This window comes from Sardina pilchardus, chromosome 2, assembly GCF_963854185.1.
Source record: "Sardina pilchardus chromosome 2, fSarPil1.1, whole genome shotgun sequence".
Taxonomy (NCBI): domain Eukaryota; kingdom Metazoa; phylum Chordata; class Actinopteri; order Clupeiformes; family Clupeidae; genus Sardina; species Sardina pilchardus.
Genome location: NC_084995.1, coordinates 9162804 through 9233558, shown reverse-complemented (window position 1 = coordinate 9233558; position 70755 = coordinate 9162804). Strand labels below are relative to the sequence as shown.

The following is a 70755-nucleotide window of genomic DNA, read 5'->3' as shown; positions in this document are numbered from 1 at the left end:
CTGATTGCCACTGGTGCAGACGTGTGGGCAGATAGCACTCTTCGTCAGCGTGGCCTCCACACGACTGGGAACGCAGTGGTGACAGAGGAGGGATCAAGTGATTTGAGACTTTAACACAGGCCTGACCACAGAGGCGGTGCCACTGGCTCTTTGTTGTCTCACTCATGTGTTATTATGTGGTGTTGTGCACAGAAAGCAAGAAGACGCAGAGCGAGCATATTGTGACTAACTGCTGCACAGGTGCTACGAGACAATTCATTTCGAGTCATTAAAAGTGCCCAGTTGATTGACGCCTCACTGTGGAGACAAATGGATTTGTTTCAATTAAGCTGATGTTTACTGAGATCAGTAAAGCCCAAGTCTATTCAGGGCTGCAGTCACCATGGTAGGGCCTCTGCCCTCCCACCGAGACCCAAAGTAGAGCACAGCGAACAGCGCAAGAACTACCGACGCTAATGAGCTTGTTAGACTCAATTTCTGCCTCAGCTCCTTGACATTTGGGCTGAGAAATGTAGTTGCACTGCAAACTTTATCAATGTGAATGAAGCTTAAGAGCCCTGTAGATTAGACATATGTTGTGTAAAATATGAACTGTCCCTCGTATAATGGACTAATAGCTGCACCTGGTGTGGCCAGGCCAGTTAATGCATGAGAATGCTGAAATGCACATCTTATGAGTCAAACATTACTGGATTAGGACATTAGCCACATGTGGACACACATGACACACACACACACACACACACACACACACACACACACACACACACACACTTATCAGATGTGCTTATACCAGCCAAAATAATATGAGCTTGCCATTGTAGGAAACTTTGATCAGCCCCACCAGAGACTGGGGCATATCTAAACTTTCAGAATATAAACAAACAAACAAACAAGACAAAAAATAGTGGCATTCAGTGATACACAACCTAGAAATAACTGAGATGAAAGATTACCCTATAATTCAGATGATAAAAGCAAATGACCAAAACAGCTTCTTTCAATAAACATTTTGGCCGTTTTTGTGATTTTGCAATTGCAGTCCTTAGAGATACATAGAGAGGAGGCCAGGACTCTAGAGTAAAGAATATGATACCAGGAGTATAATATTTGTTTGCCAAGATGAGAGCTAGAATGCTCTGAAATATGATTTTTTAGAACTACATGATCAACCAACTCAATAAGGGAGCTGTTGGTATCAACCAATGTCCACACAAGCCCAATCTCTTCTCCCTGGTAAGTGCTGTTAGACTCAGAGCCCTTTAATGCTCTGTGAACTTCCCCTGTCCTCTTCAGCGTTTGGCTGTGGGGTGAGTGTAAAACGTTCAGATGGAGTGCAGTTAAAGCCCCAAACGTGTCTCACAGGCGTGAAGTCGTAGTGCTGGGAACTCGGGAGCGAAGCGCGGGGCAGCCGCCTGTCTGCAGCCTGTGGGTGTTTCCCAATGACCGTGACCTTTCACCCCTGCGTCTCGCAGCATCTGAGGCCAGACAGGGGTGAAGGCTCCATGCTGAGGAAGCTTCAGACCTTTATGACCCAGACCAAAGTGTGGGTACCATGCTGTTACAGACGTCTGTGCACGTGTGCCTATGTGTCGCTGTGTTGACCTGACCCTTGCTCGTATGGAGAACGGCTTATGTGTCTGTGTGTGCGCGTGTATGTGTGTAAATGGGGGATGTGTGTGTGTGTGTATGTGTGTGTGTGTTTGTGTGTGTGTGTGTGTGTGTGTGTGTGTGTGTGTGTGTGTGTGTGTGTGAATGGGGGATTTGTGCATGTGTCTGATCCCGAGCCCTGTGGTACCATTCCATCATCTAATTTTTCCCGGTCTAAGTTTAGAGAGCCGTGACATGGACCTTGTCAGTAAAACGGGAGAGAGGTGGGAGACAAGATGGCAGCACAAAGCTCCAGTGTCACAGTCCTGTGTGACGGCCAGGCCCTGCCTAGAGCTGCCTACACGAGAACAAGAGCACAACTGGCATAAACAAGAGGGGGAACCCAAGGTGACCTTGGGAGTGTCTGACATGGGGGTTGTGGGTATATAAAGCCAGGCATCTACAGGGATTCTCTCGGGGGTGGGGGTTGGGGGTTGGGGTCTATGGGTCTCAGTCATCAACTGAGAGAACTCTGTGTAACTTGAGATTACACAGATTGCCTTGTCCTTCCTGAACCATATTTCACAAACACTGTCACACATGTGGGTTGATTCCACAATACAGATGCACTCTTAAAAATGACCATACAATTACTATGAAAATATGATTACAAATACAGGCTTGCGAAACTCAATATTTTTTTTAAACAGCCAATTACTCACGATCCCTGACATTGATTTGTGTTATAGTTGAGTTTTGTAAACTATGTTTATCTGAGGAGAGACATATTGTTCAGAAATTGGGTATCAATCAGTGTGTTGATGGTGATGATTTAATGTGAGATAATTTAGTCTAAATGCCTTTTAATTGTATGCGTGCAAAGGCACAAGGTGAGATGGTTATCTACACAGCACGCATGGAACCCCCTTTGGCTGCGCAATGTAAACAGAACCTGATTCAAGCCTTTGGCAAACGAGTGCCAAAAACATTACGACAAATCATTTAGAATTTGCCCTTTCTGTAATATCCTACTTTATGATATATTATTTAGGTATCGATTTGAGGAGTGGGAAAGTAACTATTTTTCTGGGCAGGCTGAGATATTTCCATTTCTCTGGACAAAATGAAAACAAAGCAAAAGGGGGGTGGGGGGTGTAGAATGGCTTGTGGGCAGGGAACTTGGCATTTGGTTAAAAGCCTGCTATAGAAATTGTTCTGATTATGGCTGTTTCTGATGGAAATAACCATTTTTTTTACTTCCTGGCAAACTCTCTCTCTCTCTCTCTCCCTCTCTCTCTCCCGCAGCAGGAAAGGTTGGGCTCTTACCTCAGAGTTAGCCGGACTGGCAGGAGCATGTGGCGAGCACGTCCCAGGAGTGACCCAGGAGATGCAGGTCCCCGTGTTGGGGCAGTGCAGTGGCTGCCCGCCACTGGCCCGAGGTCAGGGACCATCGCAGATTTAGAATGTCTATATTGAACTCAAAATCTCCCTGTCCAAATGTGAGGACCACTGCGTAGCTGTAGCAATAAAGGGCTGGCGGCGGGCTGGAGAAATGGACATCTGTGCATATGGCACGTTCCCCCGTGTGCTCTGGGACTCCCTGGGCCTGTGCCCAAGCTGTAGCATGTTGAAGTGTTTGAGTGAAACGGCCTGTCTAATTACTCTGACAACGTTTGATGGATGATTCATCGGTTGCTGGGAGTGGGCACACCAGCGTGTAGACGCAGACAGGCAGCCGGGTAATTCCCTTGGCACGCCACAGCACCTGCATGTGCCGCAGTTGCTGCCCTTTGCTGCGGCCTCCTCAGGAGGGGCATGTACCCCATGTGGCCAACAGGCCCGTACGGCGCACCTGATCGGGCCTGAGAAAACACACCAGCAATAGCTAATGTGTACATTTATAGTGTACAGAATCTCTCTCTCTCTCTCTCTCTCTCTCTCTCTCTCTCTCTCTCACTTTCTCTCTCTACAGTGTAGGCTGCTCATGAGCTCACTGTCTGGGCTCAGACTTGGAGGTTTGCCTTTGCACAGTTTGGTGCCAAGGTGTTTTATGTACCCCTCTCTGCATTACAAAAAAAAAAAACGAGAAAGTTCACTGAGAATGACTTGTGCTTTCCTCACCAGAAACAGCACTCTCTCCACAGTGAAAGATGTTCCTCAGCGGGAGAGGGGTATTTATCTGCTCTAGCATGTCTATAAGAAACCACGACCTGCAAACAGCTTTCCACCAGCAGCTCACAACATACAGCGTAACATTCCTTTGGTCAGAGCCGCGGAGGGACTAGAATGTTTATTACATTTCTTTATCCAAGTTAACACTTTTTCTCTTCACTAGATCCAGACAGAGTGGCGCACCTGCAGCCAACAGACAGAATGGTGGATTGGGCTTGAAAAGGAGGGAGAGTTTTAAAAGCCTCTGCGAGTCTGCCAAACACCCTTTTTAATGCTGTCTGTGAAAATGAATCAGGGTTTTAACACATTGGACTGAGTCAGTGGGTAAGTTATTATAGGGAGAGCAGCCCTCCGGCTAAAGTGAATGCATAAATGCATATTCCAGAAGCCTAATTGTGCTCATCGAGAACAAGTTCACTCAAGATAGTGGCAGCAAAGTTCATTATTGTAATCATAAATATGGTTACACGTGTGGGGTTATCATGTGTGCGTGTTAGTGTGTGTATATGTGTGCACGGTGTGCACACCACATAGGCTGGATGGAACTTGCCCAAGGCAGAGCCTATTATGCCTGCTGAGTCGTGCCAAGCTGGAGGACAGGCTAGGTCCAACATGAACGTCTTTAATTCAACAGGAGACAACTCCCACCGAGCCACACTTCCACACACACAGAGCTGGCCTACACGGCAGCTATGGGGCATGCCAAGGGGGAGCGCAGAAGAACACTATTGCCTTTAAAGAGCCAAACACCTAACATGCACGCTACATGTCTACAACAGCAACAGCAACATCGCCTGTGCTTCCCAGGGGGACAGGTGATAAATGAATTCAGCCTTTAAAACTGAAGACAAAAAAAACAACAGCTTGAAAGGTTTACGAAGAGGCACATCACGCCATGCATCATGATCTGACAAGGTGAAATTAGGTTTAATTATATGCTGTATGTCTCCAGGTACACAACACACAAGTGACAAAACCACTCTGTCTCTACATGTTTGGTAACTGTTTATTTAGCACCTTCGTAAGCTTCCACCAAACTATTTTAAAGTATATTTAAAAGATATTTCCTCCCTTTCCATCGTTTATGTCGTAATGTAACCATTTTACTGAAGGTGGTTTATATTATGGCTTTAATTTACTGACTGTATGGTTACATTATTGCAATTACATAGTCAAAGAAATTGAGGGCATAATTAAATGGATATTAAAGACATTTTGAGAAAAAATGTCAGCAAAGTATTAACAACAAAATATATTTATTGTTACAATTGCAAAATAGCTTATATAAGCATGTCTATCATCATAGTGCAAGTAGCCATATCCATTCCATTAATCATTAGACAATTATGTTTTACAAGGGGGAACTCTGGCACACTGAGTATTATGTACGGTACCTGTCTGTCTCTCTTCAGAAACCGCATGCTGAATAAACAGAACCCCCTCATTTTCAACAGAGAATTGCTCCAAATGAGCTTTCCCTCTCTGACGCCTGGCTGCAAGGGAGGAGCGGGACTCACAGTTTGGCAGCATGTGGAACATCACTCATTGCTTTCATTACAGTATGAAGCATGCAGGGCATGTTTGTCTTGGGCATGCACCCCCCCCCCACCACACACACACACACACACACACACACACACACACACTCTCTTTCTCTCCGTGCAGACGCTTGTGTAATGTACATATTGTTTAGGAAATAGTGACTCAAATCAATTAATTTCATTTAATGCTCAATTAGTAATCCCACTGTCCTACACAATCTGGGGTCGCTCGCCTCTCAGGATGACATCTGAAAGGAGACAGGGAGGGGGGGGGGGCACAATAAATAGAGCTCTTGGCAGGCAGTGAGTCTTCTTAGTGGGCTGTTTAGTCTTTAGCACACAAATACAAATGACTAGTTGTAAGGAGGTTACATGAAGGAAAATCCTCCGCTGTACACTGGGCATCAGCACGTTCACAACACTCCAAAATGTGACTCAGATAGGTCATAATTCTGCAACAAGCTCACAGGGATTTCTGTATGGAACTGAAATATAATTGACAAACTCAGTAAGCATCAAAGTAATGCATTGGATTTCATATTCCTAAGAGAATGCGACAATCTGTTAAACAAACCAGGCCTTTCTTGCCACTTAAAGGGAAGCGGTGCCTCAGTTCATAAACAAAGTATTAAAGTCTGCTCGAGCACAGTGCAAAAGAAACCTGAGACTGAGGTTGGTCAGACGGCTCAGTATTTCAGAAGTTAAGGCTCGAGATATGTATGGCAAAAAGAAAATCTTAACAGTTCCTTTCGGGGACTTTGCCCAAGCATAAGACGAGAGGAAAAAGCCAGAACTTGTTGGCTTTATTGATTCCAGACTCAACCTGCTTTACATGACAAGATTTCAACAATTCATGGTTGACAGAAATTGAAAGAAATATCATGAACATGTGCAAAAGGTCATTTAAAGGGCATACGTCTCTGTATCAATAAATCACTATGTTTTAACAAGGCTGTAGTGTCAAATTATATGATTTCAACTTATTCCAATCTGGGATTCTTTCCTTTTGTAAATGGAAAATGGAGTATATTTAGTTACCTTTGTTTACTGTCCAAAGTTATTAGTAAAGCAATTACTAAAGCTAGCATCTGCTCTCAATAGAGTGGCTTTCCTAAGTTGTCCGATTTGACCTGAAGTTCATGCAATACACTTGGTATTCATTCAAATGTCATTTACACATTTGAAATGCTGAACAGACAACAGAACGTATTCTGTTGTATTCCAGACAGAGAATAGAGCAGACATTCTCAGTAATGCTTTGTTTTGTGACCTTCTGAAGTGCACTGTAAAATGTCTGTATGACCATAAAAGGACAGTAATGTCATAGATGCAAATAAGCTCAATGCTTTCAAAAACATCGGTAGTTTCCTGAGTAACAGAGTAGAGTGTGAACAAGGAGGTCAGACCGTTAGGACACATCTGTACAATATCTACGAATCCCCATTTCCACTGCTAAACCCTGAGCTACACGTTGAGCTCTCCAAATGGCCATACAGAGCCTCATCCGAGCGCAAACATCCGAGGCGGGCGCTCCAGGGAAACAGGCATGCTAACAGTAGCGCCCCACCCAGCAGCGGCAGCAGCAGCTTTCTCCTCGTGCCACCCAGAGCAGCGGGCACTCGGGGCCTCCGCGGAGGGCCGTGGCACACTCGCATCAGTAATGAATCCAGGCCAGATGTGCCGCTGTGCTTCCAGATGCCCGGGAGGATGAAACCTGCTCTGCGAGGAGCACTTGGGCCACATTAGTGCGCAGGAGGAGGGGTGGCACATGCCCACCCTCTGTGCCCGGATGACCAAGGCCCTGTGTGCTTTCCTACCCCTCTGCCCCTGGCTGGAAAGACCCCCTCCCTCTCCCTCAGTGAAGCTGGGGTCTAATAGGGCCATCAAAGAGCCCTGGAGGGCTTGTGGAGCCTATTAGCGGTTGCTATGTGAAGGGTCTCTTTGCCTAGCTGTGCTTGGTCTCAGCTCAAGGGTAGCACCTGGGCTCACTGAACTCCATCCTACTGCTGCTCTCTCCATATGCATTTAACCCATACAGTGGCTACCTTCAGCTACGTTCCTCCTTTTAAAACATCATAGAGCCAGCCAGGGTGTGAAGTTACACAATTAATGCCACTGTATGAGAGTTTGTAAACACAAACATGTGACATCTAAAAAAAAAATAGCTGTCTATTCTCTACTCTTTGCCCCAACAAAAGATTGTGTATGAAGGATATTTCTCGCAACCAACCCGATTGTATGCAACAGCTGTCATGTTCATGGCTGGAGGCTACTTATTTTCGGAGGGAAAAAGAGAGTAGATGGAACAACTTGACCTGAGTCACATGATATCAATGACCTTCAGGGGTCATTGCTAGCAGAATGGATGGACAAATGCTTTGGTCTTTTTCAGGGAGTGGACCTAAAGACCCTGTTCTGCTAGGGCAACACCCCCCTCCCCACACACGTGGATGTCAAGGGAAGCCATTTTAACCTGGTTGAGTGTAAATCACTTTGGTCTCGACATGCATCTCCACAGGATGACACATGCCCTGCTGGAAGATCCACCACATGCGCTGGCCTAAGCATTCGGCCCAGGCCCATCAGTCAAAGGAAACAACCAGCACTGAGCCTGGAGGCCCTCCAGATGACAACTAGCCCATACCCCTCACCTCTGGGAGATCCAAATTCCAAGAGGATGACAGTGCAGAGGTTAGTATGAGAACTCCTACCACCAAACGTCTTCTTAAAGAAGGTGGGGGTTTGATAGGGACCATAGTATATCTACCAGCCCAGCCTGAATCAGGAGGTCTGAGGTCCTAAGGAGGGGGACACCCCACTTCAGTAGAGTAGTACCTCCAGTAACACAGCGTGAGCTAGGCCTACAGTATGTTCATGCTGCTATTAACACATTACAAACATACAATCAACTACAATGACCTCTGGTTAAATGGCAGAGACCCCTGAACAGACACTGAAAGCTGGGAAGGTAGAAGAATACAACTACCACTACTAAGTGCTGTGGCCCAAACATTATAGGGCCATTATTGACAGCATTGGCACTTTCATCAGCACACAGAAACGCTAACCCCACGCACACTACAGCACTTTACAGCTTGATCTAAAGGAACGTATACGCACACACTGAATGATACAACAAACAATGAGATGGAAAACATGCAGTTCATCTGAGAGCCGAATGCTTTATCTCACTCTTTGGAGCTGTAATAGAGTTGCTCCACTGCTCCATACTTTGTAAGACTTCTTTGTCTGTTTGTGCTTTTGTTTTACATACGCGGCCAACAAACACATAAGTGGTATGTTAGCACTAAAAATGATGCTTCAGGCTTTTCCAAACATCCATACAGCCCCGTTGCCTCACTGCCCACCCCCTGTCCAGATACGCTCCCCACTGTCCTGCTGGTTTTGGGCAAAATCTGTTTTGTGGTCTTGGGAGATGGATGTAAGTCCAACAAGAAGGCTCTTACATGCTATATTGAAAACCCACAAGAAATAACAATTTTACCCTTGCGTGGAACAGCTGGTGTTAGGATACAATGAGTTCATCGCCGACTGTAGTCCAGTGGTTATAATAAAATGACCACCATTCTATGTCAGTGCGCAGACGAGAACAAAAAAGGAATCCATCACCAATGTCTGTTATGCTCAACACCTGATGCCTCATCATAACAAAGAAATACTATACTGCCTTATTAAGCTGGGCACTGTGTTATCACGGCTATTTTGACTAGCCACAAACTGATATTTCAAGGTTTCACAGATTGTGGCATCATCTGTAAATAGTGGAAACAGAACAGCAGATGTACTGAGGACGAGAGTCGTACTCATTTTCCATTGTATTTAATGATCAAACTCTTTAAGCGGTTTCAAACTTAAAGCAGTTGGGGCTCAGCAGAGTCTATTTTCTGTGATAAGGCCCAGGCATTCACGGCGTGCTCGACCCAAGTTTCCGAGAACGCTTGCTCAACATCTGAAAATCATAGAAAGGATGTTCCACATGGTTTTGATAAGGTCCCTGATTCCAACTGCAGTCTCAGAGGGAAGTGCACTGGCTCTGCTGTTTGAAGTAGCGTTCCATGTAACCACTAACACAGATTTACAGAGTGCGCACCCCACACCCACCCACACACACAACGTTTACGGCTTCATGTACTGTACACCAATTTAATGCTTACAATGGAAATGTGTTGAGATTCAATACATTCACCATGCGGCAAGCAGCATGATTTTCCATCATTACTTTTACAGAAAATACTTGGTTAAGCTGTGCCAAGGGAACAGTTGGTTACGGACACGGATAAACTGTTCCTTTGTCAAAAAGCAGGCTGCATACTGAATAGCACCACTCCAAGTGACTAATTAGATTTTGGAGATTTAGAGTGCAGCCCATTGGATTGACTGTCCTTGTTAGGTCTACAAAAGGTTGCATTTCATGTTTTAAATATTTTGGTTAAAAAATCTCATTTTCATTTCAAAATTCATTTCCCCCCTAAAACTACAGCATCCCCATATAGAAAGCAGGCTAGAGTTTCCGTCCCACTCTATTCCACAGGCCGCCCGTGATTGCTACTCACGCCACATATGAAAGTCTTCCAGGTCTGCTTTCAAGCACACTGGACCTGCCAAACGCAAGGCCTCAGCGAAACTCCACGAGAACACACAAAGCCTTGAGGAAAACATCCCGACTCACAGCCCATATGTTAAAGGCCCCTGAGTGAGGCTTCAAGAGAAGTGATTTATGGAAGGGTGGCCAACATTTATTTAGCTTTGTCCAGTAGCGCTGAGAGACAGAGGACAGATTACTGCCCAAGCAGTGAAATCTAGAGCGGCTCTGTCATTTATCTGCCTTTAATGCCTTTGACCACTTTGAAATGGAACACAGATGTGACATTTGTTGAGAGCGAGGGCCTTCCTTCCGTGGTCCATTGTTCTACCTTCTCCCAAGCTAAGCTCTCTGCTCTCTGAAAACACTGGGTTCAGGTCTGTGGACCTCCCAGCTCTCATCATCCGCTACACTGGCGTGGTTAGACTGTATTTCTTCTCATTGTGCATGGTTTCTAGTGTGTAATGAAATTTGGATAATTTTAGTCTTATCCCAAATGCAAGAGGGTAATGCATATCGTGGAAGGATGGCTGAGCAGAGCTTTCTTAAACATTTTCTCATGCTCTGGCTGGCTCTCATGCAGCACTCAGACTAGTCTACAGTACTCACAAAACAAAACAAAACAAAACCCTTTGCAAGAAGCCTGCGCTGTTACTGTTTATTTTATATGGTCTGTAATGTTCATGTTTGGGCATATTTATTTTTCAAATCGTGACATAAGAGGTGCACTCATGCCACCCATTGATCTCTCACTGAAGACAGGCCAACCCCTATATGCCGCCCAAAAAATGAATCGGGCCAATCTCTTTAACAAGAGCTAGTGGATGAACTCACACTTTGGGAATTATTTTACAACATTCCCTTAGAGTGAAAAGGTAATAAACATGCCTTACTGGGAGGCGAGTTGCTACAATATATGCCTTGAAATGTGATCAATACAGTTTGTTTCTTACTTCCAAGTTGTTTTGTTTGTAGTTGTTTATTTGCTCTTAAACTCTAGGTAACCTTCCAACAGTTTCACTTCAAATGATACTCTAAACCAAAACCAACCTGAGCCCAGGCTTATCCAATTAGACCAAATTCAATTTTCGGTTTCTTGGTCATTCTGTGCATAGTTTGGCAAAAAAGGATGCTTTTCTTTACAAAAGATGTGTAAGTAGATAATGGAGAGACAATTGTGCGGATCTGAGGAGAAATAATTCCCATATGCAGCTCTAGAGCTCTCCAGTTCTGCAAGACACGTCTTAGGAACGTCCAGCACCCAATAAAAACATCTTTACATTCATGAGGTTTTTTGCAATTGAAGATATTTAACTGAACACTTGGCTGACGCTTACTAGAAGGGTCTAAAACAGATTTTTTTCTCTGGATGGAATAAATACTACACTGCATACTGTAGGACATACAGTATAATGGTTTTGGAAACCTGAAGTATTTCACACACATCTATCAGTTGTTTTTTTTTACTTCCTTCTAATACTTTGTAATGGATGGTAACATCTATTGCAATCAGTCGTCTCGATTCTCTACAACACAAGGATTTAATGTTTTAATCTAAATGTCGGCCTGTATGGATGTTTGTGTGCAGAGCAGCTGTGAGGAGACACCCAGATACATGTAACATTTTTCCCCTTGTCCTGCTGGCTTTCCAAGTACATTTTTACAGCGACTGACTCACCCTTTAACCTTGAGTCATATCTCTTCCTCTCTCTCTGTCTCTCTCTCTCTCTGTGTGTCACACACACACACACACACACACACACACACACACACACACACACACACACACACACACACACACACACACACACACACACACACACACACACACACACACACACACACACACACACACACACACACACACACACTATGGACCTCCAAGACAGAAAAAAGATAGCTCAAAATAGTTAAATCCTGACAGATTGTTCTATGGAAATGAAATGCCATTTTGTTTAAGGCAACACTCCAAAAGGTCCATGTGTTCTTTAAGAAGTAGCCAGTGGAAGTCATATTTCCTCATTAGAGTGTTTCTCTGTATCCTCCCTTGCGCCCGCCATGACAATGTTTCCTTGCCAGTCTAGTGAGATAAGGCACTTTTAATCATTTGTGGCCTTATCTGGTAAAATAGAGTTTAAGTTGATTTAAATTAAATTAGTTTCTGGATATGGTGGGTTATTCCCAAAATAAAAGATGATGTTTTTTAAAATGTCGTTCCCACAAAAGGCAATATTTACTTTTCTTTCTAGCTCTACACTGATGTGATGTGAGAATGTAAGAAGACACCATTTCTCAAATGAGAAAGATTGTGCCCATAAGGCATGTAACAGACTAAACTCCCCACACATACACAACATTAATCAGCACAAAATGTGATAAAACTAGATGTGCCACGGACCTGGACATTCTTGGAGGCTCCCCCCATGCCAAGGACTGTGTCTCAGCTGGGCTGATTGTAGGCGCAGGTGCAAGGACTTGGAGAGACCCCGCCAGAGAGAGAGCAGCTAAGAGGAGAGGAGTAGGACACATGGGGTGAGTGGAGGGAGGCTGTGAGAGAGAACACTGTAGACAGCGCCAGTGTGCCTGAAGAGCTGCCGCTGGAGAGAGAGAGCTGGGAGGACCGTGGCTATAGGAGATAAGGGGAAGAGCTGCCGCTGGAGAGAGACTAGAGAGCTGGGAGGACCGTGGCTATAGGAGATAAGGGGACGTTCATGAAGAGAATGAGTCAGATGAGCAGTAACCACAAGTTAGTCCAGCAGGGGAATAGAAGCCCTTTTGGGAATAAAATGACATGTGTCTGCCCATAACTTGGAAAAAGTTTGGACAATTTGGACAAGTAAATATCATTCTCCCTTTATCAAACATCTCCATCCATTCTCCTTCAGAACTGTCTCTCTTCTTATGCATTAGGAATTGGCCTGATATACAGTATTCCTGCCCTAACAGATTTTTGAATGCCTTGTGACTTCTCTTGCACAATTTTTGTCCAGCAAAGAGCACTGCAGCAAGTTAAACATCTTTAGATGTCTGAACATCCCAGAAGAGTTGAGGTGGGCAAAATATTTCATTTGAATCATCCTTTCATCCCTCTTCTCAGACCAAAACCAATAAGCCCATCTACACTGTCTGTGTGCATAATAGGCCTACACACAGCACACACAAGCCTGTTGAGATTTATTGGCTGACTTAGCGAGCGTACACCTCTATCAGGTTAAGCATGATAATGAATAGCCAAACGTTAGCATCCTAAATAAGGAGGCCCGATAAGAGATGAGAATACCTCCTCTAGATGCTCTCCCGGATCAACACCAGACTGAGTGGAGCCTTACTTAATGTGCATGCCACTTGAACAAAAGCATTTATCATGAAACCTTCTGACATGTGTCCATAACTGGTGCTTTTTAACATCCCATGCAAGCCCTGGAATTGTTTTAAGAAATGAGAAACAACCATAATATAATTGAAAAGGCATCATTCTTGTCACAATGGTGCTTCTAACACAAATCCCCTTTGTCAATATCATCTCTGAAAAACAATGCAATAATAAAATATTTGCGAGCAATTGAACCACATGATGGCTTACTGTAGGGTTGATGGAGTAGATGAGTCTGAGCACGAGCTCGCTCGAGGAAGTGGCACATGAACAGCGCCACAACTCCTCTCTTCATGGCCATCTCTAATGTGACCTCTGTGTCCATCAACACTACTGAAAAGCACCATTCATCAACACATTCACATGTTTGGAAGGCAGATAGTCAAGGCATTGTTGAACATTTTTTTCAGTTTGGGAGCACAACTCTGAGGTCTTTAAATGAGCATTAATGTGATATTAGAAAATACAGGTCCACTCTGAAAAACTTAAAGGCTGATGGATTGAGGGAAAAGTGTCCTGGAAACAATCACAAAACAGTGGCTCCCAGAGAACAGCCTGTTGCCAGTATAGACACTTGCACAGGCCCCGTGCACCTTAAAAGGCAGCGTAAGCTACACTGATGTGTTCACTTGACACTTGCATCACTGCAGTTTTACAGGGCAAGCCAAGTCCTTTAAAGCCAGTGCAACAGCTGTCTGCAAGGACAAGATGAGGTGTTATGGCAGACATTTTAAAACACACTGACCAATGTGTCATCCAAACGGTGTCATATCCTTTTACATTTATATATATATATATATATATATATATATATATATGTATTACTGCTTTGTAATATTTCCGCTCATTCTCTGCTACAATGCTTAAAGCAGTTGTGACCAAGACAGGGGATTTAAAACAGCTCCTCAACAGAGGCAAATGATTTTCAGAGTCCTCGCAAGACCTCATGTTGATATAGCTGGCTCTGTGATGGCTAATACAGAGTACAGGGAATTCTTCTCTAATCCCCTTCGCAATGGTCAGGAATGGTCAGGACTGTGACAAAATGAATGATTCTTGTCTGTAAAACGCAAAAAAGCTGCAGACCATGCCCCGCTATCTATCTACACTATAGCATCACTCGGGGGAAACTTGCTCAACATTTTAGCTCTATACCACAGTGTGTGTGTATGGGATAGTGGTGGTGGTGGTGTGTGTGTGTGTGTGTGTGTGTGTGTGGTGGTGGTGGGACATTCTTCTTCACTCTACAATTTGTAGCAGATTGGCGAATGATTTTAGTGATTGATTGGTATCAGGCCTCCATTAAAGTTGCTTTAAAGGGCAGCACCACAAAGGGGTCCATGCTGTGTGGGAGAGGGGATTTAAACAGAACAAGGGTTCATGTAACATTTTTTACTGAGTCATTTTCCAAAGACAGATTAAAGACAAAGTTTCTACTAAATGAAAAAAGCCTGCTGATAACCAGGTACAGGCACAGCCTCTAATTATCAGGGGTGTGGAACTGTTGGAGTTGTCATGACTACTCTGATGGTTGTGACTCTGTCAGCAACTCATCAAAGAAATCATTTGTTTAAAGAGGCTATAAAGGTCATATGTGCAACGTTATTTCAATTTTGACAAAGGCTAAACACAATCTAGGCGTTTCTCTTACAAGCATCACAATTTTCGATTTTTATAGCCTGAATCTAACACCCCATAGCAATTTCATTCCAATGACTGAAGCCATAAAGCTGTAAAGCATAATCACGGATCAGTGAAACTTAATATTAGATAATAGAACCAAATTTGGAGCAGCTGCCTACACATCAACAACATGGTTTTCGTAGTGGTTAAAAGACCTTTGTGAGGAAAAAACAACCAAACTAAGATCACCCATTTATTATCATAATTATATGTCCAACACATTAACCATAATTCATCCCATCATCAGTTAGGGATTAGTAAAGTAACAAAACATTTATCAAACTGACATTAGCATTAACAAAATAAAATCACTCAAGTCAGTGTATAATAACTCACTGTACAATAAAGTGCTGTTTAAAAAACAAAACAAACAAAATCCATCTCACAGTACGGATTTGCAAAACTGATTAATCTGACTCTACGAGAGGCAGGATTTCAAAAACAAGGGACATCTTTTTTTAGAGTGAGACATCTGTTTACAACATATCGGAGCACATGTACAATGTTTAATTTGTTCATTATTTCTAGTTAATCAAGCAAGGAGGGGAAGATACAAAAATCTTTTTTTCTGTGGATTTCTTTGGTAGCTGGTAGCCACAACAAGGTTCTAAACGTCAAGCATTGCTCTCTAGACACAAATAAACCCTTATTGATTTTAGCTTGCATAGTGTTTCTTCATGAATGATTTTTATACATTTTTGAAGTATCAGAAAATATTATTAACATCCTCTGCATCAGTGGACATTAATATTTTTGAAAAACGTATCTGTACACCAATATCAATGTGTCTCAACTGTGGCAAGGACATGAGACTGTAGAATCCTTGAAACTGAAATAAATGTAATACTGTCTACAGATGGCTCTTCACACACATCTCATGCAAGGCGATTTCCCTTGAGATAACGCACCACACAGCACAATATCGGCCAAATATCCATCTGATCTCATTATGCAAGAGAGTGTTGAAATGATTAGGCCCCCATTGACAGACGAATGAATGAGAGTGTTTGGTACTGTAGATCAAATCTCTACACTGGAACGGCCATCAAAGACAGAGGAAGCTGGCCTTAATGTTTGGGCTTAGTTGCAAAACTAGTCTATTGGGTTCATGTGATGTTCAGCTGGATTCTTTAATGATAGATCTGATCAGAGACACAATAGACATCATTTGGCAGCACTGACCTCCTATGACCACAGTCACAAAGCATGCCCTAGTAAAGCACACTGGTGCAGAAAACTTCCATTTCATACAAAACAAACTGTAGCGATTTCACAGACTCCTTGGACCTCTGAAATTTAGGACATCATCTGGTCCGATATGAACATCAAACATACTTCATATTTTTCGAGATATGGCTTCACCATTGAAAATCAAAGTGACAATCCAGACAGAGACATTTCAGTGTTTTTCAGATGAAGTCACCTCCATTTTAGAGAGAAACTGCCATGTGGCCTACTCCCAGAGAGCTAGACCTGTATTTCCCCGTCACAGATGTAGCTCCCAGGAAGGGTGGTGTTCTTGGTGCGCACCCCCAGCCCCGTCTCGGAGACCACTGGGGACGCGTTGGGTGTCCTCATGGTGAGCAGGGACAGAGAGGGGGAGAAGCTGGGCGTCATCGCTGAGGGTGTCAGTCCTGTGTTACGACCCAGCGGAGAGTAGGCATATTTGGGGTAAGACGGTCGCCTGCCCAGGGTTGGCATTTTAGCGGGCATCCGCGGCGGAACGGCCCGTATGCCCGGCTGTGCCACCGCAGTGATGAGCGGCGGCGGGCGCATCAGACTGGCCAGCTCCGACGCCGAGCTGTGTCCAGCGGCCTCCTCGTCGGGCAGCGAGCCGATGTCGGTGAAGACGGACGCCAGCGGCTGGAAGCGGGGCTCCCAGTTGAGCAGGTAGTCCCAGCTGTAGCTCCCCCGGAGCTGCTCCTCGGGGCAGATCAGCGAGGCCAGCGACCCCCCCACCGACGCCTGGCCGTCCGTCAGAGGCGCGTAGCTCCTCATGGTGTCCTCCACGTCCCGGACGTTCAGCACGCGCGGCAGCATGCCCTCGCCGCCTCCCTCCTCCTTGAAGTTGTGCAGGCTCTCGGCGCTGGCCATGCCCGCCCCCAGGCCCCCCGCAAACGACGCGCTGCCCGGGGGCTCCCTCTCCTCGGAGTGGCAGGACAGCTGGTCTAAGTCCCTGGCCAGACCCGAGTCTAGCACCTGGGACTCCTGCTCGCTGAGGGCCGAGCCAGACCTCTTGAGGCACTGGTACTCGTTGATCATCTTGATCTCCTGGTCCTCCGCGGTCTCGCCCTCCGCCGAGCCCCGTAGACTCCTGTCCGACCTCTGCAAGGGCCGAGAGATGTCCAGCTTGGCGCGCATTTGTCCTCGCATCTCGTGCAGGTTGATGCCGTTTTGATGCTGCGAGCCGCCCTTCCGTCCGAACGTGCCGGTGCCGTGGTTCAAGTTGGCGGCGATGGAGGCGGCTTTCTTGAGCGCGGCCTCCTTGGTCTTGTAGCGCAGCACCAGGGCCACGAAGCAGATCAGCAGCAGGAGGAAGATGGTCAGAGCGGCGCTGAGGCTGACCGTCTGGACGCTCAGAGACATCCCGGTGAGGGCCTCCGCCGAGTTGGAGATGTTCACGACGACCGCGCAGGAACTCAACTTGGAGTCAAACTTGAGACTGCCGGCCAGCACCCGCAGCTCCACCATGCCGTCTGTGGCAGAGCTCCCTCTTCTCCTGTACACCGGACCCGAGATGAACACGGCGCCTGTTGTTCTATTCACGCCGAAGAACGGAGACGCCTCTGCTAGGGAGTACAAGATCACTCCGTCTACGCCTCCGTCGTGGTCCATGGCCGTGACGTGGCCCAGCGTGTGACCCGGTCGAGAGTTCTCGGGCAAAAGGAAGCGGTACACCTCCTGCGTGAACACCGGACTGAACTCGTCCACACCTTCCACGTCTACCTGCACCCTGACGGTGGCCACCTGATCGCCTCTATCTCTGGCCTCCACCACAAAACAGTAGTCGCTCTCGCGCTCGTAATCGAACGTCTGTCTGGTGTGAATGTCCCCCGTCAGAGGGTCAATGGCGAAGGCCTCCTTCCTGTCCGGGTTCCCACTGCCATAGTCCATGAAGCAGGAGGATAAGATGGAGTAGATGACCCTCCCAAATGGGCCGGCGTCCTGATCGATGGCATGGACCATGCACACTGGCGTGAACGCGGGCTGGTTCTCTAGCACCGAGCAGTTCACAGTGGGATGGGTGAAGTATGGGGAATTGTCATTCTCGTCCTGCACAGCAATGAAGATGACTGCAAAAGAAACCCTTCTGTTGCCCTGTGCTTCTCCGTCCGATGCCTGTATGGTCAAGGTATATTGGGACTCTTCCTCATAGTCCAACGTATGGTTGATCTCGAGCACCCCAGTCAAGGAATCTAGCCTCAAATGGCCTTTACTATTTCCAGAGATAATGTCATACTGGACCATCCCATTAAGCCCCTGATCAGGATCAAGAGCTGCCACCTGAACAAGAAAAGTGCCAGGTGGGCTGTTCTCACGGACCTGGGCGTGGTACTCGGAGCTACCGAAAGCAGGTGCGTGGTCGTTTACATCGAGCACGGTCACAGAGACGGTGGCCGAGCTGTTGAGTGAAGGCACCCCCCTGTCAGACACGGTCACGGTCAGAGAGTAAGCCTCCGTGGTCTCACGGTCAAGCGAGTCACAAAGGACCAACTGAGCCACAGTCCTCGGCTGATCTTCCACATGAACCGTGATGACCTCCAGGCAAAAGTGCCTCTCTTCGTTACCTCCAGTGATGGCGTAGTCAAGGAAGGCGTTCTCTTCCGAATAGTCCTCATCTTCTGCTGTCAGGGTCAAGAGGGTGCTGCCCAAGGGCGTGTCCTCATGTGAGGTCACCTGATAGGTGTTTTGCAGGAAGTAAGGGGCGTGGTCATTGGCATCCAGCACCTGTATATCCACAGAGGTCACACTAGAAAGGGAGGGGTCTCCACTGTCCCGAGCCTCAACTAGGAGCTGGATCATGTTGCCATCAGAAACATACTTCAAAGGTTTGTTTGTGAACACAGAGCCTAGAAGACAGAGACAAAAAAGACAAAAATATTACATTTCTAATCATATCTATCAAGTTCATTTGTGCTATAGTTTATTTACAAACTCACATTTCAATACATATTTACGGCTTAAAAAATGAAACTGGGAGGTCCTATAAAGGTAGTAATTTTCCATGTTGTTCAGATCAGCATCCATCATGGGGAAGTGAACACTCTATATGGAGTTTGGATCTCAGCCTTTCAGTATTGTATTTCATTAGGGAACACATAATTCATAAGTGACAGACGTAAAACCATTTTGGTATGTGCTAATTGAACAGAGCAAGACGATGTCTAATTGCAGATTTAACTTTGACATAGACACAAGATTGTTGAGAGCTCAGTCCTCTGGCTGATTCGAGTCCAAGTTTCACTTCCCATTTGTCACTTTAACACAAAACATGGCGTGCCCATTTTTTCAGCTATTTGGCTTTGGCCCTCAAACAAACAGATGTTGCAAATCAAGCTTAAATGAGGAAAATGGCCGACAGCTTTCTATGCCCTGGACCCAAGACTTTGTTCTGTCGGCCTCAATCCATCTTGTACTGTCTTCGAAGAGATGTTTGCGTTACAGAAAAAATATCTATATATTTTTTTTTTAATAAAAGACAGATAACCAAAGATATCACTCCACAACAGATCTTTTGCTATCAGTTTCAATTCATCACCTCCACTTACAATCCCTCATCAACAGCTTGCTCTCTGGACTGAGGAAGCCTTCAGATACATCAATTCATGAAGCGAAAGAAACAAAGGCAGTCACAAACCCCATCGCGCTGCTGGCTACCGCTGGTTTTAAAAATGAATATGCATTATGTCTTTGAGAGCCCGACAGAGCCGGGCATGGATTATCTTTTGGCCACTCGCCTTGGCACGGGCAACTCGTCTGACGGCCGAGGCCAGAGCAAATACGGGGAAATCAAAGAAGAGTAACAAGAGAAGCGCTCAGCGAGAGGGGCTTCAGATGTGAACCTTGGAAGGCCCTTTGCAATTACTTTTTCACTTTCTGCTGAAAAGGCTGAGTGTTTGGTGCCGGTGTAGTGACAACAACTGTACGATATATCAAAGCTGTCCACTGGTGGGATCACCATAATTTCTCAAGACGCAAGCCAAAGAGGTTTCTCTGTTACAGACAGAGGTGTATATTTCAAGGTTGCTAATGACTGATTCAAACAAAGAATATGAGTCCAGGGATATGTTCCTTATAAAAGGTTTCTTCACATCCATATGCATATACACATATTTCAATTTCGCACATAAGTAAAATAAATGATGTATATCTCTTTACAAATGAAACAAAAATACCATGGATTACTAAAACACTATAGAATGTTCTATTTTCTTCATTTACATTAAAACAATGAAGGAAACTTGAATCATTACCAGTTTGAGCGTCTATGTAGAAGCCTTTCAGAGGAGAAGAGAGAAGTCTGTAGGAAATCTTTCCATTGAGACCAGAGTCTCTGTCTGTGGCAGACACCGCCAGGACAAACGTGTCAGAGGATGTCAGTTCTGGCAACGTCACCTATAAATGACCAGCCAAAGCAAGAAGCTTCAAATCAAAAACTGAAGACATTGCCGAATGTGGTTAAATTTTTCATTACACTGACATTTAAGAATCCTGTGGTAAAACAGCTCTTATCCTCATACCACTTAGATAGTTGAGTGTTACTTTTCAGGCTAGTTTCAAGAATTAAAACAGATACAAACATTATGGCCTCTACATCATAATTCATAAAATTAGTTATATTTCTATTCAAAAATAATATTAGCATTTACTTCATAATATTTGACTTAACAAATAAGGCCAGTTCTACTGCACACACTTCACAAACCCAGATCCATTCACGCATCCATTCATTCAGTTTGGTCCACACACCATGTCTCTGACTCTACCTGATAGGACTCCTGGGGAAAAACGGGAGTGTTGTCGTTGACGTCTAGCACGTGAACATGCACGTCTGCCTCTGTCTGGTGGACGGAGTCCGAGGCCTGCACCCTCAGGACGTACTCAGTGACCTCCTCGTGGTCCAGACTGCCAGTTACACTTATGACCCCAGTGTAGCGGTCAATGGCAAAGCTCCCATTGGTTGCAATGTCTCCCAAAAAGCGGTAAGTCACAGTGGAGCTGAGGTCGACGTCGTTGGCAGTGACCTGGGTCACAACTGAGCCTGGGGGCACATCTGATGGGACACACAACAAAACAAATCAGTAACTCATACACAAAGTCTCTCAGGTGATGGATTTTACAGTGAATTGAAATGATCATTAGTAAAGTTTCATAGCTATTTATTGCTGGTAGATTCTTTATCTTAAGTGCATACTGGGACATTGGCCAAACATGAGCAACAAAAAACCCAACTGGATTTAAAATTATGCTTTGATCAAGGAGATCAGAGGTAAAGATTTTATGGTCATTATGAGAATGAACACCTGGCATCAATAACGACACAATTGCATTCAAATATAGTAGACGTTACATAATGCCGCCACAGTCAATCATATCAGGCCTATAACTGCCGATGTAGAGACTGATGCATGGTATCTCACTCTCAGCGATCACCACTGGCTCCATGGGTGGGATGGCAGGGCTGTTGTCGTTCACGTCCACCACCTGAACCCTGACGGTGCTGGTGCCCGTGAGAGGGGGGCTGCCACGGTCCACTGCCCGCAGCACCAACCTGCAGTCCACACACACACACACACACACAGTCACCACAGGCCTTGCTGCAAAAGAGCCCAGAGAGATGGCCTGCCAACATGGTCAGACCGGGCAGACGACAGAGGCCCCGCTGGATGGCTTGCGCTCAAACTCACACAAGCCTTTTACAAGGCCCCTTATGCACAAGTCTGCCGATCAATAGTGAAGTGGCACTACACACCAACAATGCTGATTAAAATACAAAAGCACCATCTTTATAAGCCATAGGATTTGGGTGTCATTTTCTTCTGCTGACTCATAACCAAAACTAAGATCAAAAGATTTGAGGCTTAATGAGCAGAGGTAGATGGCAATCCATTTGGACGGCTTATGGATTTGCTGGTCTGACATGACATGTATAAAAGCAGAGTGACATGGAAAAAAAGACTGTAAGGTTTCCAGCTCCTTAACAATGTGGTTTGTTGGGATGAAGGTTAGGCATACTTGTAAGATGAGACGATTTCCCGGTCCAGGACTGTGTTAGTGGCCAGAATTCCCCTCATTGAGTCAATGATGAACGCGTCGTTGTGGTTTCCGGACACGATGGAGTAGTCAAGCTGCCCGTTCACACCGCTATCAGCATCAGTGGCAAATGCCTAGAACAGATGGCAGAGTGCAATGGAACAGCCTGCATCACATGCATTCTTCTATGTGTCTTCACATATCATCTCTCTCAGGTTGGACAAGGACCAGGCACATGACTTACTACAATACACATCTTTAAAATGCCAGCCCTAGACAGCTTTGGTCTCATTCTTAATCATAGTCTTGGTTCTATTCAAGAAGGGTTAATTCAGCTCTGAATTGATCACTATGACGAAATACAGTGCAGACAGAGGGCACGTTTCAGACAGCTCCATGTACTGTAAACGCCTTATTTCAATCCAACGGAGTATAACCCTGGACACTACACATTTGGACAGGAGTTAACGATCACTGTTCTTACCTGCATGACATATGTGTTATGTATTTGTCCTTCCCAGACTGCCGTTCTGTAATATGCCTGTTTAAAGGTAGGCGTGTTGTCGTTCACATCCTGGAGATTGACAGTCACCCGCGCATAGGTGGTCTGCTGGCCATTTTCTGCCAACACCACCAGATGAACTCTCTTATTGCTCTCATAGTCAAGGCAGCTCTGGGCCCTCACTGTTATATCCCCTGCAATAAGAACATTCTTAATGAAATCAGTCCATTTACCACCACTTTTTTGAGTGAGACAGCTCACTGATGCCTTACAAATAGCCAAGATTTTTCTTTAGCCAGCCTTTGATATCTCAGGATAAGAGTTTTTGAACGCTCCCAAACCTGAAACCATATTTAAGCAAATTGCCCAATTTTGGTTTAGTTTCCCATTTGTTCTGTCTGACTGCACTCTTCCAAACTACTATAATGTTACATAAATCCCACAAAAGATGGTCAAATAATAAAAGATTCTGGGGTGGGAATGTCCTGGAGGATTGTATGGAAAGCTTGGTTTATATTTAGATCACAACCTATCAGTGCAATGTCTGAATTTAGGCAAGGTAAGTTAACATTAAACATTGAATTTTTTTGCTTGTTGGTCACCATAAAAAAAAAACGAAAACAAAGCAAAACAGTTATTAAAAACAGTTTTTTCCCAGCAGGGGAATTCCAGATGTTTACGGCAAAAGAGTGCATTCACATATGGCTTATCGAAAAAAAAACAGCAGAGAAAGGTCCAAGTTGGCGAGGGCCTGCCGCGTTTGCGGGAGAATAATACTCCTCAAAACTCAAAGCTCTCAAAGATGGCAGCTGGACCGGCTGACAGTGACCTCTCACTGTCACAGGCTGCGGCTTTTAAGATGCCTGGAACGCTAGCCATCCAAGGGGATTTGGTTGGGCTTACTATGCTAATTACTAGTGAAGGAAAAAATGCCTTTTTGGGAAAGTGATCTGAAGGATGGTTAAGTCCTGCTATTACCCCACAACAGAGCATGGAAATGGCGGGTGGATGTTTGGGGCGTTTGGTATGTTTCTGGCGTAGAGACAGATTACTATGAGTGAGTGCAAGTGAGGTTTCCAGGGTAGCGACAGACAGGCAGAGAGAGAGAGAGAGAGAGAGAGAGAGAAAGAGAGAAAGAGAGAAAGAGAGAGAGAGGGGTGGGGGGGCTGGTAGGACTTTTAGTAGTGCTCTTCTTACCTGTGAGAGGGTTTATGGTGAAGGCCTCATTCTCATTGCCATTGAAGATGCTGTAGATTATGGCCCCTCCATCTGTTGTCTGGTCATGGGCCACCACATTTGCCACCCAGGAACCTGAACAACATAACACACCAACCCAGATCACTACAGTTCAGCCAAAGATCCTTAATTACTCTTCACTGTGATCCTTGAAGCTCCGCTTCAACCCTCTCTGGTTCAATAGCAATTAACACATTATTACTTCACAGCTAGATCCAGTGATTCTGCATGATTCTGCTTCTGTGTCATGGAAAACAGCAGTGAGTATTACCAGTCCCGCTGTTCTCCGGAATGGCCACCTCGTAGAGCTGCTCGGTGAAGCGCAGCCCCTCGTCCTCCCCGTTGAGCTGCAGCAGCACCAGGCAGGTGGAGGTGAGCGGCGGCTGGCCCTGATCTGAGGCCTGCACGCGCAGCACCCGCGTCCCAGAAGCACCCTCGGGGAGCGGGCTCATCAGCCGCACCTCCCCAGACGTCCGCCCAATCTCAAACACTCCTCCTCCTCCTGCTCCTCCTCCTCCTCCTCCTCCTCCTCCATCGCCACCGTCGTCCACTTCGCCTCCGTCCGTCAGGCTGAACAGCACCGTGCCGTTGGCGCCCTGGTCGGGGTCCTCGGCCACCACCACCGCCACGGTCTTCCCCTTGGCCGTCGCCGCTGTCACAGACCCGCGGACGGGCTGGCCCAGGCAGGCGGGCGGGTTGTCGTTGACGTCCTCCACCTGCACCGTCACCATGGCGACCGAGCTGCGGGGCCCCTGCGGGCAGCCGTCGGAGGCCACGGCGCGGAAGCTGTACTGCGAGCGCGTCTCGCGGTCCAGCGGCCGGCTGGTGCGCACCACCCCGGTGGACGGCTCCACGGAGAAGGCGCCCAGTGAGTCCTCGGCCAGCGAGAAGGTGACCTCGCCGCTGGGGCCCAGGTCGGGGTCGCGCGCGCTCAGCCGGAGCACCTCGGAGCCCACGGGGAGAGCCTCGCTGATGGTGGCGCGGTAGCTCTTGCGGGTGAAGGCCGGGCTGTGGTCGTTCTCGTCCAGCAGCGTGATGTGGAGCTGGGAGGTGGAGCTCCGCGGCGCCGGCCCCTGGTCTGTGGCGGTGATGAGCAGGGTGTAGTTGTCACGCTCCTCCCGGTCCAGAGGCTGAGTCACGCTCAGCGCCCCCGTAGAGGGATCGATCACAAAACGACCAGCTTCATCTACAGGACACATGGAAAGCAACGTTACGGATAAATCACAAAAGAGAAAGAATAACCAAGGCTACAGAGAAAGCAAAAACATACAGAGATGAATAAACAGTGGCAAAGAGTATAAATATGATAGTACTATGAAATGATTTAGTCTTTCAAATGCGTATGTGAGCCACCCACCATCTCCCAGCGAGTATGTGATGGTGCTGTTGGGGCCGCTGTCTGGGTCGGAGGCCTGGGCGCGGTGCACCACTCCGGGGGGGAGGTTCTCTGGAAGGCTGATGTGCACCGAGGGCTGCATGAACTCCGGCGCGTTGTCGTTCTCATCCTGAACGGAGCAGAAGATGGTGGTCGTGCCCGACAGAGAGTGAAGCCCGCTGTCCCGTCCGTGGACTGTGAGCCGGCAGCAGTGGAACAGACACAGAAGGCAAGAGAGACCGTTGGGTGCGTTTCCTTACGGGAAATCTATTACGATTTCAGTATCTAGATGCCATACATAATCACATCTCTGGGATAGCAGCTTGAAAGTGTGCCAGGTATCACAACTGAAACGCTATCAAAGTGAAATCTTCATAAACATAAACCAATTTGAATACGCTGGCACAGATTAAAGTTGCAATGTGCTGAGTGAGAGATCAATGAAACAGAGCCCATAATTGCAAACAGAATCAAATCAATACTTTACTGATTTCTTTGTTGGTATTATGCAAGTGTTACTGTGGTGCGAGAACTTCAAACAGAACTCCGACAGATGGGACCTCATCAGACTCCTGCTTCCTGTACCCTCCCCCTATCAGCTGAAAACGAGTCCGACACTTGTTCAGGCACTTAATAAGCTAATCCATCATCCAATAACTCTTGCCAGACATAAAATCGCATCAAGATTTCCAGTTATTGTAGTCTGTCATTAGCTGTAATTGTTCTCGTCATTCTAGACAGCGCAAACATTGTCATCTGTTACATCTGAAAGCATTTAATAATGTGCACTCAATACAAATGCATGCTTTAGACATAAACTTTTCAGGAGGAAAATGGAAATGTTTTAATATACTGGCTCGGTCTACGTCGTAAAAAAAATATTTCAGTGGTCCAGCGGAACACACAAACATCTCTGACGGCTCTTAAAAGAGGCTGATCCATAAATCTGGCCAGTCAATAGGGCTGCAGTCAGAGAGTGTATCAGCCCTGTAGTATTTATTGCCCTGCGTTGCATGGCAGGACTGCTGAAAAATCTGCAATCTGCTTTACAGAGCCAGACGCTGAAACCAGATGTGAGAGGGCAAAAGAGTGACCTCAAAGAGCGAGCGAGCGAGAGAGAGAGTCAAGAGTAATTCAAGTCTACTTGAATGAATTTGTGCGCATGAGCATGTGTGTGTGTGTGTGTGCGTGTGCGTGTGCGTGTGCGTGTGCGTGTGTGTGTGTGTGTGTGCGCACGCGCCTGTGTATGTAGACTTTTGGATGAGTTTCTTGGAATTGGTGTCTTGGAATGCTAAATTTGAAATTTACAAAACAAAGCTCTAAATGTCCTACATTCCATACTATTTCAAATGACTTTGACAGCATCAATCAAAGCACAGGAAGCTCACGTTCACTGACACAGTGAAGTGTTCGCAAGTCTCCTTTAGCTGTGGACTACATGGTTTTCCACACAATAGCCAAATGCACTCACCTGTCAGGGTGAAGGTCTGATGTATGTGTGTGTGTGTGTGTGTGTGTGTACTGTGTATGTGTGTGTGTGTGTGTGTGTGTGTGAGAGAGAATGCGTGTGTGTGTTCATGAGTGTGTGAGTGTGTGTGTATGTATGTGTGTGTGTGTGTGTGTGTGTACTCACCTCTCAGGGTGAAAGTCTGATAGAGCTCACGGTCGAGTTGTGCAGCAGTGCGGACCTCTCCTGTGTGAGAGTTAATGCTGAAGAGGTTGTAGCCAGGGCCAGGCAGCAGGCTGTAGTAAATCGCAGCATTCTCAGCTGTGCAATATTCACACACACACACACACACACACACACACACACACACACACACACACACACACACACACACACACACACACACACACACACACACACACACACACACACACACACACACACACACACACACACACACACACACACAGGAGAAAGAGTTGACAAGTGGAAAATGGGAAGACCTGTTTAAATACTGATTTTCGGATGTGTTCAGATTTCTCATACGGCAAATCCATTCACACAGAGGGACAATAATCTCACAACAAATCATATCAGAATAGGTTTGAGCACAATGAATGAAGGAGGCCACTTTGTGAATGAATGAACAACAACTGGACACAAATGTTAGCTTCTCCACCCCAGCTTAAGGTGACATAAATATGCCCCATTCCAGCGGCTCCTTCTCCACACCTCATTAGGTCAAGGCCGTCTAGGAGCCCGTCCTACCCACCGCTTTTTTTCTTATCTCATCTGCAAATTGGAAACAGCGCTAAAGGGATAAATCAACCACAGATATGATCTGACATGTTTAACGAAAAAGACCGCAAAAACTCCTTTGGAGGAAAGCTACGGTACAAACCAGCCCGAATGAACTCAAACGCAAGCTCGCTCTCTCGCTCTCGCTCTCCTTCGTCTGAGAACGGATACACGCGCACGCCCTGCCAAGTAAGTCTCTACAAAAATATACAATGCTATCTCATTCTGATTCATAATCAAATTCCTATACATCATTAATATAAATGGGGGTAACAAACACATTGCTCTGCCGCTCGCCCTCATAAGGTTTCCTCCAACTGGAGCCTCACATTCGCTTTCCAGAGTCCCAGGCCAAGGAATTCTGCTGCGCGTCTGACAGACGAGTACAATGCACAAGAAAAACCTTTCAAATGACAGGGCTGTTCGGAGCGGAAAATCCTGGACCCAATGTCAGCATGGGAGCAGCTTCAGTGGACATCTATGTCAAATTCAAAATGAACGGCCTACGACTCTGTCAGGAGATGGGCTCAAAAAAAAGGAAAAAAAAAAAACAGCATTATTAGCACAGATGGTTCTGGTTATGGAATCATCGCAAGAGCTTACAAAGGAGAGCGCTTGATTGCTGTTCTTGGACAATTCACACTCAAAGAATGTCAGGCTCACCAGCGGAGAGGGACACCGATACACTGGCAGAGGAATTTCCACACGAGGGTTGAGGAATCGTCAATATTTGGACAGGCACAGAGATTGGGCGAGAGGCGTGCAGCGTGTGAAAACGAGCGCGCCGGTGTGTTGATTTACCTATGTAATTAAGGTCAACAGAGCCTAATTCGGCTCAATGTAAGGGGCAATGTGAAATACTGTAAGGCAAATAAACATTACGCCACTAAACGGGAATGGCCTATGTGGTTCTCCACTCAAAAAAAGCATTTGGGGAATATTTCACGAAAACCTTGACCTGCAGTTCCTACACCAGAGCCACAGTCAGGTTTTATTGCCTAGATAGCAGCAGCCGCAGTGAAAACAATTACTGGCTGACTCATCCTGATCTTAGCATTCCACAGGTCCTTCTCATTGATCTGTGGAGCTAACAGAACATAATGGTATAAGCGGCGCATTTAAGAGAAACGGTCATCAGCGGTCATTAACAGTAATTAACAGACAAATAAACACAACAGACCAATAAGATTTCAGATTTTGAGTTTGATTTTGTGCGCATCACAAACAGTATAATTCAGGAAGCCTATGACTGTCCTTTACCCAGATAGTAGCGCTCTGCTCCTCATAGCAAAAGCCCTCAAAATAAGTAAAAATAGTACTGCCATCTAGTGGCACAGATAACCACCCTCAGGTACAAACAGCAAGATAGCAACATTAGGTACCTGAGTCTCCATCATAGGCAGTCACAGTGATGACGTGTTCTCCAGGCGGTCGGTTCTCGGACACACAGGTGCGGTAGACGCTCTGCTGGAACTGGGGGGCCTGGTCGTTGACGTCCCCCACTGCCACAGTGAGGATTTGGGTGGAGGAGAGCGACGGGAGGCCGCCATCTGAGGCCACGATGCTCAGGGTGTGCACAGGCCTGCTCTCATAGTCCAGTGGGGAAGCCAGGTGAAGGAGGCCTGCAGACAGACAAGATCATTACACATCATACAGTTTGAATATCAAAAAACACTTTTCTACCAGGTATTTAAATACATAAAATGTGTACATATAATAAAGTTACTACACTCGCTTATACTTGGTGTTTGTGAGAGAGGAAATATGGCAGTTATCTTGGAACAGCCAGTGTGTGATGAATTCTGTTCTCCTCAGTTTACATGTACTTTACTATCATTATTATTATTATTATTATTATTATTATTATTAGGAGGTGCATACCTGTATTCTCCAGAGCAAACAGACCCTCTTCATTCCCAGACAGCAAGCTGTAGGTCACCTGTCCGTTTCTGCCCTCGTCCGTGTCCCTGGCGATAACATGATGCACCAAACTCCCCACCTGCGCGTCCTCCGGCACATGGATGGTGTCCGCGGACACAAACGCCGGGCTGTTGTCATTGACGTCCAGCAGGAACACCTGAGCAGTGATGGAGGCTTGCTTCTGATTGGCTGCCTTCTCTGGCTGGTCGCTGGCGGTCACCGTGACGACGTAGACGGGAGAGCGCTCGCGGTCCAGCGGCGCGGTGGTGGTGAGGACGCCGGTGGAGGGGTGGACCTGGAAAGGCAGCTCCCCGTCGCCGGACGAGGGGTCAAAGGTGAGGGAGTAGCGCAGGGCGCTGTAGCGCAGGCTCCCGTCTGCGTCCCGTGCGTTGAAGGCGTACACCGCCGTCCCCACGGCGACGTCCTCTTGCACTCCCAGCGTCAGGACGGCGTCGGCGCCCGGGAACCAGGGGGCGTGGTCGTTCACGTCGCGCACCGCCACCGCCACCAGCATGGAGGTGTTGACGGCGGGCAGCGCCTCCGCGCGCACCGACAGGCTGTAGCGCTGCGCCGCCTCGTAGTCCAGCGGCTGCGCCACGTACAGGTCGCCCGACGACGCGTCCACGCCAAAGTGCAGGCTGCCGTCGCCCTCGGCGATGGAGTAGCGCACCTGCCCGGCGGGAGCCCTGGGCAGCCCCAGGGAGCCAATCACGGTGCCCAGCTTGGCATTCTCTCGCACCGAGAAGTGCTTGATGCTGGACTCGGAACGGGTCTTCGCTCTCCCGATGTTGAGAATCTGAGAAGGTCCAAAGTAAAGTAACTTCATCATGACGACAACATTTGAGCCAAGAGCCTCAAATCTAAAATCACAGATTTTTTATTATATAAACATACAGTATATTTTTATGAGTATTTCAGTGTCCATGATCAGCATGTGCGGCACCATGGCCAGTGTCTGTACCTGCAGGTGGACTACAGCTCTCTCCTCCAGGGGGCTGGGGCCGCAGTCTCTGGCCAGCACGGTCAGCGTGTAGTGCGTCTGCGGACTCTGGGAGAACGGACTGCGTGTCCTAATGTCTCCGCTGCGCTGGTCGATCTCAAAGTGGTCCAGGTCTGCAAACCCACACAGCTCACTGGTCAGTAAACCCTCTCGGTCAGACCGAATGGAACAACAGCATCTCAGTATCAGCCATCTCCTTGGCTGTTTAATGAGCAATTTGTGTTAAATGCAAGTACCTGTTTCCAGAGAGAACTTGACCGTTCCGTTTTCCCCTGCATCCAGGTCCTTAGCAAACATGCTGGTGATCACTGAGCCCACTGGTAAACCCGCCCACACCTGTGAGAGGGAGGAGAATTCATCTCAGCTATTTAGATTCATCTTCTCTCATATGACAACAGAGATCACTGATTCGCATTACTATGAAATAGCAAAATGAAAAGTGGTGACTACCTATCCAAATATAAACTATGAAGGTATTGTATCTAATAAAACTACTATCTAACTGCACTATTTAAATACACAGAGCGTCAGCCTACAGGTAAAACACAAAGGGTTGATTTGAAGGACCTGTAAATTGAGCTCTTTGCCAGTAGGGAGGTGTGTGAACTGAGGAGGGTTGTCATTGACGTCTGTCACCAGGATGTGGACGGTGGCTGTAGCGTTGAGGCGCGGGTGTCCTTGATCCGTCACCATCACCTTCAGAGTGTGCTGGCTCTGCTGCTCTCGGTCCAAAGCCACCCAGTTTATGATCTCACCTACGGCAGCAGAGACGGAGGGAAAGAAAGAAAGAAAGAAAGAAAGAAAGAAAGAAAGAGAGAGAGAGAGCGAGAAAGAGAGAGAGATGATTGGGAGAGGAAAGAACATATGGTCTCAGGGCAGCTTGAGGAGAAAGCGGTACTAGTGCTAGTTCTTAGGATGTTCATTTAGCACATTCTTGTAGTCTTTGTTTCACAAATACTAATATAAGACAATGATATTTTCATCCCGTAACTATGTGGTTTATGACGGTAACAAAGTGAGACTTGTCACTGAGTGAGACCTGTTTTGGAGTTGATGCGGAAGTGTTTCCCGTCTGACAGCAGGATGTAGGACAGCTGAGCGTTCTTTCCCGAGTCTCTGTCCGTTGCCTTCACCGTTCCGATCAGACCCAGAGGAGCGGGCCCCTCCTGCATGGTGAAAAAGTAGTCCGCCCGGCTAAAAACCGGAGCGTTGTCGTTCTCGTCCAGCACCATGACGACCACCGTAGCCACGGCGCTGACCTCCGACTCCCCGTCGCTCGCCAAGGCCCGAACGCGGAAGCGGTACACGGGCGTGACCTCGTAGTCCAGGCAGTCGGAGAGGAACATCCAGCCGCTCTCCGGGTGAATGAGGAAAGGAGGCGTGTCGGAGAGGGACTCCAGGGTGTAGGTCAGGCTGGGGCCAGCAGGGGTCGAGGCAGCGCGGCCCTGGGCACTCAGGTGTGCGCGCACCTGGATGACCCGCGTGTCCCTCTGGGCGTTCTCCCTGATCTCCACCTGGTACACCAGCGTCTCAAAGGCCAAGGCGTCCTCGGCGGCCGAGGACCGATCGACCTCCACGGTCAGAGTGAAGCGGGAGGACAGCGCCGGCGAGCCCTCGTCCTCGGCCAGGATCTCCAGCGTGTGCGCGGCCGGCTTCTCGTGCGCGAGGCTGGCGTTGAGCCACAGCGTGCCCAGCACGGGGTCGACGGAGAAGAGCTTCTCCCCGGAGAGCAGGGAGTACCGGATCCTGCCGTTGGCGCCGCTGTCGCCGTCGTGAGCGTGCGCGATGAAGAGCAGCGTGCCGGGCGGCGTGTTCTGGGAGACGGCGATGGCGTCGGAGGGCCGCGGGAACGCGGGGGGGTTGTCGTTGACGTCGGTGATGCTGACGTTGACCTGGGTGCTGCTGTACATGGGCGAGGCGCCGCTGTGGGACTGGATGATGAGGAGGGCGTAGGGGAGCGTCTCGTGGTCCAGCGGCTGCCGGGTGCTGATGACGCCGCTCTGAGCGTCCACGGAGAACAGCCCCTGGGGGTCGCCAGAGGAGATCCTGTACGACAGGGACTCCACAGAATCTGGAAATGTACACATACACACGATGAGTCTCCACAAGGCGCTCATGATGATCAGTATTTCCAGACTACTGATGACAGTGTTGTTATCCAATACTTCTACTCTATTAGTGTCAGCATGGAGAAGCGCTTATGAATGCACTTGACCCCTACATGAACTCCAGTCACATCCTACTCTTAATCCATAGGGTTTAATATGACGTTGGTCCACCCTTTGCACCTACAACAGCTTCAACTCTTCTGGGAAAGCTTTCCACAGGGTGGTAGATATGTGGACAACAAACAGAATGAGAATAGTACACTATGGGAGAATATAACATAAGAAACATCAAATCCAAGTCTTGGCCCTCCTAATCCATTTGTTTTGGTGCTTGTGTACTAACTACACTTAGGGGCTCAGCATGGCTTGGGTGATTAGGACCCTGCCCCCCTTAACCACATGTGCATACACACATACGCACACACACACACACACACACACACACACAAGGAAAGGAGGCCCCTTCTTGATGTGTGAGGGATTTAACTGTTAATCATCATGACAACCTCAGTTGACTGTCTACTGCCTAAGAGACACCACCAATATAAGACTCTAAGGTAGCAAGCTCCTGTAAATCTGTAACTGCCATCTTTTGACTAATGTTTCATTCAGTTCCAACTAAGAGTTGTTATGAATTTTATTTCAAGAAAATCCTCTATTTTTATTTTTTTTTATCTTTATCACAAAGAAATCCTCTCTTAACATTTATACAATCAAGTGAACTAATAAATCAAATGAAAATGTCAGTAGCCTTTGTTTTCTTGACGGCCCTTATCTCTTTATGGCCACGTAAGCAACTGTCAAAGTCCCTCTTAGGGGATAGATATGGTCCGTGCCAATGGAAAATCTGTTAATTGTCTTTTGCACGTACTTAACTCCCAAGACACAAACAAATAAAAATAGCACAATGTGGCAAGGATTGTAGACTAAAGACTAATTGTTTACTACTAGACACATAATGCTGTTTTTTAATATACTTCCAAATGTATTTAAGCAGCTCTGTCATTTTTGGCATGCCAAGCTTGCTCAGAGTAGACAACAACTTGTCAGCCAAGTGGAGCAAACTAATCTCCTTTGTTAGACCTGTTAGGCACGGTGACTGGCATCAAGCCTGACTTCACTGCTGCAACCTCTACAATCTTAGCCCTTAGTATCTTGAATTATAAAAACAAACAAACATCAAGTGTTTTTTCATAGTTTTCCCTATTCTGTCTTCAACTGGCACAATTGCCCATAACCCCTGTAGCCAATATGTGAAACACAGAGCTTTTTTTACTACAAAAAGGCTGGGCCATAGCCTACTGTATGCATTAATAGCTGCCAGAAAATACACATCCATAAAATGCAGGACACTCTCCTTCATGATCTAGGCCAATAAGCTCAAAACACTCAATGGGCTGACATTGAATCATACTACAGCCAATTTACAGTATTATATTATGTAATAAAGGCCATTTGTTTACATTAGCAAAATACAACATTTTGATAAATCAATGTTTCAATATATAATCGTACAATACATTATGTATTGATATATTTTACAGGGGAATACATCCAGTTGTCCATCTCCCTGTATTCAGACAGGCGTATCCGTTAGCCCAGACTGTGTCCTGAGGTACTCACTAGTAGGGTTAAGGGCTTCAACCATGCCCACGGTGGTGCCCATGGGCGCATCCTCGGCCACAGAGAAGACGTAGTGGGACCTCTGGAACATGGCAGGAGCCTGGTCACTGTGGAGGATGTGGACGGTAACGTTGGCAGGCTGAGCAGACGTCTGGCCCTCACCATCCTGCGCGGAGATGGAGAACTTGACACTGGCACTGCCCAGGTGGCTCAGAGCGGAGGTCAAGTACACAGCACCTACACATGGACACAGAGACACATACACCAACACTGGTCACTGGTACTGCGTAGCAATAGTGTACATGTACAGCCTTCTAAGCTTATGAAGATGCAACAACAAACACAGACAGGCAGACAGACAGAGAGAAAGACCTTCATACTGATATGGTATTAATACGGTATATACGCACTAAAAATACCCCAAAAAGTGTATAGTCATAGAACAGTTCGAAGGAGTCATACAGCCTACATGACATAATTATAGTAGCAATAGAGTAAATCATTTGAACAGACAATAGCAAATCATCACAATAGCACCAACCATAAACTAATGCAAACTGTGAATGAATTAGCTGGATATAAGGTAAACTGATTAGTCTTTTTTTTTTAAATGTATGCTTTAGTCGCGTTGCCTTTACTATGTATGACAGGACAGTGAAGAGACTGACAGGAAGTGAGTGGGAGAAAAAGATGGGATGGGATCAGGAAATGACCCGAGACAGAACCTGGGTTCCTGTACGTGGACTGACTTGAATATGGCGTGGGCCCTGTAGCCAGTTGCATCACTGTGCAACTAACAAGCCATACATTCCCATTATTTCATGATCAGACCAGATTTTTGTTTGTAAAGAAACAGGCAGAAAAACGTTTCTTTCCTATTTAAATACACATACATTGTGGACATCAAATCCTCCTTAAAAATCTATGGAACTGAGTTAATTACTGATTCAAATTAAAATTGGTAATTGGCTATCATTTTTGTCTTCTCTCAGCACTTCTGAAAATCTGACAGAAAAGTGTATGTTTCAACTTTAAGGTTCAAATGCACATGCACTGTGTATATCCCCAGGTCCAGAACACCATAAATGGTGTGTGTGAAAGATACTGTGGGTCTGTAGGAATTCAGTCTGACTGTTTGACAATTACAAAGCCATTTGGAAACAGATGGCAGGGGCTTGTAAATTTCTCACCTAAATTTACCCCTAAATCTCACAGATTTTGAGTTCCACTGGTTCCACTGGTGTGTCTCATAAGAGCATACAACAGATGGCTGATGGTGATAAATAATATTTGCATACAAAACTAATACAAATACTGGTGTTTTTGACTGTGTGCACATCTATATTTGGGCATCCATCAAAATAACCAATAAAATGTATGTCTAGCAGCAAACTTGGGCAAATAAGACAAAATTGTTGCTGAACTACAATATTCCTACAAACTTCAAGAAATAATGCTAGATTCTTAAAAAAAAAAAAAAAAACATGTAACACATTCATATTTTAAAGCAAAACATACATGTTGACTTAATTATCAATAATGCTAACTATTTTAACATACATAAGTACAGATACAGCTACATTTAAGCGTTAACTAATATATTCTCCACACTACACACACTCAGGATTTTCAAACGTGTCCTATTGAATGTAAACGGCATGGGCCATGTCCGACTCCGTAGCTGTGTGCATTGAGTCTATCGCTCTGGCAGGATGAGGTGGAGGTGTTCGGAGTGGGCGGGGGTGGGTGAGGGGTGGGATAAGGGGCACTGCCGTAAGTCTGATGGACTCCTGCTGGGGGATGAGCAGAATGATTATGGTCCTACAGGAAGCTTACACATTACCGTGTGTGTGTGTGTGTGCGTGCCGTGCGTATGTGTGTGTGTGAGAGTGTGTGTGTGTGCGCACGCCAGGTGGTGTGTGAGAGTCTTTATGAGCGTGAGTGACTTTACTACTGTTTTTCAAATGAGTCACCCAATTAAGAGAGACGATCTGATCACATTCCCTTGCACGTGACTCCAAACAATGACTGCAAATAGAAGGCTAAACTGGAGGATGAAACAGGATAGGACACTGGAGGAGTGAGTGGACAGTCTTCTGCATTATACGCATAATCGAGCTGTGTCAGGCAGCGACTATTTACATAGGCACCATCAGCTTAACAGAATAGGTCAGAATTATGTTTGATTAGCTAGATACAGTCAGGCCATATCTAATCAGAGGAGAACACACCACAGACTGTGCACTCTGTCTCACATGGACAGCACAATTAGTCCGATCGCGTCCCTTAATAGTTTGAGAGTGGAGAATGAGGGTGAGGGGATTTACCAAACGCCAACTGACACCAGTCATGGTGGGGACTGGGCCCTCTCACTAAAGCTCCTGTGCAAACGCTAAGTGCTACAGACTAAGCTTCAGTCATGACTAGCACATATCCACTGAAGGTAACGTATAGGGTCATTTATGAAAGGCCACTGGATCAAACCTTTTACGTTCTTTTACACTTCTTTTTTGTTATGTACACATGCTGTTGTGATGGGATAGGAAGTCTGAAGATCAATGTTCATATTAAAAGCTTCTCTGCTGTTCATTCTGCAACGAGAGTGATCTTTGGTGCATATTCTATTAATTATAACATACAGTAATGTACCCCCTGCGGTTCAACTGAAACTCAAGAATCAAGGCCGATGGCGGTGAGGCCGTCTCGTGAAGGTGCTCTCCTGCTCACCTGATGCAGCGTCCACGGAGAAGAGAGAGGAGGAGTCTCCAGCCTGAAGCTCGTAGGTGACTTGCCCGTAGCGCCCGGAGTCCCGGTCCGTGGCAATGACATTGAGGATCTCTGTGTCGGGCTGAGTGTGTCCGCTGATGCTCGTGACGTAGCTCTCAGGGTTAAACACGGGTGCGTTATCATTCAGGTCCTCCACCCCAATATGGACATATGCCTGCGCACTCAGACCACCCTGCTCAATAGAACACAGGCACCCATTAGTCCAGAGAGGGGCTATCACAGGACTACCACACAGTCATTACATTAGATTACATTACATTACACTACATTTGGCTGATGCTTTATAACCAAAGGGACTTACAACATGGTAAAAACATTTGTAAGCTATTAAGAGCAATACTAACAACAATTTTACAACAATAAACAAGAACCACAGTAAGTACATAAATGAGGCGAGTCATCACGTCTCTCATGTTTCACCTGATCTTCAGCTTTGACCTGGAGGTCGTAGGTGACGAGCCCCGCATCACGGTCTATGTCCTGATCAACGCAGATCTCCCCCGTCACAGGGTTGATGTGGAACAGAGGCCGCTGGTCCTCCCTGTCAAAGCCGTCAGAGAGGGAGTATCGCACAACCCCAAACTCACTGCCATCTGCATCCACCGCAGTAACCTGCAAGATTCACAATAAAATATGCTGTATTTTTTCTAAGCTTGAAACTATCATGGATACAGTAATAAAACCTCTAAAAACAATCAAGCTTCAGTAACCAAAATAATGGGCAGGGCAATCCGCAACCAGAGCAGACAAACTGTCAATTGGAAATTGTGATATCTATACCTACCTATGCCATAACGTTGACCATTTCAGACATTTAAGGATAACAATGTCAAGACTACATGAATGTGATCTCTAACATTGTCCTTGATGTCTTTTGTTTGTTTTGCTGTAAGGTCTGCTTAGTTGATCATCCTATTAAGACCTTGGCTATTGTGTCTGCAGCACGTGAGCCAGTCCTGGTCCTTGACAGCCCAGGTGGACACCTTGAGTGAGGTCTACGGATTAGGACAGGTATTCTGTGTCCCTACCTCTGAAGTGATTCAGGGCACATCTGCCCTGAATTAGAGATTAAGATTAAGAGAGACCTTAAACAGAGCAAGGTGACAGGGAGGAATTACGAACCGAACAGATGTGCTTTGTTTAGTTACTCATGATGGCTACGATGCTGTTACTGAAGGGGCACTCAAGGCCAGAACATGTATACAGTATATGGCCCTAATTTGACAGGCCAGACCATGTATAATATAATAATATATATATGGCCCAAATCTGCCAGAACCAACAGCAGCCCATAATGGAGTTTAATCCCTACTGCATAAATCAGCAGAACACATTGATGCTCTGTCAAAACTCCATACTCCAAAAAGTTTACAGTGAGGCTCATAAGTATTTGAACCCATGCTAAAGTTGTCTAAAAACAGGAATATAAAAACATCTTTTGGAAATTGATCTTAATGCGGAAAATGAGGAAATATCCAACCTTTAAAGACATCGATTTTCTTTGTGAATGAATAATGCATCGTAAATCAATAAATGTTCCTTAAAATACAGGGGTCATAAGTATTTGCACCCCTATGCTAAATTCCCATGAAGGCAGACAGATTCTTATTATGGCCTTCTTAAAGGCCAATGGATCCAGGATACTATGCATCTTGATAAAGTTCCCTTTTCCTTTGGAATCAAAATAGCCCCACATCATCACATACCCTTCACCACACCTAGAGATTGGCATGTTTTTTTTTGTTTGTTTGTTTTTGGTAAACCAAATATATTCCACATATATTCCCTAATATATTTTTCAAGGCATTAAGACATTAAGGCATTGCATCCTTGTATCCTTGTAAGATAATTTTCCAAGAGATGATTTTATATCCTCTTTTTAGTCAACTTTAGCATGGGTTCAAACAATTATGAGATTCACTGTATGGTGACAATAAACAACTCCTTGAAAACCTTGACGTTAATGACCTTAACCCTCTTAACAGTTGCCCTTCTTGCGTGGCAAGGCCTAATTGGGTCCTTCTTTTCCCATAAACCATTGGACTACAATGGCAGTAATTCCCATTATCAGACAGTGGATCCCATTATTAGAGCATTAGTTAGCTAATGATACACCTGGGTTCACAGTATTGTGTTTATCTCTTTCCCTCTCTCTCTCTCTGTGTGTACAGTACTGTATGTGTGCCTGTGACCTGTGCACAGGTAGGAAATGGACAGTATTCTCTAACTGTGCATCCTAAAAGGTAATTTTCCCTTTTAGTGTGAAAACAAATGAACTGAACTCAAACAAGCGCAAAAACAAATCCCCCACTGCACCTTTAAAATATGTTGTTGAGAGTGGAGAGAATTGTTTAACAAGTCTTGCAATTCTGTTTAATTTGGCACTAAGAAACGTTGACAATTACAGTGATTATTGCTGCCTACCAGAAAAGAAAAGCTATAAAACATCTATTAACATACTGTTGCATTAAATCTGTACATGAAGCTCTGGTGGTGGGTAATCTGGCCATGCAGTGGGAAGCAGGGCTAAAAATACTCATGCTTATCCTACAATGGGAGAGGTCTGCTTACTGAGGAAGAGACCATGAGGAGGTCTAAAGGCCACAGTGCAGCTTTCCCAGTAAGTCCACACATGGTCATGTGTTTACAAAGCTATAGCAGAGGAATAAAATGCTTCACAACACCACAATGGAGTAATAAAATCATACATGGCAACATAGCCCAAACCACAGCTTTTTGAGTTTTAAACGTGTGAAGCAAATGTTTTATTTAGAATATTACTCATAAAACAAAGTATTTGCTTTGGAAATAGTAAACCTATTTTGAAGGAATATTACATGCGAGATTCCATTAAAATCACTAAACTGTTAAGAACTGATAAAGGATCGTTTGACTTCTTTGATCAAAGTTTATGGTTATTTGTTGAGCGCGACATCTGAGGGAACGCTAACATCTCACCCAGAGATCCAGTCTCTATCAGCTTTTCTGAGCACTTTCCAGATGACACATTTCTCGCGGTGCAATTGAGCGGTGCACACTTCCTGCCATAAAAGTGATATCATACTCAGATTTATGGACCTTGTGATGGTGAGGTTGCTGGTCAAAGTCTTAGATTTCCCTGTGTCCTAGGGTTTGCCAGTGGCTAGACCAACACATAAACTCTCATTCTGTTTGCAGGACAGCGGTCTCCCACCAATATTGGCCCAGAGGGAGTTTCCTACACTGTAGCGCTTAACTAAAACAAAGTCTCAAAAAAACGTAAGAGTTGGCAGCACTCATTCGATGTCAACACAAGACAAATTTGAGTGGCTAAAAAAACATCTTGAATGTACATGAACATTTGAAGTCTAGTTTTGAGCCCCTTAGCTCCGATGTTCCACTAATGTCTGAGAGAAGCTTCCAGAATCGAATCTTTCCACTACAAATCACATTGAATACAACCAGTTGATGGTGAAACACACATTCCACACACCTGCTTAACCTGTGTGCCTGTGTGTGAGTGGCCATGTTGGGAGAGGCCGAGCACACTGAAGAGACTAGCTCCACATGACGAGACGCTGAAGGTTCTGCCATCTCAGCACTGATGAAATATTAAATGATGGCTGAGCTCTGACAGTATCGGGGGGCTATAGCCAGGGCAGGGCTCGTTGCCTATTTGGTAATAGTTCTTTTCCCAATTAGTCTGAAGAGAGTGCCTTGCTGATGAATGCCATTGTGTGAAACCATTCACCCGTTCATGGCCATAGAGAGCAGCCAGTGGCAAGAGAGTAACATGGTGGGACATCTCTCAAATTAAGTATTGGCTCAAGACACTTCTGATTAGTGCAAACTTGTGTATTTATAAGACTGATATACTTACCAAAATCCCAGTCATCTGGTTTCGTTGTCAGGTTCAATGTATTTTAGGTTCATTTTGACATTCAAAAGATAAATGAACAAAATATGGATCTAAATAAATGCATATGCTCTCATTAGAAATAAATGCTCTTTGGGGCTTTGCTTTCATTGTCAAAGTTGTTCACTTGTACCATGCAAGAGAGAGGTAGTACCAGGATTCAGTGTAGTCAGACTACATCAACACAATACTAAGCAACTGCCTAAGGGACAGACTGTGTCCTGGCCTGTCTCATCCACTCAACACTGGTGCCTTTGTGCCACCAGAGAAAGCCTGGCACTGTTTCTCTGATGAGACGAGGATGATGTGCCCGTGAGATCTCTGTTAGAAGAAGTAGGCCTCAGCGTGCTCCATGCTAGCTCATAGATATATGACCCATAATAACCATAAGAAGCCTCTGTTCCCCACAGCCCCCACCACCCCCCGTTCCTCTAATGATCTGTGTCATCTTGTTTTGTGAGCAGTGACTTAGCACCCCACTGCTCACATCAGTCACAAATATTATGCATTGTGCTCAGAGGTGTTGGGCTAATTAGACATGACGTGCACTGTACTATTTGAAGACATACACATGAGCTGCAGTGATGTATCTATCTACTCTATATTGTGAGATACATAGAGCGTGTTTCAACATTTTATAGGATTTGTACACTGTCTTTGTGTTTGAATTTAACTTTTTTTTGGCACTATACCTGTAAGAAGCAGCTTCCAACAGCAATGTGTTCTGGAATGGAGACATTGTACAGCTGCTGGTCAAAGACGGGCTTGTTGTCATTGATGTCTTCAATGTAGATGGTGACTGTTGCAGTCGATGACATAGGTGGAAACCCTCCATCCGCAGCCACAACCAGGAAATGCACCTCTGGGTCTCGCTCGCGGTCCAGGCTTGTGGCAGTAGTGATGAGACCGGACTGTGGGTCGATGTTGATGAGGCTATCCCACTTGGACTCCAGGATGCTGTAGAGCAGGTCAGAGTTCAGTCCTTCATCGGCATCATGGGCCTTTACCTGTATGAGGGCGCTACCAGGCTTAGCATCCTCTACAATACGAGCCTCATAATGTCCCAGCTCAAACACGGGAGTGTTGTCGTTCACGTCTGACACTCTGACCAAAATCGTCTTCTCGGTCTGGAGAGGAGGACTGCCGAAGTCGGCAGCTATGACCTTCAGCTCGTAAAAGTCGACCTCCTCCCTGTCCAGCAGCCTGGCCACACACAGGGCATACAGGAAGTCGTCAGTTTGCTTCAGGAGGAACTTGCCATCTCCTCCCTGAAGATCAACATACACCATGTTGCCTTCCCCCAGGTCAGGGTCAGTGACGGAGATGCGGGCCACATACTCCCCCACGCTCGCCCCTTCTGACACCTCTGGTTCGCCGGATGCACTGAGAAAGAGCACACTGATGGTGGGGCTGTTGTCATTGATGTCCAGGACCCTAATGCCCACAAAAGTACTGCTGGACTCTGGTTGAACCCCACCATCCCAGGCCGTAACAATCAGCTCGTAGAAAGTTTGCATCTCATGGTCTAAAGGCCTGTTTACACTGATGACTCCTGTGTTCTCGTCAATGGTGAAATATTCATTGGGATCACTTTGACGTCTGTTGATCTCATAGGTGACCAGGCCGTTCACCCCCAAATCAAGGTCGGTGGCATACACCTGACACACAGGGGTAAAGACTGGGGCATTTTCCCACACAAGCACTCTGTATTCTGTCTGGTTGAACATAGGTGGGTTATCATTTTCATCCATCACGTAAATGTGCACTTCCAATCTTCCTGTTTTCTGAGGAATTCCCCCATCAAAAGCCTCTATGGTGAGGTTGTAAAAGTCTCGTGATTCTCTATCTAGCTTGTCCAAGAGGATGAGGTCAACACTTCCTACTCCACTGCGCACCTCCACCTTAAAGAGCTCTTGCATGATACTGTCCGTGATCCGGTACCCCTGAGTTCCCAAGTCACCCTCATCCTGGTCTCGTGCCCCCTCAAGTTCAAACCGAGTGCCAGGTGGGCTTAATTCGGACACATTCAAAAGCACAGACGGAGAGGGAAATACTGGAGAGTGATCATTCACATCCTTGACCACTATGGTTACTTTTATGACCTCCCCCGTCAAAGTAGCAGCAACAAAATCATACCTGTCTCCTTTCTCTCTATCGAGGACCACAGCAGTTGAAATTATTCCCGTATCTGTGTCTATTTCTAGGTCCTTAAACACGTAGGAATCTCTACTTTCCGATATGAAAAATCCACTGGTTTGGGTGTTCTGGGGCAGTCCGGCTCTAATGTCACCAACAATTGTTCGGGCCGGTAGCCCCTCTTCAATGGAGAGAGTGAGGTTGTACACCTGTCCGCAAGACTGTCCACAAAGTAGGCAAACTGCTAACAGGTGACAGAGAATCCCGACACTGCTTGATATTTTCGACGACCACATCTTGAAGAGTATATTCTTCAAAAATGCTTTACATTTCGCACCCTGAATAGCAATTTCCTTCCGTCTCTTGTCGCGCTGAAAGGTGCGTTCACTCGCACCTCCCTGCAATTCCGCGCGCAGAACATTCTCACGGTTGAATTCCGATTATTCTAAACATTTTAAACATGATTAACAATCATTTTGTAATTGTCCTAAAAAAGTTTCCGCTCAAACCCTTCCAGTGCTTCTTTGGCGAGATCTCCGTCTGACTTGCATGCCACCAGACGACGACAGACGGCAATCTCGGGTGAAGCGCCCCGTGCCTTCTGTCACGCTTCTTGTCCCAGAGCTTGATTGCCAAGTGTTCTAAGTCACGTGACATATAGGCTCTTACAGACAACAGGTGAGGATAGACCTATTTGTTCAATTTACTATCAAAACAAATTAAAACAAAATAGTTTGATAGGCCTACGTAGTCAGATGTTCAACCAGTCCTCTACTTTTAATATGCACTGTTGCCACCATCACAGATGGTTTGAGATAACTGGTGAAGTCTTTTTCCAAGTATGATGGGTAAATGATGGGTCAGGATCACTGTTTATTCAAATCCAAACGAAATGCCCAATTGAATTATAAACTGAATGTAGGCTTATTGCATGACTTGCAAAATCCCTTAGTTGACCAAGGCCATTAGTTCTGTAATTAAAGCCAGCATCTCCTCCTAGTGGTTTAAGTGTGTGGAACATGTTTTTAGTCAGACTGACTTATTGGGACCCAAATAGGCTTATCTGCTGTAGGCCTAGCCTTGTAGTGTACACAATAAACTACCTCAGGTCAGTCGCATCAAGAAAATACATTCAATCATAACTAAGTTTGCCTGAGCATTAAATGCATACATGCAGTCTACTTGAATATGGATCTTTTCCCCAGCAGCCTTTTAGACATGTGTTACTGACATTAATCTGTAATATATTATAGATCCTATACTTTTTAACACAGTATTTATGCTATTTCCTTTGTTGTGTCATTGCTACTGTAATCTGGGCTTCACTGAAAATGAGGATCACTCTCAATGAACAAATAAAGGAATAAATAAAGGTTGAATGAAGGAATGAATGAGTTGAGGTTCTGCTACAGCTACACTGAGCCGAGACTTAATTAAGTCCACTAACACATGTGCTTCCCTACTATTTCATGTCAACATGGCTGCTGTGATATAGGTCTAATTATGGAGAAGAAATCCTATTGGTCAATGAAGCTACCTGCAACCTAGCAACAGGTGAAATTTGAGAACACGACTCAAGCAAACAGTCCTTTGTGACTTCCGCCTGGCTTTAGTCTCAATACGATGCTCCGTAAATTTCATCCATAGCATTGAGTTAATACATTTTGCTTTTCAGCTTAACAGCAGTTTTTATATTAGATATCTAGGTGGTATCAAGATGCCCAATCATGTCATGCTTTCTTACCAGTGGGATGATCAGGCACTGGTGAAGAGGGTATATGACCGGCTCATGGAGGATGGCTTCACAGTGTGGATGGATATTGAAGGAGGGGTCTCAGGAAATATCAATGATGCGTGAGTTGGGATTCTCAGACTTTTCTTGTCCTTACAGCACACCAATAAAGATCATGTTTAGTTAGAGAGTACATATTCATGGGTTTCATCAGGTCCCTTTCCACAGGTGTATTAATCAAGCACCGTGCAGTCTGCATTGATAATCGGTGCTTGATTTTGTACACCTGTGGAAAGGGACCTGATGAAACCCATGAATACAATAAAGGACAAGGATAAAGTAAAATCCATATCCAAAGTCTGCATCAGACACCAGTTTATATCTTATAATGGTGTTACTAAAGGGCTGACCTGCCAACTTTTGTTTAGTGAGTGGGCTACATTTGACTGAACACACACACACACACACACACACACACACACACACACACACACACACACACACACACACACACACACACACACACACACACACACATAGAGAGAGACATACACACAAACACACACAAACACACACTAGTAAAAATTATGTATGGTTATACGCGCATGCATGACTCTTCAGCTGTATTGCTCTGTTTAGAAATTGGGAGCTTAAGCCTCAACCTGCCTAACGACTGTGTGTGTGTGTGTGCCCAGTATGGCTGCTGGTGTGGAGGATGCAGTCGTTGTGTGCCCCTTCATGACCCCTGCTTACCAGGCCTCCCGCAGCTGCAAGAAAGAGTTGAACTACGCTGACGCGCGACAGGTGCCCCTCGTCCCCGTCATGGTGACCAAAAACTGGGAGGCCAGCGAGTGGCTCGGACTGCTCACTGCGGGCCAGCTCTGGGTGGACTTCAGGTGAGCCGCCTTTGGAGGGGAAAAATAATTTGATATATTAATTGACTTTCATTCAAAGGAAGGTCTCACAAATGGCTTTTGCTCTCTGTCATTGTAATACATTTAGCCTTACAGCCATTTAGTAGATTTGATTTAATTTAAAGGAGGAGCTACACAAATGGGGAGCTAGTGTGCGGATATTCCTTTCTATTTACAATTCTATTAAATTAGTGTTACTATTTGGATTCTGCATTCATATAAATGTCAATCAAATACATGCACAGATTGAGTTTGAGAATTTCAACCTTTCAACCCTTAATGCACTATTAATGACTCACCAGGAACGTGGACAAAAGTGATGATCACTTTGAGAAGTGTGTGAAGTCTTTGGAGGAAGAGATTATATTTGTGGCTGGAAATGTATTGACCATTCAGGAACCCAACAGTGACCCAGACAACACCTCAAGTCGAGAGAGACTTAAGCGAAAACCTGGTCGAGGATTTCGCCATGCTCTCACTCAGCTGTACCTTCGGGAGTCAGGTAGTTTTCAGCAAACATTTTATATTTTGATCACAACTATATCACCATTTTGTAAACAGAATATGCAGCTTTTAGGTACCGATGCAAATACTGGACTCCCAAATATGATTTATTTTAATGTAGTTTTTCATAAGCATTCTGCTCATGTAGAAATATCTACAGCAACCATATCTGTGAGTGCACTTACTCATGTTTTTAAACACTAAAGAGTGAACACATGAGTAAGCACATCCCTTAAAACTCAACCACAGGTGAACAGAAATTTCATCCAGCAAGTGAGACTCGGAACACCGTGGAGCTCCAGTACAGCCCTGGTGACCACGGCTACTGGGAGGAGGTCAAAGGCAGCGGTTGCAAACGCTACCGCAATGTAGTAACCAATGGATACCTTGGTAAACCATCTTACAGTACATGAATACAGTGGGTCAGAGAGTTTATGACTCCCCCCTTAAAGAAATGTCATTCTTATCTTCATCAAAATTGATGAAGTAATTGGAATACTTTTTCCACAAAATGTATAATCTCAGCAGTGAAATAACCCTTCCCTTGCCTTGGCCCAAATCCAAATGGAAGATCAACTAAGTATCTCAAAATACCCTTATTTTCTTCTGAAACCAGCCCCAATTTCCTTGTTCCTAAGTGAACCAGATCACTTTAGGAAAGAAACACCATCCATTTTGAATATGATATTTATTTTATGTCGGTAGTTCTTATTATAAGTAAAGCCAGCATATTCATCGCTTCTTAGTTCCTGTTTTCCATCCAAATGTATCCATAAATAAGCAAATGATGTGTTCTAATTCACTGGTGTTTTGTGCCGTCTGCTGCAGGATTCGATCCTAACGGAGACTACGTATACACCAAAGCAAATCCTTACGGAGCAGAGGAATGGCTCCTCATGGTGGATGAGTCTGACCACAGTCACGAGAGGGCAGTGGTCATCAAGAACAAACATTCTGGAAGGTTCCTGGCTGTTCAGCAGGGCCGCTTCATAGGACTGCCGTCCCATACGGAGGAGTGCAAGTGGTTTTTGGAATAGCTGAGAGGTTTTCATGAATAAAGAGAAGCTCAGACATCAAAGTACAAAAAACTGAATTCTTTATTGAGAGAGGAGCTACCACTTCCATTTACAAAAAAATTTGAATTCTTAAATGAGATATCAACCATTCTGAATGTAAAAAGTATTTTTCTTGTCGTGTATTCTATTTAAGACCATCACTTATCTGTGGAAATGATAGTTTTCATACATCCAGAGCATCAGACATGACCGGACAGGAAATAAGAAATAGTAAAGCAAGGAAAAAAAACTCATAAGTTTGTCTTTTAAAACCTCTTCCTCTTGATAATCTCTGGCTTCCAATTGACTGGATGGGTTTCTTCGGTCTGAAAGTAGAAAATGAACAAAGGACTTTTTTTTAAATTACTGACACACCTTGGCATTTCCTTCAATACTATTAATAATAAATATATATATATATAGAAAGATATTAAGCGACTGTTTGTTGGTGTTGCTAATCATAAAGTAGCCTACCGCAGTGTCATCTTCTTTGTACACCTTGATGGTCTTGTCGGCCTCTGCTGTGATGAGGCGGCTCTCGGAGTGGTCGAACGTGCAGGCGAAGATTCCAGACTCGCTGTCCAGAGAGCCAGGTTGCACAGCTGCGTGAATGCGCTGGAAGTTGTATCCCGTCCTCCAATCCCACATGTGGATGGTGCCGTTATCAGCTGTAGAGGGGAAGAGGACACCAATGGAGTTAGCTGCTACTGTGCTCTCTCATAGGACACTACTGTACGTACAAGCTGTAAGCTGATATCCAGACACAGGTTCCCTCTGTGGATTCCTTACCCCCTGACACCAGAACACCGTCTGAGTTGACCGCCAGCGTGTTAATGATAGCATTGTGGCCCGAGAGGTTCTGAATAAAATTTCCATCTGGGAATTTCCACTGCTTGAGGTTGTCAGGTGAGCCAGAGGCAAATGTGTATCTACAGGAGAAATCACAGGGATTTAGAACTTTAAACCAGTAGATAGATTTTCAATGCAGCATGGCCAACAAAAAAAAAGTTATATTCTTTAAAGCAACACTAAAGCACTTTTCCTCAGTTGCACACATGCCATTAGCTTATTCACCAAATAACGATGTCCACTGACAAGGTAGAGTATGTTGCAAGATTTTATGAAAGTATGATGTATTGCGACATCGAAGCAAGTCAAATTTGTTTTGAGTTTCTTAGGTCTCATTTCATCAAACTGCAGATACGCTACCCGATCTGGTAAAGTTACATAGTGCGGTTATAGCCACATTACGTTAAGGTACGAAAAACTCTTGCTTTAGTGTTGCTTTAATGTACAATGATGAACAAAGAAGTGAAGAGCCTCCTGATAAGACCTTTATATATGATGAAACTTTGACTCACTGTCGTGGATGCAGCACTACCGCGCGCACCGATTTTTTATGATTGGTCAGTGTGGCTCTGGTCTTCCCAGCAATGAGATCCCACAGCCTGATGGTGGTGTCATGGCTTCCTGTGGGACAGACAATAATGAGCAGGTGTGGATGAGTGGAGTGAGTTTGAATAACATAACATAACAGAACAGCGCAGTCAGAGGACACTAGCGGACACTACCTGTGATGATCTGTGGCTCAGCATTCTGGCATTTCACTGTAGCAACGGTGTTGGTATGGCCAGCAAGCGTATGAACATTGGCCTTAGTTCTGATATCCCATACCTGAACACAATCAAGATGGGGGAAATACTCATCACTACATGACACCAAAATGTTAACAGTTCTATAAAGTCTTCACACATTTTGAGTTGCGAGAAAGCCCCAAGTCCCAAATATGTTTTAAAATGTCTCACTCTTGCTGTGGAGTCACGACTGCACGTCACCAGAACATCGATGGTTGGGTGCAGGTCCAGGTCATACACAGCACTGAGGTGACCGTGGTAGTGCCTGATCACCTGTAAATGACACAAATATTCCCGAACCAACATGAAGCCTCACCACATGAAATGAATGAGAACATATCCTATGCTGTTGAGCAGTAAGCGCTAGTACCTTGTTGTACTCCAAGTCCCAACATTTGACCTGCTTGTCCTCTCCGCAGGAGAAGAGGTAGGGGCTGCGTGTGCTCACTGCCACCCCCCTCACTGTGCTGATGTGGCCGGTCAGAGACAGCTTCAGCTTCCCACTCGCCAGGTCCCAGATCTAATCACACCATCCCATCAAGAGAGGGAACGCTTATGAGATACAGTTTCCTACTGTGTAGTCATGCAAACACATTTCACAGGACAGGGCAAACGGGCATTTCACAGGAGAGGGCAAACTGACATTTCACAGGACAGAGGCTAGATTTGAAATAAATCAGTGAAATATCTAACCTTGATAGTCCTGTCTGCTGATCCAGTTACAAACCACTGGTTGCCAGGTTCAACAGCAATGGACCGGACCCAACCAAGATGACCACTGATGACCTAGGATGGGTGATACAATTACACACTAAACCTCTGACAAAATAGACACAACAGTGTTTGAAGGGCTTAGGGCAGGTCCTTACCCGATACAGCTTCCAGGGAGGATGCCACTGTGGCTTGGGCATGGTTGGAGCTTTCCTAGGCACCATGGTAGTAGTCTTGGTCCCTCCACCTTCCAGCAGGGACTGAAATGGATGATTCAGAAGCAGCGTGTCATTGCAATGCAAAAACAACATGCACAGGGATTCTCCACAGTAGAAGTTTGACATTCCATGAGTACATTACGAGACAGCGCAAAGAAACAAGACATACAGTATAGCATAAGCCTATTTGAGGATATATTGTATAAATGCTAGAACACAAAACAATACACAGCCAGAGTACTGGAGATGAACACATATGCACAGAGAATGCTCTGAGGTTAATCCTTGTGACTGACCAAGCTATGCTGTGGCATCGATCTCTCCGGCATCCCAGCATGCCTGTGGATCTCTCCCACACTGGCTGCAGTACGACTGGCATCTTGCCTGGGATGTAGACCACACCACAAACAGAAAAGATCAATACTTCCAGCAAGTGCTTCTACTCAATAAACAAGTAAACATGTAAATGCAAGAGGCAAGTATGGAATGTGCTGTATTTACCAGGCAGATTGTTTTTTTTTTACTATCTGGTTAGGGGTTTTAAAAATGTAGGTAGGGGGCATACCTGGCTTGGGAGGCGGGCAAGGCCAGTGCCAAAGCATGAACTCCTCCCTCTGATGGCATCTTGTGCATCAGTGTGTCTGCACTCAGAGCTATTCCTGACAAAACAATTCACACAAAGGAGAAATGTGTTACAGCAAGCATTCAGGAGCGAACAGAGACCCACAAACCATGGCACCTTATTATTACAAAACCTGACAAACACATACCTGGTCCAGATGGGTAAGGATGTGTTCCTGTTATTAGATACTCTGAGTTCAAGCCTGCAAGGTCAAAAGGTAAAAAAGAAACAAATTATAGAGAAACCACTTGCTTTGTTCCACACATGAATAAGGTGTATGTATTGTTATATATCAGAGTATTGTACTTAAACTACCGTCTGCTACTCAAAAATAAAAGCTGTTAAAGAAGACTCACCAGGATCCGAATAGCCCTGACTGTAGGGATCTGACGTGTGGTCTTTATCTCTTCCCTCTTTTAACACTGGCATGTGAAGAATGGCACCGTACTCCGCTCTCAACTTTACAGCCATTTTAGTCTTGTGACTGGGACAGGGTAGATAATATCACCATCATTTCATAATATAGTAACATGACATCCACATGCAAATTAAGACACATGTTTTTAAAACTACTTATTGATAAAGATCAAATCTAGGAGGTTGGAGCAAACTACCTTTCCTCGTCTAGTGCAATCGGCTTTGCATGGTCTGAGACAAACATATCATGAGTCCTCTTGAGGGATCGGAAAACTAAGGTATGGACCGAATGTTTCTGCACATCCTGAAAAAAGAAACAACACATGCGGCATTTGGTGACAATAACGACTGATTAAATAAGCAATTTAGGATAACGTTACAAACAACAACTAGCAGCTAGCCAGCTAAACGTTAACGTTAGTGTGTAAAGATTGATTAGCTTCGTTTGTTAGCCTAAAACAGGTTCTTTCCAGATAGAATAAAACATACCTCTGCCATTTTTTCCTGTGGATGTGCTTAATTAATCTCACGTAAAGTAGACAAACAATGTTTTAAAAAAACCCACACGTTTAACAAAAACAAGCACCGACAACGGCGAACAGACGAAAGTGCAATGCACCGGAAGCACAAGTGTGTTGTGGGGTTGCCACATTGTGGCAAGCAATATTTGAACTTGCGCCATCTAGTGATTGGGAGAAAAAGCATATGTTTTCTTGATTGGCAAAGATGGACAAATAATAGGCCTAATAAACATTGTGGGGTGTTGCTGTCCACGGATGCTGACACTTACTATTGTCATTTCATGACACCACTTCCATTAAATTTACTGTTGTAAATGTAACTCACTGATGAAGGGTGCTCTATTCACAGTCTCACCTTGTTGCTGGCTTTCTCTGACCAATAATGATTTTTTTCACTTTGGAAAAAAGCATCTGCCAAATCCCATAACCTTAACCATAACCATGATGAGGATGCTTGTACCTCGAGATGCCATGCTGCTAACTTCCTGGGACCCAGAAGTTTTTTTTTTTTTTTTTTTTAAGTAATAGGCCTATCATTTTACATTTGTTGTCATATATCCTTTGCAGTGGACATTGGATCTTTATTTTACAGAATTTTTAAATTTATTATAAATGAAATTGCATGGAGTTGCAATGGGATCCTCAGTATTTGCGACATTAAATGTAGCCTAAAGATGTGCTAAGGAAGGAATGGTGCTTCTAGAGTGATTTGGCTGCCTCCAGAGATGTGCTCTGTGATGGAGAGCTGTTATGGTATGCACTCTGATGGCCATGCCAATGAGACTAAGGTCTTTGGCGTTGCAGTAATGGTGAAGTTATGGCACCCTTTAGGCCTAGGTTTGTAGCAGGAGTGGTGACGGCACTCTCCATTCACTACATATGTGGTGAGGAAGTATGATGGCTTGCTGGGAGGCCAGCAGAGACTGGAATCGTTGACCAAAACTGCTGTACTAGCAACAGATTTATGATTTATTATCATTATTGTTTTACTAATGACAGCTCCTCAGATCATGTCAGTCTCCCTAAAGTGGAAGCCCTAAAATGGATGTTCCACCTACAAGACAATATTGACTTTAGTCTAACTGACAACTGACCAGAACAGAGGCAAACATACTCCCACACAAAGCTACCCACCCCGACCCCGCCTCACACACACACACACACACACACACACACACACACACACACACACACACACACACACACACACACACACACACACACACACACATTCACAACTCAAACATTCACTTGCACAATATTACATTTAAAGCACCCCATTGCAAATCATACAGTGTGCAACCACACAGACAAAAAGTGGGTCTGAAAAAATACGGTGATGATTATGTAGGCCTATTTACCCATAGGAGGAGAAGGGCAGACAGAGGAGAATAATGATTGAACTCTGTGCCCTCTGTCGAAGTCAAAGCCAAATTTGATTTATAGCACATTTAAAAGCAACAGCATTGCTTTTGCACCAAATACATGAAATAAATAAGTAATAATAATTACAATAATAATAACAATAATCAATAATCATAATAATAATGAAATATTAATTAATAATTAAATATAAACATGCAAAATAAAGAAAACTGACAGGTGTGAAATCTCAAAGAAAACTACAAAATGGTGGTTGTGATAATAATACAAATGAAACATTTTTTCAAAAAAAAGTTAAAGAAAAAGTTTAGGAGTTAAAACAACAGTGGAGATAAACAAAAAGGAAACATTTTAGGGAAAGGTGAAGAGGTCAGGGAGTGTCAAGAGCTAGGGAGAAGACAGTGTTGGGCAAGTTACTTCAAAAAACGTAATACATTATGTATTACTTGTTCCTGACATTTGAAAGTAATTTGTTACATTATAATATTACTGCCTCTGAATTGTAAAGCATTACACTACTACTGCATTACTTTTAAGTTACTTTCACCAAATACATATTCTAAATGTAGATTATGCTCCATGCAGCTTGTTACACATCCAGTGCCGGGTTGAGCTAACAACAGTAGAATGTAGGCTATAGCACAGTGGTGGCTCATAACATCAAGTGGCATCGCGGAATGGGAGAATTTAGTAACTTAATGTCGCTATAAAAGTTTCATCAAATTACTTGTGCTATTGCGTGAAGTGGATAGATCTTTTGGTTTTGCACATAACTACTATGTTCCTCATATCTTTGTCTCTTACAAACTGAAAATAATGACAGTATGTCCATCTTGAACATGTACTGTCTGACGTCGAGCCTGCTTCAGCAGTAAGGGAAAACGTTCTAGGTCACTATTTGCGCGGGTTATTTCTCCTCTGCGGATCTCATGGTGGCGATAGTATAAAAACAAAAGAAAATAAATAAAAAAATGGCTTAAAATGTAATGTAACTCAAGTTACTGACCTTTGTACCGAGTAAAATATTACCCATGTTGTTTTTGGAATGCCTTACATTACTGCGTTACAGCAAAAAGCAATACATTACAGTAATTACATTACCTTTGTAACACATTACTCCCAACACTGGGAGAAGAGGATTTAAAGCTAGTAATAATGAGGCAGGATTTGACAGTATCAGGTTATTCCAGAGTTGGGGGGCATAGGTGCCTCTCATTCAGCGTTTATACGTCCTCCCTCGCTCCTCGGGCCTCGATCCTTACTGATCTACATAAAGAATGATGGGGCGGTAACAATGGGATAGTCGATCCCTTCTTCTATCTTTTTTTATGTAGATCAGAGGATCGAGGCCCGAGGAGCGAGGGAGGACGTATAAACGCACCCATAGACAGAAAAAGCTCTGTCACCTTTGGATTTAAGAGAAGCAGAAAGAACACAAAGAAGACATTGGGAGGAAGAATGAAGAGGTCTAGGAGGACAGTGAGGAATTAAGAGATCACAGATACATTGTGGTGCTATGTCATGTAAGGCTTTATAAACAAAGAGCAGAATTTTAAAATTAATTCTATATTAAGAGGCAAATTGTTACAGGACAACCTAAACTGACTTCCCCAATGCTTCCCCGCAGCACATTTCATTTTAAAAGCATATAATATAGGATGAACAAAGTCTATGGACTTGCTATATCAAATCCAGGTAGCCTAATAATTAGGCTATGTGCCACGTCCGATTTTGCAAGTGATGCAGGCTACATTTAAAAATCGACAGCCGTCTGTAAGACTAAGGCTACAACGTTGACTTGGGAAAAAAATCGAATTTGTGGACTGTTGGAATGGGGGTACTAAAATGTGTCGGATTAGCAGCATGTCTAAATAGCAGCATGTCGAAATAGAGGCATATCTAAATGGAAGCATGTCGTAGTGGTGCCATGTCTGAGTGGCAGCATGTAACCATTCTACAGGAAGCCAGTGCAGTTTAGCCAACACTGGTGTGATGGGGTTTTAGTTAAACCTAGAGTGAGTTGCAGTAATCAAGTCTTGATGAAATTAAGGCATGTATAAGGACTTCTACTGTAGGAAAGACGGGACTTTTTGCTATTAATCGAAGCTGGAAAAAAACTTCCCTTGACAACGCTGTTAACTTGCTTATTAAAAGTCAAAGAAGATTCTAGGAAAACACCTAGGTTCTTAACAACACTGTGGTGGTTATCAGACAGAGGGCCAAGAGCCTTGCTTGTACTGTGTTGACAGAGTTTGGTGGTCCGAAAATTATCTGTTTTATTTTCATTTAGTTAAAACATTGTTTTCCATCCTATTCTTAATGTCATTGAGACAAAGAAAAAGGTTGCTCTATGAGCAGGAATTTTCAGGGGCCACTGGTATACCAAATTGGGTATCATCTGCATAGCAGTGGTAACGAATATTGTGTTGATTAAAAATGGAGCCCAGGTGAAGCATATATAAAGAAAATAATAGAGGCCTTAAAATAGAACACCACACTTAATGGGAGCAGATGATGACGAAGCGTTACACTGAAAAATATCTATCAGTGAGGTAAGATCTGAACCTTATCGTAGGAGACTTGTAGTTTATCTTTTTTCCATTTCCGCTCCACTTCCGCTGGCAAGACAGGAAGTATTAAAAAAGAGTAAGTAGATCCTCAGTGTCTGTGCAGGTGGAAAGAGAATCTAAGACAGCTGGTGAAAGAGAGCATTAAGTATTAGTGAAATGTTTGGCTGTGGTGGAATTAGCTCTGAATGGAGTAGGATGAGGGGGAGGGAGGGAGAGGTCGGTGGGACAAAACAAATTCAAATAAAATCATAAAATTTTAGTATCAACTATTTTAACATTGGAAACTGAGAAACCAGAGGACAACGTTCTAGTATGTGACCCTTCTGATGTGTAGGGGCCATAACTGACTGCACAAGGTTAAAAGAGTCAACAAGGCCAAACTCATTGACCAAAGGTTTAGACAGGCAGCATATGTGGATGTTAAAGTCACCCAAGATTAGTAATTTGTCAGCACTAGAGGCCATAAAAGACAGAAGATCAGCAAATGCTTGAATGAAATTACGATTAATTTTTGGTGGACATAAATTAAGGCACAAAGTACAGATGTGTTCATCTTAAACAGCTGTATTTCAAAAGTAGAAAACAAATCAGTTGGTACAATTCTACATTTGAAACTGTTCCTAAACACTGTATTTAGACCACCACCACGACCAGAGACCCTAGGCAAGTTTAAGAAACTGCATTGAGGAGGGCAAAGGTCACCAAGTGCAATGATGTCATCACCACAGAGTGAATCTGGTCCAGCGATGTTTCAAACAGCACAATCTGTCCCACCACAGCTCCCAATTATTATAAAAGGGAAATAAAGTTGATATGAATGCATATGAAGTATATTGTTGCACTTTCACATTGATTTTAATCTATCCTTATGTTGTTAGTGGTCCTGTTGTGTCTTAAAATCTGCTTTTTTTCTGTGAGGCATTTTATGATGTTGGATCCGTGAAATATGCACACTTTTTTAAGACTTCTTATGAACATACTACCACAATTGTACTGGCAGTTCACACATTATGTGTTTCATTTCAAATTTGATGAATGTTATATGCCTTACCAGAAAGGAAGAGGGAAGAGTGTTTCTTTATGGAATTCTTTATTATAAAGGAGAACATATGGAGGTACTTCACTGAACATGACACCTCTTTCACAGTGACATGTAATCGGTGTGCTGACACCAAGATTAGACACCGCAGCCAACAGCATTAGCAGTAATAGCACCAGCACTGTCACATCACATCAGTCATACTAATGGACTACAACTAGTCAAAATCGGCCATGACACCCCCATCACATACCACAAAAGAACATGGTGCTTTTAGAAAACAGAAAATATTTATTCATTGCTTCATATCAGAACAAAAAACTCAGCTCCGTACCGACATGATCATATACAGTGTGCAAAACAAAACAAAATCAGAGTGGAGGTCTCCTGAGGTGGCCCTTAGATATCTCCAACCTTCTTGATGTCTGTCTGCTGGCCTCCTGCACCCAGCCTGTTGATGGGGATCATCTTCAGTGTTGTCTCCTTCAGTGAGTACCAGCGGCTCTGCCATGTAGCCCAAATGATGCCGTTATCATAACCATTTTCGCCAGCATCCTTTTCTGTGTAATGGCCACCTGTAGCAGAGCAAAGAAAGAGAAGTTATTCAAGCAGATGCACAGCACTGCAAGTCTTCAATGTTCATCGCTTGAAAACAAATCTTACCCTGGTAGTATTTTCCATTAAGGTGAGCGGCGTGACAACGGTTCATCCACCACCCTGATCCATCCTGTTTGGCGCAGTTTCCATCATACTTGTCATTGTCTTGGTCAGGTGTGCTGAACTGCATGCCATTGTGGGATGTGTAGAACTTGTCGCTTGGGTCATCACCAAAGTCGAAGCCATCAAAGGCATCCCCAGCATCTCCACCACTGTAGTAGGCGTAGGTCAGACGATACTTGTCCTGCTCTGAGCCCACGCGGAACATGGAGTAGTCAGCATACCTGTGAAAGAAGAGGTCATTTATGTTAATGCAACACTTCATAGGACTGTTCATTCAAATAAAGTGGAATGTTTTCCGTATTTCATACACTAAGGTGGTTTGGAACAGCAAACTACATTATCAGTCTAATATTTAACTAATGTCCATCGGCCAAACTCGACCCAGTTCTTGGAGGAGCAAAGTTCACAGTTTACTCTGAGGTAGAGCAAGTAAACATTTCCTATCCCATTTTGGGGACAAATTAAGTTAAACAATAACTACTATCAATGGCGTCATTAAAGGAGATTTGGTGTACCACCAATACCAACACAGAAAGTAGTAATTACTTTTTCACTCCATTCCAGTCCACCATCTCTACCCTCAGCACATAAGGAATGCTTGACTGCACAGACAACTTGTGTATCTTCTCAAGCCCCAGCCAGAATTCAGTGGTGTCATCTGGAGAGAAGTATCCAAAACCTTCCTTGTATGGGACCCAGTTTCGGTTGAAATCCACGCTGCCATCACGTCTCTGAAGGCCACATACAAATACAGAACAGACAACTTTAAACCTTGTTGCCTATAAAAGGGTTAGCTGAAATTAAAACATGTCACCACTACATTTAGAGGTTGAAATACAAAGCAACAATTTAAAATCATTTGAATTAAATCCCTAAATGGATACTAACAGTCCTGTTACATAATATTGCCTTGACCTCAGAATCCAAGTTATCACTATTGATTTTGTATTGGTCAAGTGAGTTTGGTGTCGACCCAGTAAACATACCCTTTGGAGTACAGTCCACCCACGGCCAAAGCTGTCAATCTCACAGTACACCAGGAACTCCTCATCCACCTGGTCTGGTTTCACAAAGTACAGGCCACTGACCTTGGCACCTCTGTTAGCCACATCTTGACAGTCTGTGGAATAAATGGTAAATAAGTCATCTGTGCAGAAGGCATCAAACCATCATTTAGGTGGTTTATTAACGCAATGTTGGCAGAAAGAAACAGCGAAGGGCACTGTGTCTAGACCTTACCTTTGCCTGTAGTGGGTTGGATCTCCACGGTTTCCTTGCAAGGCTCCATGCACTTCTGCTCCAGCTGGAGAGACAACTGTCTAAGATTCAGCATGTCCTTGGTAGTGGAGTCTAGAATTTGTTGAAGTGCACTGGAGAGAATAAAAGTAACCATGTTAAACAAAACAACTTTTTTATGTATATGTAATTGAAACTGTTATATATATTTATTTTCAACTTAAAGTAATATTTAATGGAATTTAAGGACAGTAATGCATACTATAGCTGTTCTTCCTGAGACACAATGGTCTTCTCATAGCGTAGAATATCGTCCAACATACTGGTTGACTTCTTGATGTAGAGGTCTGTAGATTATAACTAGGCATTAGACCAACATGCATAATATCAATCTGCACTCTACAGTTTGATTGAAAGGCATTAAGGGCTCCTTGCCTGAAGAGGTCTTCTGGGCTTGTGTTGCCTGGTCTTTCATATAGTTGACCTTCTCTTGAGCCCCGTCTGTAGTGTTGGCAATTCCATCTAATATCTCCTCCATATTTTGTAGATCTTGCTCCACTGCTGGCTTATACTTTTGAAAGTAATCTGCTACTCCACATGTGGTGGGACAGTAGGTTCCCTGTGAGGACAAACAGGGAACTCTGTATGGCAATACTGAATAACATGACAAATATCGAAGAGTATGAAGAATCAGTGGAGAATCAGATTACTACTGAAAAATAGCACATTTTGTCATTCTTAAAATACTTACAAATCCATCACGTGGATCACATGCTGCCCCAACAGGATAGTCCCCACGAGTTTGCTAAAGGACAGAACAAAACTGTGTTAGATTCACAATTCTGGCCAGCTGAATCTACACAGATAATGTGTAATTAGCAACTCACCGCATATGCAAGAGAACTTAGAAGCAGCGCTGAGGCTAACGTGTGTAGTAGAGAGGGAGCCATGTCTGACGCTCTGGACTAGCCCTTGGATACTGATGATCCAGAGGCTCCAGCAGGAATATTTATCCGATCAGGGTCCTCGCTGGAGATGGCGATAAGGAGTGTCTGAGTAAACATGCCATCCCATAGAGCTGTCGCACACAGAGTGACATGACAGCATGTGAGTCACCAGAGCCCTTCAAAACAAACAAGCAAACAAGACAAATGTATCACACATGACATTTTGATTGTGCAATTCCGTAGCAATATCTACATTTTTGATAACATTTGTAATATGCGCAGTTCACAGATGGATGTATAGCTTTTTAGATAGTTTATATAGGTTCTTCACTGAAGGTCATCATAACAAGTTTCCTTGGAATATTTCACAGTTTTGTTTGGAACCCTCTTTGAAGGACTAGATTGCATTCAACTTTTTATATATATAGTTTTTGAGAAATTATTCTTGTTATGATGTTATGCCACAAAGTCATTCTAGGCATCACAACCATTTGTTTGATAAAAGGCCTGAAGGGAACATTGAATTGATGTTAAACAAACTTATGCTATTTTTGTAGCCTGGCAAGCCAAACTATAAAAAATATTTTTGGCCGCTAGGGTGCGTCTAGATTTCTAGGCTACTCTTTTTGCATTTTCATTTAAGATATCTCTCATGTCTCAAATATGGCTAATTATTCATAATTCCCTCAAGAACAACCATATCTAAGGAGTGTCTTTCACACAAAGCTGCACATTGCGTTCCACTGCTAATATTTCCCCCAAAATGCTATTGTCTAACTATTGAAATGAAGTGGACAACATTTTAAACACATCCTGCAAAATTTGTTCCGATGGTATAGAGTGGTAGTCACCGGCAGTTAATAATTTATTCCTACCTTGTCATTATTTGAAGGGACATGAGTCATAACATGAATCAGTGTCCATCCTCCCCTTCAGGGAAAGAGTAGACCTGTTCTATGCTCATCAGGACTTACAACATAGAGGTCAGTGTCACAGACCCAGGATCAATAACATTCCCGTAACTCATTCCAACAACACAGCAGTATCATCTCATATTGGATACAAGGATAGCATCCTGGATCCATCTCAACCCAGGACCGTTGCTTTATTTTCAACGTGAGAAAATTTCACCTTCAGCCATGAATGTTGCCTGAGTAAGACGCCTGAGCAGTCCTTTGAATGACAACGGTAAGTGATGCCAATAAAACAACCTCACGAGTTAGTCAGCAGAGGGCGCCCTCTCCTCTGGAAGTGGCAGCAGGGCAGAGGGGGCAGCGCCAGCGTGGGAGGGAGAGCAGTGATTACGCCAGTGGCCACTAGAGGCAGGCTTCTGGAGACCGGACACTGTGGCTTACTGTACGTGATAAAATGCTCTTGTTTCACAAATTTGAGATTCTGCCTTCTGCATGTAACTAATGTAACTAAGTAGACATGTTTAACTTAAGTATGAACAGGGAGTATCTGTACTTTACTTTTTTTACTTTTCTTCCTACTTTCACTTTTACTTTTTCTTCAATACATTTAGACATTTTGACTTACTGTTTTTCTCCACTACATTTTCATTAGCAGCATTATAGGCTAAAATAATGTGCAAATGAAAAAGAAAAGTCACAGTTTCCATTCAGCATGTTACATACTTGCAACCCCAAGATATTCTGACCTGATCTCATCACAGGACCAAGAAATGAGTAAAGACGTTTAGTGACAGAGTTAAGGCCTAGAAAATATATAGCTAAGACATAGCACACCAAGGCCTAGATAGGCTGTTAGGAGCTGCTTGCTTTTCATAGCACTTTTGTTTAGGATTCCAAAGTGTGCTTAGGGAATGTTGTGTATCTGCCTTTCTTAACATGTTGGATAAACTTCATTATAGGCCTATAAAAGGAAGCAGTAGTGAGAAATTGCCAAAGACATTGTGTATGAAGTGTCAAGCTGCTGCGTGAACCTAATAGCCTATCCAAAGTGCTGACTGCTTTCTTTTTCATTAAAAGCATGGCAGAGGGTTTCCACCCCACCTGGCCTCGAGAGCTTTTACCAGTACTTTGTACTTCTACTTTCAGCACTTAAGTATAATGGACTACAAAATCCCTGCCCCACTCCTACAGACTATTTGTCATACTTAAGTAATAATACTTAATACATAGGCCTACTTAAGAAATACTAACCGTTAGTCTAAGAATTGCACTGTGTCTACATCAGATACTGTAGGCGGATTGGCCTTGTGGCTACATGAGACAACTCAGTGGGTGAAAACCTTGATTCTCCGATCTGAGATCCACATTCTGTGGCTATTACGCCATATGTTGTTTTGTCATACTGCATAGGGTTGCATAGGGTTGCCTGCAAGGTGACTTGAGAGTAATGTGGCTTGATGTGTAAATGTAACCTTTGGTCATACTCAAGGGCAAATGATCTGTGTTGAAAAAGTACATCACTACAGTTGAAATTGCATTAAGAAGCCACTAGAGGCTACACATGCCACTTACAGTAACTCTCCGGGAGTCACAGGGTCCCAAACACAGGCAAGTACAGGATGCTCAACACTCCAACACAGCGACCCAAACCACTTAAATGATACACATTGCTAATTGACTCAATGGGAGTAGCTACACCAGACACGGCAGTGACATGTACATTGAAAAAAAATAGACCAGTCCTCTTAAATGGACTTTATGCGTCGCTAACGGAACGCTTCAGTTACGCGCCTGGTGTAGCTCCCCTGTAGTCAGTGACATTTCACTGCATTTTTTCAGTGCATTACTCTTTCTGCGATGCATCATCACTGCGAAACCAAGGATCGGTCTTATTATATAATAGGCCATTTTATAATGGCATATGACGGCTGTGATACATATCTATACTTGTGTCAGTGTAATATAGAGATAATCCATTTATTTCCTTGTTATCATCAAAATACATTAACTTTTTATTAAACCACATAACTCCTTTAGAATAAAAGCAATTGGATGAGTTGATTGCCAATCGATGAACCACTATGTATCCTGGTAAGAAAGAGCATTTTGTAGGAATAATGTATAGCTTTACAAAAAGCTGAACAGTTCACTTGCCTCTTGCCTTGTTTAGAATAAACCACTTTGCTCAGTCGGCTGTCTCCTGAAAAGAACAAGCTTTTTGAATGTTTAAAGATACTTCTGAATTCCTTAGACACTCTGAGGTCCTGCTCAATTGGTCTTACAGCTTTGTGCTTTTGTTTAGCCAAGATCTCCCCAGTACACATGAGTATTCAGGGGTCTAAATAGGGTAGGCAGAATGGAAAGCCACAGTGACATTGTGAACAGCTCATGTTACACAAAAGATTGCAAGAACACAACAAGACCCAATGTTGGTCCACCAGAGTAACAGACCCTCCTGTTTGTGTTCCACTCACTAATGTTTCAGTGTTTTGTACAAGATGGATGTTTTGGCGTTTCAGGCAACATGACATTCTCCATGCTAAAAAGATGCTTTGAGAATCATGTTGCTCCCTGCATGCTATCACAGGAGTGGTGAGCTATCTGTGAGACTACCAGCATTTTAAAGTATAATACTTTTCACATATACATTATAAGGTGTCCAATAGGGAAGTGGTCAAATTCATCAAGCATAATTCTGTCTCTTTTTTTATAATGGTGCAAACCAGAAGTCATTTCAACTTTTCATTTCAAGTAAAGTTGAACAGGCAGTTCCAAAAGTGAAAATTTATATTATGAATTATGTTTGGGTGTTAATATAACACATGTTTAAAAAATATATGTTTGTGCCCCAGGTCAAACAACAACTATCTGACAAATATTAAAGGTAATGTTATTTGGTTAACAATATAGACACTAGAAAGACAGTAGAAATTTGCACGACAAAGTTGAATAATACAATAAACAAATTATAGGCTAATATGGAACAAACACGAACCATCTAAAGGGCAAAAATGACTCAAGTTCAGATATGTTTATTTGTAGCCAATTAGCCAGGACAATGAGCTCTAAATAGTTTAAATGTTGGGGAGGGGGGGTTCGGATTTTCAGTGACCCCTGAGCATAAACATAAGCAGAATCACTGTCCTCATGTGCCCTTATTTTGACACGCTGAGTTCATCTAAGTACACCAAGAGACACTTGACTTTGAAACAGAGGAAACTGGAGTTCTAAAAGTGATTTTTTAAACATATTTAATCTATATTCTGTACACCTCATACACCTCATACAGCGTCATTCTATATAGGATGTATACTGTATGACTACATACTATGCTTCTTTTTTTGATGTATATTAACATGTTAGTAATAATAATTAACATTTTGTACACAAATATTAGGTGAATAGCAGCCTTCGGCTTCGTGCCTTCGGCTTCGTGCCTACGGCGAACCACAGCCGTGGCGATATAGGCCAACAACACCACTCCCACTCGTGGGATAACGCTTAATTATAAGTGAAACCTAGCAAACAATGTATCACAGATCACGTTGGCAGAAAAGGTCAATATTAGGTCAGTGAGCTTTACAATCTTCCTCTGACTTGTTGCTATCGAACAAGGTCAACACCCATCCCAATTGTATCAAAGTCACAGAGGAGGAAGTAAGCGGTAGTAATATGCTCATTATTGCTCATTTCAAAAATAGTACTGCCATAAATCTTGCCTTGTTGTGAACTGTTTTATAGAGTAACAGCGGGCTGCAACAGGAGACAGATATTATACTTGTATGACCTGAGAGTGAACTGTTGAGTCTGAACCTAAACAGCAATGACCTCTAGTTGAACTGCCCAAGACCAGATGGAAGACGCTACTCCAGTCCCAAGTAGAGTGCTGCTCTTCAGACTCACAAACAACTGATAAGATATGCTGGGGTCACCAGAGTGTTAACGGGAAACTTCCAGACACATTTTTCCTGACAAAATGAAAATGGTAGCAGCTGAGCTCATCAGAGCCTTGCTGCTGAAAGCTCCATAAACTACCTCCCAAAAAAGGCTGTTGGTCTATTGCAGTGACACAAATGCCTATACAAAAGGTTAGCGCCCAGTAATCAAAGACCAGCACTCAAGTCTGAAGGCCTTACTCCACCAGATTGGAAGAGAGAGGGGCTGGTCTCAGCTTTGCTTCCATGAGGGTCTGAGTTCACGAGTTGGCCAAAAGCATTAAGTCTTCTGCTCCGGACCTGACCATGGTACGAGAGAAACATGTGCTGCTGAGCGCACACTAACCTTCTTACAGACGGGGATCTGAGCGATTTAGCACTTGGAAAATAACTCACTCACTCATAAACAACCAGTCCATTCCAGGAATTATGAGCTTAGAGTGATTTTGTAGAGTCATTCTTTCTATTAGTGCAGACTGTTTGTTCAAAACAATACTCAATACACAAAACAATCCCTATAGCTTTAGCAGTTTTATTGATTTATTGACATGGCTACTCTTCTTTGACAACATTAAACATCTGAGTCAAAAAGGGCAAATTGTTGTACCTGAGATTAGGCTTTGTACATTGTTGTGTTGTTTTGCTGGAGCTACTGTATGTACTGTACAGTAAATGGTTGCAGAAAAGTAAAAGTGATATCATAATATTGTATAGCCTACAAACAATCCTGATTTACAGGAGAAATTAACCTTAAGTACACATTAATAATTTAATATCAGTCACCTTTACCACTGCACATTAAGTTTGCTTTGGTTGGCTAAAGTAAAGATTTTAGAATGTCAACAATCTCTGACTGTATTTAGATTATTTCACATACTGCATGCCAAATCAGGGTGGTTGAACCAGTGCTGAAATGTCCTCAAATGTCCCCGACTCCTCCCACATCTGTTGCTATGACACCCACGTATTCTGGTCTAAGACCACCACTGCATTCTGAGAGACTCATGTCTCTGGTGTGAACTACTATCTGAAAAGACACGAGGCAGGGAGAGTTCAGCAGGAGGCCTCTGCAATGACCTGGAAGTCCCTCCTGTCCTGCCTGACAGCCCTCTGTTTTTACTCCACATCTGCAGTGTGCTGCTGGGCTCACTAGATGCCCACCAGTAAACCTCTACTTTAGGTCCAATACCAACACCTTTGAAAGTGCACTTCATCACATGCTCTCTCTCTCTCTCTCTCTCTCTCTCTCTCTCTCTCTCTCTCTCTCTCTCTCTCTCCACCCTCCATACATACACACACACACACACACACACACACACACACACACACACACACACACACACACACACACACACACAGTGTGACAGTGTAAACAGTTGTAAAGTCCTGAAAGAGGAAACTGTTTTGCGCAACACCTTTCACATGAAATTACAAACGGTGAGTAGTCTAAACAGTCCTTTATCTAATCAATCTAATCCTGAATCAAATAGCCATTGTAGCCTACAAAATATATATTTATATTGTGATGACAGAAAGAAGAAGTGCAATGGTTTCAGAGTGCTGATTTGCATGTGAGGGAAAATAGTCAATAAAAGAGTTTCCTCTATACATTCCATTCATTTGGGAACAGTCTGCAAGGCCAACAAAATCAATGCAAGAGATCTTAAATTGGCAATACTAAGAGCCATACCTTAAACCCTGTATGCTCCAGACACGCTCCATCAATGTGAACTGCTCTAGTTTTCCAACATTACACAAACAGGCTGATCGTCAGACATGAGAGGGTGTAGGAGTCAGTGGCGATTTTGTTGCTTCTCTTTGTCCTCTTTCTCACTGCCAATTAAACAGAAGAAGCTTACAGCGACCCTTCTTTCAGTACTGCTGTTTGGGTCAGTCACACAATAACATTTCAGGGTCCCAAAGAGTAATCTTGCTGCCTGAGACTTGGGCAATTAGAGCTAGGTGACTCCCAGTGAATTAGGTCAGAGCGAACAACATTTTGATTCATGTCCAGAGGTAATCCCCTGAAACTGAAGATGGAAGATTGTAGTCTGAGGACAGATTTGACGACTGCTCAGATACTATCTGATAATTGTCTGGAGTCTCGACACTATCCAATGATGGGAATAAGGATTTATAGGTTAAGTGAAATCAGCTCGCTCTCTCTCTCTATCTCTCTCTACCTCTCTCTCCCCATTCATAGCCATTCATAATTCTGTATGACAAAATTAATCTGCCATAAACATTGATCTAAAAGGTTGAAGCAATTTTGCCTCTCTAATCATAAAGACTGGAAAAATAACTGATTTATGACATTTCAAGGCAGCATCTTTAACTAATTATGCCGTAAAATGTACTCTCACACCACAGCAATTTGTTAGCATTTCAGGTCAGTATGTTCTCAATTGTTTTGCTGTCTCACAAATCAGTTCCGACTGGTGCACTGCAATACGTTTAATAAACTAGGCCATCGAATTCCTTCTATACCAAATCCTGCGTCTGAACTGAATTGGTGCTGAGTCTCTGTATCAGCTTTGTGGTTCTTTTGTAGAGAATTTGTTTAATCTGTATAAGCTGAGTATGGATCCTTTGCATTCTGCGTACTTCAGATAAGCCATCTAGGTTAGATGGTTTAAAGTTTGAGTGTAAAAAGCCTTTGGCCTGTATACTAGCAGTAGAATGTTTGAGACATTGCGGCAAATTTAGTTAATGTGTAAAATCAGCTTCTAGCACTTACAAAGTCTATATGGAAGAGATCTCTCTTTCTCTCTCTCTCTCTCTCTCTCTCTCTCTCTCTCTTTCTGTATTGTAGTGGCATATATGACCATTCTTGCCTCTACAGGTAGGTAGGATGCATTGTGCCTCTGTCAGTTCTGGAAAGAAAGGTGGCCCATATATTTGCACAGTGATGTGCGTGCCACAACGACTTAGTGTTCTCATTATTGGGCAGCATGATCCTGTATTCCATTATGTGCACATGGGCAATTTCTAGCTGCAGTTATAGGGTAGAGTGGGGGAAAACGCCCCCGTGAGGTAAAACGCCCCCCGCCTGTTTCCCCCGCTATGTGGTAAGGTGTACTTACCTGCTGGTACGCCTAATCTATGAATTAAATATAGTATCTTACAATTCATTTATTGCTTAACAGCTTGTCTGTTGATTTGGCTATTAATGTATGAAGCAAATCGTTTTTTTTAGGAGGGGGCATTTTACCCCACTCATGGGGGGCATTTTGCCCCACTGCTGGGGTAAAACGCCCCCTTTGTTTACATTTTATTTTTGTTAAAAATCTAAAGAAATATAAAGTCTAGGCAGTTTTCATAGTTGGTTTATAATTAATGTCATTGCCACTTATAACCATGATAATAATTCAGAACACATTTAGCTTTTGTTTTCACAGTAATGCCACTTTCCCCGTTTTCCCCTACTCTACCCTATGTCAATTTGTTATTTGTTTTCAGTAAATACAAATATTATGAAGCTCGTTTCGAAGAGAATTGTCAAAACCAATAGATAGCCTACAAGCTGACAACACAAATGTAACATATTTTTTTGTAAGATTAAACTATAGTATTTGTTTATATTTATTATGGGGTTAAAATTCTTTCGGGCAAACCGTGAGAAACTCTTTCGCAACCAATCATTTTCTTAGGATTAGTTAGCCGTAGCCCTTGCCCCCACCTTACACGACACGTGCCAAAGCAAGTTTTTAGACTATAAATACAGACCTAACATCACTTGAAATTACCAGAAAGCCAAAATGCTAGACTCACTCACGTTCGTTTTCGAGAAGGTATTCCTTCTATCTTATTTCAACTTAATAAGAAACTTATGGCCAGAAGAAGAAAAAGGTTGCAGCCCATCTTCCTTCAAACGGGGGGATTTGTTGGAGGTGAAGCGCACTCTTTTCATCCATTTCGGTATATACCTAGGTGACAACAAAGTTGCCCATCTCATGCCTGACATCATGCCTGTTCTCACCGATAACGACAAGAAGATAAGGTCAGTCGTGACGAATAGGAGACTAATCATTGGTTGCATCTACAAGAAAGCGAGCATACGCGTTGACACGGTGGAAGATTTCGCATACGGCGCAAGTATTCACGTCAACACCATGGACAGCAAAATGAAAATGCAGCCATTGCCTCAAGAGGATGTTGCACTGAGAGCCGAAAAATTGGTGGGAGAGATTGACTACAGCCTGCTCTGGAATAACTGCGAACACTTTACAACTTATTGCAGATACGGCTCACCTGTTAGTCAGCAAACAGATCAGGTACAGGCCTAATTGTACTTGTCTAACATATTATGTTAGTTCAATATATATTATTCTGAGCAGAATTCTCGATTTTGAAGTTTTCCACTTTATATATATTTTTTTCCAATTCAAAACAAACTCTTCTACTATTGTTAGATTCTCACAATAACCATTAAGAAGTGTTAATGGAAGTGGAGTGCTAATTATGGTGTTACTGATATTGCATGCTTCATCTCTCCTCTTTTCTTCAGTTTTGTGATATTCTAAAAACAGTGGTCCGTGACCAGAGGAGTATCCTGCTGACCATCTCGCTGGGAGTGCTGTCCATTGTGTGCTTTGGCTTGGCACCGTCAACTACATTGCCAACAGTACTTATTCCATTCACACTGTGGATGGCAAGTTGATGGACATGGAACCTACACATGAACACTTACACTAGGGCGTCCACTCAAGAACTAAAGTAGCCGAGTGGCTCAACAGATGAACATTTGGGTTCATATTTGTTGTAAATGCACCATCCCAGAGAGTGTATGCACAGAATAAGATAGTTTGTTTAAAGCCGATGCTTTAGTCTGTTAATTTTGCGCACAGAGGTTTTATGATCTCTGGGCCATTTGTCATGACTGTATTGTATTTATGAATGAATGGCGGCTTGAGCATGCTTGGGCTGCTGAAGAATATGTAAGAATGTGCAGCACTGTATAATCAGGACAACCTATTTGAAATTGATAGTTATTTGTCTGGTTCCACTTTATTTTTGTTCTTTTTTTATTATCTCTCCCTGATATTTGGACAAGACAAAACGGCTACCATGCTGACTGCTTTCCTGACGTGTCTGTCAATAACATCTTGTAGTTGCACCATATTTGCCTATGACATGGCTGATTAACAGCTGGCCTTGTTATTACTCTACAGCTTTATATATGGGGTTGCAGGTGACCTACCTGAGTGACCAGGCCATATGCATGTGCACACATTCCTCGGTGAAATCCTCCTTACCTTGGCACCGCTGAAAACTGATGGCTACGCAAAGTGCAATTGCTTATTGAGGTGTATTTAGATGCTCTATTTTTGTACTGAGTAAGAGAATTAGATAAAGAGAGTCTTGATTGTGTACATTCTTTTGTAAAGATTAAAATATATTTCCACAAATGCTAATAAAAGTATATCAATAATTTTGCAGACATGGTTGGATCAAAGTTGATAAAAAGAATATTAGGAATCTTAATCAGCCCCTTCTTTTGATTGCAATCTTTTGGTCAATAGTCAATAGACTTAATCACTTTTCATAAAAGTATGCCTGAAGGTGGATACAAAACGAGTAAGCTAACAGCTTTACTTTGTGTATACCATAAAGCAGCTTTCAATGATAAAAAGGAAGTGATTTGTGCAGTAATGCAGAGGTTGACAGTTTTTCCCACTTTAAATGAAAACACAAAAGATGGCAACATGACAGGATCGATGATGGGATCATTTTAGGGATCAGTCCCTTGATTACTGTAGGTCCTTTCATACAAGTCCAAAGCACACAATTGCACTATCTACTAATTCTAATAAATACTGGAAGCATGGTAAGACTGCCAGATAGTATTTTTGATGCACACAATCCACACAAACAATATTATACTGAATCCTATAGAATTGGACCAAGGCTGATCCGTGGCTTTTTGAGTGTCACTGAACAGGAACCCTCTGTCAAATAGGTTGGGCTTATAAGACGTGAGCTTGCCAAGTCCCCTTCCAGTGGAGGCGAGAGTGCTCTTTTATGCAGTGCAGTGCTCTTGTGGCGCCACTCAATAAGAGCACAAGGCGAAAGCCCAAGACGACAGACAAACTCCCATTAAGGACAGCTATCTGATTGCCAAAGGTCTCTTGAACATCCATCCTTTTAAAATGCATATGTAGACCTACTCTATATCTTTAGAATGGGTATGTGCTCTATCCCTTTATAATGGACAAGGACCTGTCTTTTTTACACCCAAGGATCACATGCTGAGGATCACACATGTTTATCGCTTTCATGTGATCACGCCTCTGAAAAGAATTTGCTTTGCAGTCACCAGAAGTTTGCGATACACGGCATTAGCCTGGGTGTTCCCATACTGCCTTGCGCGGTGATTTCTCATTTGAGAAGTGGTAGGCGCTAGCCAGGCTAGTGGCACATTGGATTTAGCAAGCTATCACAGAAAACTAGGGAACCATATGGTCCTGTTAGAGGACAGCACTCCCTGTCATAGAGCATCCTCCCTCTGAACCAATCTAAATGCTCAAATGTTTTTTGGGGGCCAAGCAGAAACGCTGCGAAGGCACCCATTGTGTTTCCACGTTTTCTTCCTATTATTCCCACAAAACCGTCTGGTAAAAAGTTGTGAAATTTGGCACAC

General features: G+C 44.0%; 5 protein-coding genes and 1 long non-coding RNA gene across 6 annotated transcripts; 2 read left to right on the top strand and 4 right to left on the bottom strand.

Moving 5' to 3' along the window:
• Positions 1-15154: 15154 nt before the first annotated feature.
• On the bottom strand, positions 15155-43339 carry dchs2 (dachsous cadherin-related 2). The gene is made up of 21 exons (XM_062530823.1): positions 41600-43339; positions 37433-37624; positions 36953-37184; positions 34226-34462; positions 31534-32565; positions 31062-31249; positions 30731-30830; positions 30456-30607; positions 29456-30290; positions 28957-29196; positions 26963-27097; positions 25312-25524; positions 24506-25140; positions 24226-24415; positions 23916-24029; positions 22701-22912; positions 22199-22350; positions 21604-21734; positions 20950-21236; positions 20437-20578; positions 15155-19032 (listed from the first exon to the last, which is right to left on the bottom strand). The coding sequence occupies exons 1-21, from the start codon at positions 43337-43339 to the stop codon at positions 16430-16432; spliced, it is 9762 nt and encodes a 3253-aa protein (XP_062386807.1). The 3' UTR covers positions 15155-16429.
• LOC134100512 (uncharacterized) lies at positions 30580-31117 on the bottom strand. Its single transcript, XR_009941283.1, has 3 exons — positions 31062-31117; positions 30731-30830; positions 30580-30607 (listed from the first exon to the last, which is right to left on the bottom strand). It is a non-coding gene; the product is annotated as an uncharacterized LOC134100512 (long non-coding RNA).
• Positions 43340-44763: 1424 nt separating the features above from the next.
• Positions 44764-47278, top strand: LOC134061734 (uncharacterized). Its single transcript, XM_062517494.1, has 5 exons — positions 44764-44897; positions 45471-45671; positions 45992-46191; positions 46443-46583; positions 47022-47278. The coding sequence occupies exons 1-5, from the start codon at positions 44776-44778 to the stop codon at positions 47228-47230; spliced, it is 873 nt and encodes a 290-aa protein (XP_062373478.1). The 5' UTR covers positions 44764-44775; the 3' UTR covers positions 47231-47278.
• plrg1 (pleiotropic regulator 1) lies at positions 47273-51479 on the bottom strand. Its single transcript, XM_062517485.1, has 15 exons — positions 51340-51479; positions 51048-51154; positions 50790-50917; positions 50582-50635; positions 50377-50470; positions 50108-50195; positions 49752-49853; positions 49576-49668; positions 49253-49402; positions 49054-49155; positions 48820-48922; positions 48610-48718; positions 48038-48177; positions 47723-47916; positions 47273-47574 (listed from the first exon to the last, which is right to left on the bottom strand). The coding sequence occupies exons 1-15, from the start codon at positions 51346-51348 to the stop codon at positions 47515-47517; spliced, it is 1533 nt and encodes a 510-aa protein (XP_062373469.1). The 5' UTR covers positions 51349-51479; the 3' UTR covers positions 47273-47514.
• Positions 51480-56631: 5152 nt separating this feature from the next.
• fgg (fibrinogen gamma chain) lies at positions 56632-59352 on the bottom strand. The gene is made up of 9 exons (XM_062517467.1): positions 59207-59352; positions 59071-59124; positions 58755-58938; positions 58582-58666; positions 58323-58453; positions 58070-58203; positions 57630-57814; positions 57027-57304; positions 56632-56938 (listed from the first exon to the last, which is right to left on the bottom strand). Exons 1-9 carry the CDS (start codon positions 59267-59269, stop codon positions 56763-56765), a joined length of 1290 nt encoding a protein of 429 aa, XP_062373451.1. The 5' UTR covers positions 59270-59352; the 3' UTR covers positions 56632-56762.
• A 7626-nt stretch (positions 59353-66978) lies between these two features.
• lrata (lecithin retinol acyltransferase a) lies at positions 66979-69503 on the top strand. The gene is made up of 2 exons (XM_062517458.1): positions 66979-68389; positions 68623-69503. Exons 1-2 carry the CDS (start codon positions 67874-67876, stop codon positions 68773-68775), a joined length of 669 nt encoding a protein of 222 aa, XP_062373442.1. The 5' UTR covers positions 66979-67873; the 3' UTR covers positions 68776-69503.
• Positions 69504-70755: the final 1252 nt, after the last annotated feature.

What these genes read in the sequence shown, in the direction of transcription:
- dchs2 (XM_062530823.1), bottom strand. Translation starts at nt 43,339, where the DNA reads ATGTGGTCGTCGAAAATATCAAGCAGTGTCGGGATTCTCTGTCACCTG. An exon ending in GAGCTGTAGTCCACCTGCAG is followed by an intron (nt 30,291 to 30,455) that starts GTACAGACACTG and finishes GGACCTTCTCAG; the next exon opens with ATTCTCAACATCGGGAGAGC. An exon ending in GTTTGCTCTGGAGAATACAG is followed by an intron (nt 29,197 to 29,455) that starts GTATGCACCTCC and finishes GTCTGTCTGCAG; the next exon opens with GCCTCCTTCACCTGGCTTCC.
- LOC134061734 (XM_062517494.1), top strand. Translation starts at nt 44,776, where the DNA reads ATGCTTTCTTACCAGTGGGATGATCAGGCACTGGTGAAGAGGGTATAT. An exon ending in TCAGGAAATATCAATGATGC is followed by an intron (nt 44,898 to 45,470) that starts GTGAGTTGGGAT and finishes GTGTGTGCCCAG; the next exon opens with TATGGCTGCTGGTGTGGAGG. An exon ending in GCTGTACCTTCGGGAGTCAG is followed by an intron (nt 46,192 to 46,442) that starts GTAGTTTTCAGC and finishes ACTCAACCACAG; the next exon opens with GTGAACAGAAATTTCATCCA.
- plrg1 (XM_062517485.1), bottom strand. An exon ending in ATTGCACTAGACGAGGAAAG is followed by an intron (nt 50,918 to 51,047) that starts GTAGTTTGCTCC and finishes ACCCTGTCCCAG; the next exon opens with TCACAAGACTAAAATGGCTG. An exon ending in TCAGGGCTATTCGGATCCTG is followed by an intron (nt 50,636 to 50,789) that starts GTGAGTCTTCTT and finishes TTGACCTTGCAG; the next exon opens with GCTTGAACTCAGAGTATCTA.
- fgg (XM_062517467.1), bottom strand. Translation starts at nt 59,269, where the DNA reads ATGGCTCCCTCTCTACTACACACGTTAGCCTCAGCGCTGCTTCTAAGT. An exon ending in TAAGTTCTCTTGCATATGCG is followed by an intron (nt 59,125 to 59,206) that starts GTGAGTTGCTAA and finishes TCTGTCCTTTAG; the next exon opens with CAAACTCGTGGGGACTATCC. An exon ending in CCAACCCACTACAGGCAAAG is followed by an intron (nt 58,204 to 58,322) that starts GTAAGGTCTAGA and finishes TTTATTCCACAG; the next exon opens with ACTGTCAAGATGTGGCTAAC.
- lrata (XM_062517458.1), top strand. Translation starts at nt 67,874, where the DNA reads ATGCTAGACTCACTCACGTTCGTTTTCGAGAAGGTATTCCTTCTATCT. An exon ending in TTAGTCAGCAAACAGATCAG is followed by an intron (nt 68,390 to 68,622) that starts GTACAGGCCTAA and finishes TCTTTTCTTCAG; the next exon opens with TTTTGTGATATTCTAAAAAC.